The sequence below is a fragment of the Platichthys flesus genome, chromosome 15 (genome assembly GCF_949316205.1).
Source record: "Platichthys flesus chromosome 15, fPlaFle2.1, whole genome shotgun sequence".
Lineage (NCBI taxonomy): Eukaryota > Metazoa > Chordata > Actinopteri > Pleuronectiformes > Pleuronectidae > Platichthys > Platichthys flesus.
The window spans coordinates 6156178-6217125 of NC_084959.1; the positions used below are offsets into that span (position 1 = coordinate 6156178).

Sequence of the window (60948 nt, forward strand, 5' to 3'; positions counted from 1 at the left end):
TACAGAATCTGCACTTCCTGAAGATGCCTCAAAATAAAATGTTCACGATAAAGGAGAAGTCATGATGTCCTTGAACGGCAGCAGAGGTTTAATATGAACTTGTGTTTCAGGAGAAAGTGAAGTAAAGCAGAAATGAAAAACACATGAAGACAGAAAAGCTCTCGTTCTGTTTTACTTCATGAAGAATCAATGATCACAAAGAAGCCAAACGTTTGATCAGAAATTATCTTTGTTCTTTTATCATTTATCTAAAAAATTACAAATGTGAAAATCTCCTCTTTTTTCATCTTAAGTGTTGCATGAAATATATGAAAAATGAAAAACACTGTGAAATATATAATTACAGGAAACTGATGATAACCATACTAAACTTTATGTTTGAAAAATAAACTTGCAGTTATCACACAGTACACAAGTATAAATAAATGCAATTAGCAAAGAACTTCTGTCTTTAAATCAGTTAGTTTATTTCACACTTCTTCTTTTAAAAACGTTACATGATTTGAGGATTAAATGTAATAATTATTATAAATTCATTTCACAACATTTGTGGGATTCTAACATATGTATTCACTCACTCATTGATTCTACTGTAATAGACGTAATGTCCTTAACAGATCAGAAGTTTTTACATGATAACTTTCTTTACTTTAATCCCAGATTTCTTTCTGATCTTTAATAATTTTCTCACAGATTCTTTGATTTCTTGCGTCTGCAGAACATAGATAATCGGGTTCAACGTGGGAGGAAAGATAGAGCTCAGAGACAAGTTAATGATTCTGGCGTTGGGATGAATATTCTTCGCAAACATAAATGTAACTAATATCGGGATGAAGTAGATGGCCACGAGTGACAGATGAGCTGTGCAGGTTTTTAAGGCCTTCAGCCGCCCCTGAACCGTGGTCACTTTGCTCAAAGCATAGCTGATGTACAGGTACGTGCCCACGATGAATATCAGAGGGAACCAGAGGATTAGAGCTGGTAACAGAACGGCCATGATAGTAGTGGGTATGGTGTCGTTGCAGGCCAGACGATACAACTGACCGTGGTCACAGAAATAACTCCTGATCACTACAGACTGACAGAAGGAGAGTCTGGTGAGAAGGCCGGCTACGATCAGTACCACAGTGACGATAGAGAGCCAAAAAGAGGCGATAACACAAAACATGGACCTGTGAGTGATCTTCACTTGGTATTGCAGCGGGTAACCGATCGCTATGAGTCTGTCGTAGGAGAGAGCCACCAGGTTGAGAGACTGCATGGAGAGACAGGTGTAGCAGAAGAACAGGAAGGTCAGGCAGTCGTTGTAGGGGATGAGGTGATGGTTGAACAGGAAGATGTCCAGGACCTTCGGCACCAGAGCAGAGTTACTGAACAGGTCTGTAAAGGCCAGGTTAAAGACTATGATATACTTTGGAGTTCTCAAATTTTGATCCAAACATATTACGGCCATGACTGCAGTGTTTGCCAGCACGGAAAAGATATACATAAAACACAGAAAGATGTAATAATACTTAACATGAGGTATTCCGATAAATCCGCTTATTATGAAATACGCAGGACGCACAAAGGTGATGTTCTTCCCGAGAGCTGAGTTGAAAAACTCCATAGTGAAAGATGGAGTGAGGTGAAGCAGAGTGCAGCAGGTTCTGTTGTATGGAGGATGGAGGTGAGCTTGTCTCACTCTGTTCTGATGAAGAAGCTCTGACAAGCTTTATTCACTGATCCTCTCTTTATATCATAGATGGTCAGCGGCTGGTCCCTGGAGTCTGCTGTATGCAAGCAGAAAGAACCTTATCCAATACAATGCTTATACTGCATTTATTTTATATATTTAGTATATTATTTATGTTTTACACATTATATGGCATTAATGCAATAGGTGCTTCTATTTGTATGTATTTTACAGGCTTTTTGGAGGGAGCTGTGGCAGAGCTCTGTTGCTTTTCGTTTGGTGTGGCTTTAATATTTGCTGGTGCCTTGATTTAGTTTTGCCTTTATTATTTGAGTTGTTAGCCGCCTACTTTTGGTTTTGTCTTTGCCTTTGTGAATGTTTGTTTGTTGTGCGCACTGGGACAGCAAGGACAGCTAAGATACTCCGGGGTCTACATATAACACACACGTAGGTTTACTTCTTGTTATTACCCCAGGTTTGAGTGAGCACCACCCGCTGTACTTTTGGGTGCTAGGCACCTGTAAAGGGGTGGGGCAATTTATGCTATGCCCCACTCCGAGCCACCAGGGGGCGTAACATAAATTTATGTTACGGGCATAGCATAAATGCGACAGGTATGGAGAAGTGAGGGTGCAATCACACATAAACCATTACACGATAAAAGGCAAAGAAAGTATTTATTTAAACAAAGCAACACAGGGATCAACAAGGACTCTAAGTGGTACCAAAGAAAAGAACCCCAAAAAAAAACCCACCCCCCCTTTACAGGTGCTTATTTATTTATCTTCTACGGATGGACAGATGGATGGAAGGATATATGGACAAATGGACAAATGGACAAATGGATGGATGATGGACAGATAGATGGATAGATGGACAGATGGACAGATGGATAGATGGATAGATGGACAAATGGAAAAATTTGACAAATGAACGGATGGACAGATGGATGGACGGACAGATGGATGGATGGATGGATGGACAGACGGATGGACAGATGGACAGATGGACAGATGGACAGATGGACAGATGGACGGATGGATGGATGGACGGCCATATGGACAGATGGATAGATGGATGAATGGACTGATGGACGAATGGACTGATGGATGGATTGATGGATTGATGGATGGATGGATGGATAGATAGATAAATGGATGTAAGGATGTATAGATGTATGGATGGATGGATGGACAGATGGATACATGGATGAATGGACTGATGGATGGATTGATGGATTGATGGATGGATGGATGGATAGATAGATAAATGGATGTATGGATGTATGGATGTATGGATGTTTGGATGTTTGGATGTATGGATTGATGGATGGATGGATATATAGATTAATGGATGTATAGATGTATAGATGTATAGATGTATAGATGTATGGATGGATGGATGGATGGATTGATGGACAGATGGAGGGCCAAATGGATGGATGGATGGATGGAGTCCTGAAGTCTAACACTGGCCAGAATAATACAATCTAATGCATGTCAGGAGTGAGGCTAACACATAGTCTTCAGGCTTCAGACTTCTTCTCTCTGATTGTTTGTGTTGTGTCAAAACTTGACTTGATTCCCCAGTTGGAAGCCTAAGCGCTTCGGCCTAATGAGGCTGTTAATGAGTTGTTTTTCGACTGTGTTGCTGCAGGATGATGACACATCCGAGCAGTGAGGTAAACACTTTGTCCCAAACTGCAGGAGACAGGCAGGAGGGAGCCGGGGGGACTGTGTCAGCTACTTCAGAAAGATGCAAGTGTTACATACTGAAGAGAGAAACTTTCCACGACTTGACATCTGGATTTCTGCCACAGGAATACAAATAACACGACAACTCCTTGTGTTCGATGTTGTTTCTTAAACTAATCTGAATCATAAGAGGACGACTCTGCAGAAAATACTTAACAAACAAATATACGTGTTCTCGTTTCACACACAACTGAATTCTGTGCATGAAGTACACATATTTGGCAAAGAAGAGAATCATAAATCAAGGCTCGACTTTCGTCTGATGGAACCACATTTAATAATTCACTAGTTAATAACGTTGATGGAACTGAAACGATGGGATCCAACCACGTTTCACCCAAACAATGTACAGTCCACACATGCTGCATTTATTTTAAATAACATATTTTATTTCATTGTTCTCATTTGATTTGTGTTTATTTGATATTCTGCATTTTGTATATTTTACACCTTTAAAAGAAGGATATGCCTGTCCTACAGATTATGTGATATGATATGATCCTTTATGTTCTGTGGAAAATAAATGTGTGGGCTCTGTCAGCATTACACACATCTGAATACTCCTGTTAACTTGTGTTTACAATAAGATATAAGCCTGTTGTTAGAATGGCTGTGATGAAGACTATGACAAACATGCTTGGCTTCTGTTGGGCCTTGCTTGAACTTCAATTCAAGATGAACTGCAACATGTGATCTGATATGATTTGTTTTTTACATTATAGAAAGTATAATTTGTTCTATAACAAATGTAAAGCTTCAAAAACAAATCCACCAATCAAAAGAAATTATATTCTGTATGTGTACCATTGATCCTTTCATAGTTTAAAACTGAGGACTTTGTATTATCAAATCAAACTGTGACCTGTGTCAGATGAGGTCAAAGCAGGAGATACTTGATCTCATTACTAAATATGTTGGGGAATGTGTTCAGTACATTCCTGAGATTCTTATTAATTAGATTTTCTGAGACTAATACAATATGGGAACCTTCTCCAGAGACTATTGAAGCCTTTCACCTGGAGTGTCACCCGTGGGGAGTCACTATTAGGGATTTGTGGCCAAATGAATGAGATGAGTTCCCTGGGTGTATTACCGGTGTTTGAGATTCTCCCACTGAGACACATTAAAAAGAAATAAGAAAGAGGACAGAGAGGACAGGAAGCATCGACCGCCTCAGGCCTGTGGGACGCAGTTAATTACAAAACACATTAGCCTCATGAGGAATCAACCACCTGCTAGTTTGACAACATCATAATAATAATTTTTCTTACATAAATTCAGGAGACGTGGAAAAAACGTTGTTTCTAACCTGAGCTGCAGAATTATTATAATTTGAGAACCAAGAAGAGAAGGAATGTTTTCACCCCTGTCCGTTGCTTTGTCTGTTTGTCTGTTTGTCTGTTTGTCTGTTTGTCTGTTTGTCTGTTTGTCTGTTTGTCTGTTTGCATGTTGTCTGTGTGTCTGTTTGTTTATTTTTTTGTCTGTCTGTTTGTTTGTTTGTTTGTCTGTCTGGCTATTTGTCTGTTTGTTTGGCTGTTTGTCTGTTTGTCTGTTTGTCTGTTTGTCTGCCCGTTTGTTTGTTTGTCTGTCTGTCTATCTGTCTGTTTGTTTGTTTGTTTGTTTGTCTGTTGTCTGTTGTCTGTTGTCTGTTGTCTGTTGTCTGTTGTCTGTTGTCTGTTGTCTGTTGTCTGTTTGTCTGTCTGTCTTTCTGCCCGTTTGTTTGTTTGTCAATCAATTCAGTTTGATTTCTACGAAATATAAGAAAGCAAAGGATGAATTTCGTTATTAGATAAGTTAAAAGAAAGTTGAAAACCCACACTCCTTCGATTTTTAATTAAGAAATTGGTTATACTAATAAATCTGTTATTATGTTTCCGTCTGCGCTTGTGTCTTTGTTTCTCTGTTAGTTGCAGCATTAAACAAGAGTTACCAAATTGATGATCACAAAACTTGTGGGAAGGCTGTCGTTATGGGTCGGAGAAGAATCCAGTAAATTTTGGTTTGGATTCAGATCAGTGGACAAATCCTGGATTTTGATTAATTTTCTTTCACATTGATTTATCTAGATTTCTCACAGAATGATTCATGGATCTTGTTTTAAAAAAAAATAGCCATATTTAGGCGATTGATACTTATGTGTATGAGCAATTTGTTGTAGATTCTGGATTTGATGAGCTGATTTCTGCACTTAAACCAAATATGTTTGTTGTAGTCACATTGAAAGCATCGCTTCAGATGCTTTCAATGCTATGTTTCTATCTTTTGTGTCTTTCAATCCTTCAGAGAGCGTAACGAAAAAAACTTGTATTATTATTTTGGGAGAAGTGATTTATCTGTTACATACAGTAATAGTAGTCACAACTGCAGTATTAGTAGCAATACTAGTGGTTGAAGTTGTATGCACAGTATCAGATTTCAGTATTTACACTGTATATATTAGTTTAATTATTACATTCATTCCTCACGCAAATTTCCACATTGTGGGACTAATAATAATAGTAATAGCAGTTGTGGTTTAATTGTGACACACTTTTTCTTGTGTGGAGCATAAAAGGATTGTGTTGGATTTCAGAGCCGACGCTTCCCTCGATCACAAACAGGTTCGCCAACCCTCCTGGGGGTCGACCCTGCGGGAATCAACCTCACCACAGACTCACTGCACGTCTCAGCTGTCTCTCAACAACGGAGGCCTCAGGAGAGACGTCAGCAGAGAGTGAGACGTGTTTGTCTCCTCCCAACAGGCTGTTTCCCACAAGACTGCGGTCCTGAGAGCTTTTCCCTTTCAACTCCGAAAACACAAATATTTATCACAGAGATGTTGCAGCTTGTCGTCGGAGAAACATTTTAGTTTATGAAAGTCTTACAGAAAGTTTCCACCACAGGGACGTTTCTTAAACTTTACATAACAATGTTATCTGTGAGATTAAGGAGGGGGTAATGGTGTAGAAATGGGGCCTGAGAGGATTATTTTTTTCTTTTAATATGTTTTATGACAAATTTATATTTTAGATTTAGATCAGACAATTATCAGACAATTCATATTTTTTTCCTTTATGTCTATTTAAATACAAGACAGTCATGGGCTTGTTTGGTCCTTTTTTCTAGTTTTTTATCCTGAATCAGTCTGTTCAGCCAAGATCAAATATACTTTGATATGCCATCATATAACATGAAAGGGATTATTATAGTAGTATTATCTAAGTAAAGAATGATTACAGTCATCTTGGCAAAACAACACTGTCTTTAGCTTCTTCATTGTGCTGCTCTGACTCAATTAATAATAATAATAATAATACATTTGATTTATATAGAGCTTTTAAATGGTACTCACAGTAGTTAACATGGTAAAAGCAGCTACCATAAAAACAATAACAACAAGGTAACATTATAGCTGTTAAAAGATCATTTTACATTAAAAAACATTATAATATATAAATAAATCAAATTGTGAGTTTTGAAAGAGGTGAGTGAGGGAGAATGTCTGAGGTGTTGGGAGAGAGAGTTCCGGGGGGTTGGGGGGGGGGGGCAGAGGGGGTCCTTTACTTTATTATGAAGTGTATACGTCATCTCTAGACTTCTCTGAGGGTCTGAGATAAAATACATATTTATTCTAACTCCACATATTCTCAATGAAAAGTCAAAACCACTCTGAATGCAGTACTTATCTTCACCACTGCAAGATGCTATTTCTCTGATGAATGAAAGGTGTCAGCTGCAGTAAACATGCAAATGATTCAGTGAATTTTTTTTAATAACAATCCATACCAATAAAGTACATAAATACCATCTAAATAGGGAATACTATATATTTTTTAGAGAGAGCTACATTCTATTTTGGAGCACTGGTCAAAATACCACACTGTATCATTTCTACTGGGACCAGAACTAATTGACATCAAGCTTATGTTACCATTGGCTCATACAATAACTTCAAGACCTTGAATAACTAAATTCAACAATAACATTTTCTTTATCATTTATCGTTACCGCTATCCTGGTTCAGAAACTAATAAACACATATGCGTCATTTCCTTGTTCTTAAATACTTCTAAAGAAAAAGTAAATCAAATATTTGGTTTGAAGATATTGGACAGAAAATGTAATAATGCTGTAATGAGATCAGAAAAGGGAAGGAGCTCAAATGAGAAATGAAGTTATCTGCAGTTACAAATCAGGCCAAATCCCAAGACTTCAAAACAATAGATATATTTAACATTAAACAGGAGCTCATTACACAAGTTGATATATGACACTGAGACTTTTTAACAAATGGCATCATATATATCTACATAAAGTAGTTTTAAATATAGTATGGCTGTCGTATGTTAGTCATCTAAATCAGGGGTTTTCAACTGGTTTTGTCCCAGGGACCACCATTCTGACTAGAAAGTAATCCGTGGCCTACTGATGTGGCTACGCGTGCGCGTGCCTACGTGTGTGTGTGTCTGTGTGTGCATGCGTGCAAGTGGATAGAAGGAAGTTTTAACATTTGTTTTTCCATGTTGGCTTTATTTAAAAACCTCCAACAAATCTACAAAAATGTGGAAAAAACTTTCAGTGCTTAAGAAATGAAAACAAAATTTAAATGCAGTTTGTAGTTGTACTTCATCTCAGAACCATATGTACGTCAAAATATAACGTTCATGACTTAAATCAATTTGATTTGATTGATTGAAATGTACAGACATGTAGCTGACATGTTGAGAGAACGTTAAAGTAACGGTGATCAATAACAATCAACATAAACTGGGGCTACAACTGAATAGGGAAGATGACAAAGTAATGCAGAATATGTCACAAATGATAATCATACAATATCACACAAACAATTGAAGTTTAACCTCATGATCACCGGCAGCAAATCCCACCTACTGCATGAGTAGTACTTCTGTTTGTGTGTGTCTAGAGCTCTCCTAAGAAATTGTTTGTCAACCAGCGAACGTGGTAAAGTTGACTGTTATTCTAATTAATTGTTTTGGATATTATGCCAATTTATTTTTCTTATTACAAAGTATTTGTTTTTCACTCTATCGCTCTTTTGTTTTATTTAATATTTTCATTATTATTTCTTCTCTTTTGGGCCTTCTTTTTGGGAAAATAAAATTTCCCATTATACAAACTATATCTCCATGACCTCCTTAGAGTTTTTCTACCAAGCTCAACCGCTCTTTTACATCTACCTTTAACACACATGCACAGGGGAAAACAACTGGCAGTTTCTAGCCCCAAGCAAGTTTCAAGGTTCCTCTCATCACCTTTATATTATTTTAGACATATTTTTCTTTTTTTAATTTCGCAGACCCCCTGCAATGCCGTCGCGGACCACCAGAGGGCCGCGGACCCCAGGTTTTCATCTGCATGAACTGAGCTTTGAACTCGTTTTTTGTGAGTGTGAACATGCACGACACTGGCTGCTGGTCAAGCGTTTACTTTCAGAAAATGGGAACCAGTAAGTTTGCCTCAGCAACTGGCTAGAAGAAGAATAGTTAAGAGAGCAGCATTTAAAAGCATCGTTTTAAAGGTTTTTGTTTGTTTGACTTAGAAAATAGAAAGTTGTATTCAACCATCCTCTATTTGCTAAAAAAACAATAGATCAACGTTCAAGATGCACCAATTGTTTAGTAAAAAGGTAAAAATCTTTTAGTTTGATATTCTGAGACAATGGGGATTTTTTGGGTATTTTTACGAATGGGGATTAATCGTTATTAATCCACAGCTACCCGGAGATTAATCTGATTAAAATGTTTAATCGTTTGACAGCCCTAAAATAAAGCTGATGAGGCGAAGCTGCGCCAAAAAGATCCACATCACACACTATAAACCAGCTGATTCTATACAGGGGATTCACCAGAAGATGGCGATGTCCTCAAACCTTCTGTCAAGTTTCTCCATGTAGTTTTGCCTGTTGGATAACACGTCATTATATTGTTTACAGTCCATCCAAACACAAGTGATGAGTTTTATGAGTTTTTTAGTTTTATGACAGGGCTCCTCTACACATGGCCACCGTGCTGCTCCTCTTCATGTCCGAGTGCTGCTGTTGTTAAAGTCAGAATCAGAATCAGACACATGAAATCATATCAGTTTCACTCATGTTTATTGACGGGTCTGGATCTGAGACAGTTCTTTAAATGAAACCACCTGAGGAGTTCAGGGGGGAAGCATCTGAACAGAGATCATCTTTGATTGCTCCATGTTTTTCATGAGATTGTACAACAACTCACTTTGTGTGTTAACTGACTTATCTGTCAGATATGACTGTATGAAGAATAGTGAAACTGAATATTCCATCTCATGAGCAGCAGAAGATTACAGGAGAACGACACAGAAACAGGGAAAACAGGAAATACTACATATTACGAGGAAGTAGAGGACTCGAGTCTGTACTTTATTTACCATATTACAGCTACTTGGCATTTATTGGTCATATATGTCACAACATGATCTGTGGTCGTGAGTTGTAAAAATAAGTTCTATCTGAAGTGGAAGAAATGCTGCTGACATGTAAATGACACGTCTGTAAGAAACAGACAGAGAATTGACAGAACAAGGTCTTTATTAATAATAATAATAATATTAATAATAATAATAAATTGAGCTGATGGCGAGATCCGTGGAGGAGATGGCAGAGGGGCGGCTGCAGGTTAGTGATCTGCTGGTGGGCGGGATAAACAGGAATCAAGCCAACAGGTTCAGGAACAAGTGTCAGAATGACTCGGTCACAAAGATGAGTTTCACTGTTTCAACAGACCTTCGTACAGAGAGTCGATTCACAGAGAGGGAAATTACCATTTCTAATGTCAGGAGCTGATGAATCAGACCAGAGCTGCTGAGTCAGAGCAGATGGAGCGGGGACAGACCAAACTGAGCTGACTGACGGTGAAGGACATGTTACTTCACTGTAGATATCAGGACTTTTAATGGAGCAGTGAGTGGCACGGTGGAGCAGTGGGTGGCACCGCAGCCTCGTAGTTCGAGTCTTTCTGTGTGGGTTTTCTCTGGGTCCCTAATATGAGTGCGACTGGTTGTTGGTCCCTGTATGAGACCCCTTCCTCCGCCCCATGGCCCTTTAAGGACGAGTGGTGTAGATGTGATCGTGGTATTTCTACTTTAGGGTAATAATGAAATACTTTAAAATGAAATGTGTACAGTGTGTGATGGTGTAAAGTTAAACAGACTTAACCAGCTACAGAGTGTGTCGACATAAATACTTCACAGTTCACCTCCATGTTATCGTCAGGGAGTTGAAACCACAAGTTGAGACAAAAGATTCAAACATCCTTTGAAAACCAGTTACATATCATCTCTGAGTTTCACGAGTTTCATGATCCAGTATCAGCGAGTCACAGACAAGAGGCGGCGCACTTCAATAATCTTTATTTAGTTTACAGATGTTTATTCCATTTTGAAGTTCGGAGGAGGGACAGGGAGCATTAGTGCTATTTACAATTGGTTTTGAAAACATTTATCTCTGTACAGATTTGAACCCTGATCAATATAAACAATATATATTTTTTTTTAAGACCTAGTGCTGTTACAAAGCGATTCTTTCAAAGCAAAGCAAAAAAAACACACAAACACACACAGAAAGAAAAAAGGATTACATTAAATTATAAACAAAATGAAACATGAAAAAGAAACTAATGAGAAACAGAAGAAAGAAAAGTAAGAATACAGTCGGTCGATGATGAGGGAGGTTTTTCTCTGCCGGTTAGCACAAGACGTTTTCAGCGAGTGACTGTGAACTGGCTAGAAGCGAAACCGCATACACAATCATAGACTAAACACCAATGATACTGTATATCAACAAGATCTAGAGTCATCGTGTTCTATGTAAGATTCATATTAAATATATTCTACACGTTACCTTTGACCTGAACGTCACTTCCATTGGAAAAATATAAAACAAAACCGTTGAACTTTTTGTGCAATTTTTTTCATAATCTGATGAGGGAGCACGTGCTTCAGTTGTGCAAAAAGGATTTATTAATGCAGTGAGTGAGAGAGAGAGAGAGAGAGAGAGAGAGAGAGAGAGAGAGAGAGAGAGAGAGAAAGAGAGAGCGAGAGAGAGAGAGAGAGAGAGAGAGGGGGAACGAAGCAAATTAAGACGACTAAGGACAAATTTCATTCAGAGCTAATTTCCCTGCTCGGACAGCAGCTGTCAGAGAGATCCTTCACAACACTGTTAAAAAACAGGAGCGCGACGAGCCTTTCCTTTTAGAGTGGGGGGAACTGACGTGACGTTTAATTCATCACAACACTGGTCGGTCAGTTCTATGCACGGACTGTCAAAACACGGACGAACGATGAACCCAAAACAAGAGGCCCAACACTGGCTGTTTGGCTGTTTGTCTAGGCCGCGTTTGGCTAGAAATGCGACCGGCTGTGGAGAGAGCGACGTGTTCGCTCCCTCCACAGCGCTCTGCAGACAAAAAGGACGTTCTCGTTTGTGACCTTTAAGGGCACATGCAGAGGAGGGCAGTATAAAGGACACAAGGTGTGTGTGTGTGTGTGTGTGTGTGTGTGTGTGTAGGTGTGTGTGTGTGTGTGTCCTGGTTTGAGTTCTCTGATCAGGCACGTCTAAGCTTCATCTGCTGCACTGAGGGAGATCACACAAGCACATTGACATTGTCTGTGTGTGTGTGTGTGTGTGTGTGTGTGTGTGTTTGTGTGTGTTTGTTTTTAGTGGTTAAAAATCTCTGCAGTCTGAAAGAGAAAACAAGGCCAGGCACACAAACTGTGGCACTGCATCACTTTTACAACCAGCTAGAATGAGGAGCCGCATAGAGACTGACTTTGAGCAGAGCTGCTGAGGATGGCTTGACAATGTGTCCATGTCTGTGCGTGAGTGTGTGTGTGTGTGTCTGTATGTGTGTGGCAGAAGGCTTTAAAAGGTGTGCATTAAGAGAGAAAGAAAAAAACAAACATGCAAATCGAATTCCTTCCTCTAATTTTCCGTTATGACAACAAATCAAGTTGCAACGAAGGAATCAACTCTATCGTTTATCTGCTCCTGACTCTGGATCAGCCTGACTGCACCTGCGGCCTTTCCATGTTACGTGTGAGTGTATGAAAGAGGGAAGAAGAAGAGGTAGAGGAAAAGAAGAGGAAGATGGAGAGGAGGAGGGGAGCGTGTGTGTTTGTCCGTGTGCATGTCCGCAGGGTGGACAGACTCCAGGACAGGACAGGGACGAGCTCATTGGGTCCAGAACGTCGAGGGCGAGAGGCGATGAGACGGGTGAAGAGGGCTGGCAGCGGAGGTGTGTATTTAAAGGATGACACAGCAGTTACTCTCCCCAGTCTTCTCTCTGTTCCTCTGACCTGCGAAAACACACACAAACAGCGTCAACAACAGGAAACACTGTTCCTGCACAGGTACTCAGCTAAACACATGTGATGATGAGGCGTCATTCAGTGTGTCCATATTATGAAAATAAATATCCAAGCACGTCTTCTCCTCTCAGTCCGGATGAAAACTTATATCTTTTCCAAAATGGCCTCCACACTGTGCAAAGCAAACCTCCGGTGTTGTGTTTAAGTGTTGATGAGGTAAACGTTAAACACAACATCCTTCATTTGCCTCTGACTTTCACTGTGACTGCTCATTTTAATGACTAACACGGCTGAATACGCAGCAGAGAGTTCATCATTAACACCGAGATTTTATCGGAGCAGCTATGCAACAAATCTCAATTTCATATTTGTTCAAAATATAATGAGAACATTTAAATTGGGAATTCAGCAGATGTGAGCTGTGAGTTCTGTTGTTTTTATGACAATTTATTTTATTTTAAACTCAGAGATTAAACCATTTCATGAATTTTGAGTGTTTTGTTTTTGACAGAAGTCATGGACACAAATTGTTTTCAGAGTTGGAAGATTTAACATTAAAAACCCCAACATTTGAACTCTCTGACGTTTAATTATAATTCGTTTCAGTTTCACCACTTCCGAACTGTGATAAAGTTTGAAACTGAGGATTTCAAGCTCATAGTCAAATTTCCCTCGTATCCCTGTCAATCACTTTATATCCCTATAGCCAACATTTAACAGACAAGTCACAAACAGGCGCATTGATCTCACCTGTTACTCTTTCTACCCAGATCTACACTCTTGATCTGAACTCTGTTTGTTAGGTCTAGCGCTCGGCTGACCTCAGCCCAGCCTCTACATACAATCACTAGAGGGAGACCTGTCCCCTTTTATGAACTTTATTGGCTCTACATTGTCCACAGTGGATGGTCTCTGTGGGATACATTTAAGAAGAGGCCAATTTCTTGCACCAGTGGCTGTTCCCAAAACTGTAGCCATGTGGAGAGATAATAAATAATGGCTGGGAGCATAGAGAGCTTAAAGTTGTGGAGAGTGTGAAAGGCTTTGTGAAAGGAAGGAAGAGAGACGCAGGGATGGTTACCTTGGGAATTTGGCTCAGGCAAAGTCTCTCTGGCAACTAAATGCATCACTGTGGTCTTCCCCAAGGGCAGTTTGAGGGCTAACAGGGGAGAAGAGAGAGACACAGACAGAGTTAGAGGTTATTCACTGGGCGACAGTCTATCTGTCTGTACACCGGACTCTTCAACACGTACATACAGATTATACAACACTGGAAGGTGTTAAACCAGGAAATATAACATTGATAGAACAGTTATAAAGTGCTTCATGTAATAATGACTAGAGCCAGGCTGACAGAGATTTTTGGGGGACAATATCGATAAACAAAATCCAATATACATTAGAGATCATTTCGATGTCATTAGCAAACCTGTGTGACATAGAAAATATAATTAAGGCTCGATATGTAACACTTTAACCATTCACTTTATTAAAAATAACTAAAAAGAAAACGCAAACAAATATATAGAAACATAGAAAAACAAATTCTTAAATGAATTTAATGTAAGTTCACATCTTTTATGCATTGTTTATTCTGTAAAATGATAAATGATCAAACTGATAAATTGGTAGGGCTCTAATAATATGCTGAAGCTACTGAAATATATGACTACAAGATCATTGTGTTCCAGAATAATAATAACAGTTCTTGCAGGTAACAAAACCGTCTGAAATGATAAAGGATGTAAACCTTCCTGTAAAAGAATTCTGAACAATTCAAGTTATTTTACATGAGCTGCTGCTCCTGAATGTTAACTTAGCTTGAGACTCTCTCTCACTGTGTAAATGAAATCACGGAGCAAACTCATGAGAGGAAAATCGAATGAATTATATTTTCGCAGCAACGGAGGATAAACGACTGAAAATGAGAGTAGGAAACATATCATGATGACATAATCATATGTTATTTATGTTGTCCAAATCAATGATCATCAATATCGCCCATTAGCAAATTACTTTTACGCTGAGGAAGAGTTTGATTTTGTGTAATTCATAAAACCGGAACAAAGCCATAACTCTGAAGCCTGTGTTTTATCATTTATTTTCCATATTGCAACATCAGAATAAATAAAAATGAATTTACATTTTGGTTAACGCCGTATTTGGTGTATTTGGATCTCGTTCACTCCCCAAACCTGCTCATAGTGTGTTTGTGTGTGTGTGTGTGTGTGTGTGTGTGTGTGTGTGTGTGTGTGTGTGTGTCTGTGGGTGTGGTATTAACTTTTGCAATTCAAAATCCCTGTGACTTTTGGCTGGAGGATTCTGTGTCAGGTCACGTTAAACGAACGATAGGGGACTTATCAGATAGATGGCAGTGAGTGTAAAAGGGTTGGGGACTACCATAACCCCGTTAACCACACAAAACTCCAGTCAAATCTAAATTGGGTTAAGTGGACGCAAAAGCCTAAAAGCCAGGGGGGGAAGTGAAATGGGCCTGCCTCAAAAGACGACATCCTCCTTTTCTCTGTTCACTTATGGCTTTCATTTTCACGCCCCCACCCTCTGCGTCTCGTCTTTGTGCTGCCTGAGGTCTACTCGGATGCCAGTCGTGCCCCTTTCCTGACCACTCTCTCTCGCCTCTTTTTCTGTGTTTCCTCTCTCCTCCCTCTCTCCGTCAAAGCCGGCTTGTCCGGAGCACTGAGGTACCTCTGTTCTGCGGCTCAGGGAAAAGAGATGAGAACAGCAAAGAACTTTTCCAGCGACACACACGGCCGTGATTTTGCGTTTATGTCTGTGAGCACATGAGGCAGGGAGACGTGGGGGGGAGGGGGGGGGGGGGGTCGCTTTCTGTGTTTTCTCACCTCCTAGAGTTACGTTGCCGTGTAGAAAACGTCCCTGGTAGATGAGCCTCAGGATGTTAGGACTGCTGACCTGTTCTTCCTCCCAGTCTGAAAAAAGACACGACACATGTTTAAAAGAGAAAAGTCAACAAAAAAATCATATTTTCTAACCGTCTCCTCTTTGTTTTATTCCCTTATTTGCAAATTTAGAGAAGGAAACAAGGGCTTTTATTGTTAAGGGGCTTTGACTTGAGCAGATGTGAAAACTCATCCTGTTTTGAGTCTGAGACACAGTGAAGTGAACAGGAACCACCAACAACTGTGTTATAAGATATTTTAAGACGTTCTCAGACTGTATTTTATATTATTACAAGCACACTGTATAATGTGTGGGCTTTGTGGGACGGCACGACAGAATGTGACAGAGACTCGAGAGCGAAAACAAGAAGGAAAGCTGCGGCTGGAGACGAGCTATAGAAAAGAAGTTGAAGGCATTAAACAAGAGAGTGAGAGAAAGAGAGAGAGAACAGGAGGGGGGGGGGGGGTTGCACAGCAGCAGAGTCTGGCCACCAGATGTGTGTCTCCAGCTAAACAGAGGGTGTTGGTGCTGAGCGAGTGCCGGCTCTTGCTCTCACAGGGTTCAGATCTGTTGTCTAGGAGGAGATGTTCAAAACTGACTGACAGGGCACAAAAGGTTCTGTTCTCTCTACCTAGAACTCTACTCCAGGATAATCAGAGTCCTTTGGTGTAATTCATCCTCTTTGGCTTGACGCAGCCCAGCACCGTGGGAAAAGGCTGGAGTCTGTTTCAGATTTGAAGGTATCACAAGGCGTAGCAGCACTTAGGGAGTGGGTGTATTAAAAAAGGAGGTGGCTGTACTGCGATCCCACATTCCTGTACGCAATGATAACCAGGCAGTAGGGCGGAGTGTGATCTAATTGCCCTACACCAAAGAGTTGCACATTCCCACACTGTTAAACAGACCTATGTGTCAGTAATTAGCAGTGGGGCTGAATGTGGAAATAAAAGCTTCCCATCCTTTAACATTGTTGTGAAGAAACATACAAGTCAGATCATCTGGTTTTTCCAGTTGTTTACAGCCAAAGTGCTTGAAATGACAAACATGTTGGATGCAAACAGGCTGCAGCTGTTCTCCTGCTTCAATGTGATCAACAATGAAAGTTGTTTTGCGATGTAATTCAGAATGTGTGAGTGAATATCACAGCATAATTTAATAGAGACAATGCCTGGGTGATAATTATATAATCGCTGTTCTTTGACTGTTCATCTCCAAACACTGACTCAACAGTGACGGGACTCTTTTGAGTGGGATTCATGACACGACCACGTAACGCCTCCCTACACTGGCTCCCTATTAAATCTCCTATTGATTTAAAAAATGCATTGCTCCTTTTTAGAAACCTTTCTTATGGTGAAGATTTTCCAAATGATTGACACTGGCTGTTATTTACTCTCACTAATCGTGATTTTATGATTCTACATGTCTGGGATTGTTTCTTCCCTGTTCAGCACTTTTTAATGCTTTGCAGAAAAGTGCTATACAAACAAAATAAATGTGAGGTACTTTATTTGGATGTATACATTTTATGCTACTTGGTCTCTACTAATACTACAGAAGGAGCTATTGTACTTTTAGTCCGTTAAAACAATAAGTCAATTCACAGATTAAGAATGTCAACATATATTTACACTACAGATCAAACAATCAAACTGTTTTCCTATGATGACAACATACATACGTTAGTAATAATATTCCAAAAATATAGAAAATAAATTCTGTATCCTTAATAGTAAGAATGTGTACTTTTGCTGCACATACATACTTTTACTTGTGTAAGATTTTGAATGCAGGATAATAATTCCTTCTTCTACCCTGGCTACTTTAGGACACATAGAGCTCCAACACAATAAGATAAAGATCAAACAAAGATACGGCTCAGCGGAGCTTCAGCGCTCGGTAATATTTTATATTATAATTTTTTTTTTTATCCTCACATACAGTGATGTGGGTAATTATTTAAGTATTTGACAAACTTACCCATTGGCCAGTTATCGTAGACGTGTTTGGCGATGTCTGCAGCCGACTCATTTGGAGAGAAGAGGAATTCTTTTGTCTTGCCGCTGACTAAAATAAGCCGCAGGTTTATCTGCAACACAAATTAAACAAAAGACACATAACATTAGGGCTGGATGTGAGAGTCATTTTGGACACATACAAACAGCTGTTTAATATGTCACATTGAACACAGTCGAATCAGGACACACTGAGATTCCTGTAATTTAACAAGAAACAAGAAAAGGATGACGATGCTGAGAACGAGCTCAGCCTCCATCTGTCTGTCCAACTTCCACCTGACTTTTCTCTGATCCCGCTGACTGTTTCTTTGTTCATTGTTCCCCTTTCTGTCACTTACTGGTAGTTGTCGCCCTCTCAGATGTTTCTTTCAAAATCATTTGACAACTTCCCAACTTGACTCACTGTGAGAAACACAGGAATAGAAAGTGGAAATGTGTAAACTGCCCCAAACAGCAGCAGTCGCTGGTGACAGCCATGTATAATAATAAATGACTAATAGCGGGAGAGTAGTTTCCAGAAAGCCAGACCTCTGTCACCCTTTACACAGAGGTCAGAGGTCAGAGTCAGCTACTGAGCAGCTAGAGTCGCTAGGGAAACTGGCTCAAGGACCCTTCAGCATGTCTTAATGAGTTGAAAGGTGAGAATATAGATTATTAACATTTCTGAAACCTACAGAGAGACGAAGGTAGCAGTAAACTGTTCAGTGAGAGCTGGAGGTGCTGTGTATTATTCTCACTCACAACATACCTCTACTCCTCACTGTTTTCTGAGTGTTACATTCTTTTCTCCTTTGAGCACGTCAACAATGTTCAATCAAGCTGCAAAATGTTTACGTCTTACCGTGAACGAGCGATAGAGAATGACAGCAGCTTGATTAAAGGTCAGACACGTCATCACACGCCGCACATTGTTTTAGTGTCAACACAATCTGACTGTGTCCAAATTAATCCAGTCAATGAAAGCGTCCAAAGTTTAACTACGATCGACTTGACTGAAAAACAAACACAGGAGAGAAGAGAGGCACAGCTGCTGCTCGGTGCCACGTCTCTTTTGTGAGTCTCTCACCTTCCATCAGCCCAGTCCAGGTGTGAAGTGAACGCAGTGAGGTGTTTGGCAATAGGAACCATTCGTATGAATATCAATTAAACCGCGCGGCTGGTGTGATGTGTTTTTACGAGCGTGGTACAGCTTGTTTGCCTTTAAGAGCAAGAGCAAAGGTCTGTGGTGTTTGTGTGTGTTTGCCTTTGCTTACTGTTTTTGTGTGTCTGGCCTGCAGTGTGCGCATAGCACAAGCACGTGTGTGTCATTGTTGGCAGTGTGTCTCCATGTGCCGAGCGTCTGTTAGCCTTCGATACAACCCCCCCCCCGCCCCCCGACTCCACCACTACCAAACTCACTCTGCCGAGCAAGACACACACACACACACACATGTGAATACGTACACACACACAGAGCCGGCCGCAGTGATGTAACCTAGCTAACACCAACGGATTGAAACGGAGATCTCTGTAAGCACCTTATCAAATCAGCTTATGGGTTTAAGCATGGGGGAGCCATACAGAGACATACACACACACACACATTCATAGATATATAGATATATACAACACATACATCGTGATAATCAAAAATAAATCGTCACATTTGACCTCGACAATGAACCGAAAAACATTGAAGGGTTGAATAGTGTTGAGCTGAAGCTGCAGCAGAATACTGGGCCTTTAAACACACAACACATCCAGGCTCCTCTAACTAGCAACTGTTGTTTCCTGCTGTGACTCACCCAACTGACTGAGAACTGCACAGATGAGATAGGGATCAAAATTCAGAAGAAAAGATTCCTGCAGATTGTAGGTGAGTTATTTGCTGAATGGAAAATAAAACAGTTTTTCAGTGTATGAATACGACCTTAGAATAAATGATAGCTGCAGACGGACCCTCCGAATGAGACGGATGAAGACAATTACTGAGGAAGAGACACACAGAGGAAGACACTTTGCATAGGCAACGTCTCTCTGCTTCTGGGTTGAACACCTGGTTGTTACCATGGTGTCACCATGGTGACAGCCAGTTTTGGGTGGCTTAACCTGATAACACCTCCAAGATAGCTTTACCCCCCCCCCCCCCCCCCCATACCCTCCTCTCTCTCCCTCCTGCCCGTTTTCCACTGTGTCACATCATATTGTCTTCCTCTCCTCCCAGGAGTCTCTGCATCCCCTCCCTCACCCTGTCTCTTTCACTCCATAGCTCTCTCTCCCACTCCGTCCATCCCTCGCTCGGCCCAGCAGACAGTGGAGGAATGTACAGCAGACACCGAACTAGCCCCAATTAAACGCAGCCTCTCTTGTGTTATCGATCAGCACAACTTTCAATCCCTTCATTTGCTTCTCTCCCTCTTTTCTGTCGTCATTTTGCTGTCTCTGTTCTTTCAGGTCACTTTCTGTTTGACAGAAAACAAAACAGAAAGTTACATAATGGATGCAGATTCTTCAGTTTTATGTAAACTTTACGTGAATCATATGCGGTCGCCTTTGGAGGTCACCTGATCCGGCCCCAAATACCTGATGGAGACAACATGCTCTATCATCATTAAGAAACTAAATGTGTAACTGTCTTATCAGTCAGTATGATATGAATGCTCATCCCTTCTGCAGAGATTTGTAAAATATGGACCAGGGTTATGCAGCTCACTAAAACACTTGTAGGTTGGTTTTTCCATTGTTGAGCTTTGGCTGTCCGTTTCTCATTCTTTTCTCTCGCTTCACTCTTTATCCTGACTCTGATTTTAACCGAATCATGGTGTCTCTTGCTCTTTTCTCCTGTCCCTCCCCCCTCTCCCTCAGGGTCACTGTGCCTCCTCCCCGGACTCCCTTCCACAAAGAGACTGGTAATGGGGTTTTACAGCAAGCTGAGGGAAGTATATTCAATTACAATCTATTCTCTGCGACAAATACAACAGCTCCAGGTATGTGCAGAGCAGAGCTTTGTGCATTCATGCATAAGAACCACACACATGTCTGCAGGCAAACAGCTGCCTAGTCATGCGTACACCGAGCATGTCCTTACTTACAATCCGTCTCAAAAATTCAGCTGAGTGAAGCTTTCAACAGTTTGCAGAGCATGTGGGGAACTGCAAGAAGCAACAAAGTGTGCAGAACACTTTCCCAATGTGAGGATGTTAAAGTATGTGTAAGGCTACAACCACACTAGTACGTTTTCAAACTAAAATGATCTCTGTCCACACAAGTGTTTTGGTTCTGAATCGGTTTTTATTACCGTCCATACTAACACGATGGAAAATCCTGTACACTGGGCATTCGCGTGCCAGCAATTTGTTGACAGGGTACGCAACGCTATTTGATTATCTTCATTCAAGTCAACATCGGTAGCCGAGGCTAAAGCCGGTTGTTTTCTTCCGGTAGGGGTCATGTGATAAGAGCCTGCCGAATCAGAGAAAGGTTGGCAAGTGGTTGTGAATGTCCTTCACTCTAAACATCTCTGTTTCACACAGCCCCATCTTCAGCCAGCGACGTCTCTGAACTTCTCTGTTTTAAACGAGTAGTAGGGGCCAGATGCATCCAAAGCAGAGTTCATGAGTTTTCAAACTAAAACGTATAAGAAAGGATGCAGCTCAACTCCTTTTATCATACCGCTGACACATCCTGGTGCAGCAGTTTCTAGTCCTGCTTATTTAATAATAAAACAAGGCTACTTGTACGTGTGTCTGGCGGCTCCCTGCTCCCCAGGCCCCCACTGCAGACCAGATATTCAGTCACAATAATGTGACCCTGCTGCCAAGTGGTGCCACGGTGTAAACATGTGAAGTAAGCAAACGCTCTTGGCTGCACACTGTTAGCACATGGTGGAGAGAAGGAAATTCAATGCCATCTATAATTATTCCCTCCCCGAGTACCGCTCTCAAGTCTTTCTGAAGGCATAGTGTGTCTGTGTGTGTGTTTGCATGTGTATGTTTATGTGTGCTTGTGTTTATAGAGGCATTAAAGAGGACTGCTGCTCTTCAGACCCTGTGCAGCAGTCAACAAATTACAGAGCGGGAAGCCGTCCTGTGGGAATATATTAGAGCAACTTTATATGTAGTCTACACAGTAGGGTTAGCCACTGCTGTCAGAGTGGATTCCTAACTGTATAAATGAATTTAAGAGAGGAGGTGGGTGATTAGTGCGACTGTGGCCCGTCTAAAACAAACTAGCTGGACCCAGCAGCTTTGACTTCGCCCATTAAATCCAGAGAAAATTGGACTGTTAACACAAGAATTTAACAACACACCAGTTTGACAAAAACAAATCCCACATGAATTATCAGTCGCTGATTTTATTGTTAATTACTTGTAGGCGCTTTTCTTTCTGGCGCCACATTCCGACTGTCGGGTTTAAATGAATATGAACGGCTACAAAATAGGAGACACGCCGTAATGGGCTATTTGTGGCTTGTTTGACAAACTGCAAACAACCTCAAGAAAAAGCCTGAGAGACACCCGTCCTATTTTTCTAATTAGTTAAATCTGAATGACAAAAACTGCTTTGCAAGCTCTTAGTGATTTTGCAAATTATACTGCAATTATTAGCTCCCATTAGCGTAAAGATTCTGTCAAGGGGCCACTGCCTTCTCTAATTAAAAACACACTGAAAAGGTTGAGTTTAGAGAATCCCTGCAGATGGTGGAAGAACAAGCTGAACGCACGATTCAGAGGCAGCAGCGGAAAATAAAAATCTTTTGATCTGTCAAACAGCCTCGATCTGAGTTTGACAAATTGAATACAATATTATAAATAGTTTTTTGTTTGTGACTTCCTTCCTGTTTGTGTGCCCTCAAACACACACACACACAGACGGAGTGGTTACATAACAATAGCTGACTGATAATAGTGCGATACGAGAAACGAAGCCTAAGGCAAGGATTTGTAATCTCAGAGTCACAGTAAGTACGTCGAACAGGGTTCGGAGCTGTGCACTGCTGCAATCAGTTTTTCTAAAACTTATTTTTTATTATCTATTTTCCTCCCTCAAAATGAGGTCTGTTCAACAATCATTTTAAACCATGACACATTATGAACAGAAGATAAACAGCAGAGAACACAGGCGGCCTATTTTCATCCAGGGAAAGGAGGACGATCTTCAAAATAAAAGCAGATAGGGTTCAACTGAAGTTAAATAGCAACTTCGACAGAACTCGAGAAAGATATATTTCTCATATTTCTTTATGAGAAAATTCATGACTTTTTTACAAACCCTTAATGCCAATTTGACTTCTCAAGATGAAATCAGGTAGAAGATGCAAAGTACAAAAACTTTATTTTAGAACCGAGTGGGTGACACTGTAGCTACGCCCAGGCACGTTCATCACGGGGATGACAAGACAAAGGACACTTCAGGAGTCAAAACAAAGTCAAGTTGTGTTTGTAGGCTTCCAAATTATGGCTTCGATGTGGGAACGTATAACAATAAGCACATAGCATAGACATCATGGTCAACAGACCTTTCCACTGCAGTAAAGTTCTAGAAATTCATCATTTGGCCTTGACAAAGGTGAAGTTTGTTTTTGATTGACTTCTTTATAGGGCACTTATCTGTAATGGTTTATGTGTCAGGGTTTGTTTTGACCTACTTTACCCACAGCTTGCACTAAATTCCACGAAATAGAGAGAATAGGTGAACGAACCAAAGGTTGTAGACGTAGCATTTTCGTGCCTGCCAAACTTTTTATCCTGACACAAATTGTTGTCTTTTAGCTGTTGTGCAAAGCTCCAGACACACAATCTGACTGATCAAGATTTATTCCAACTCTGCTCATGGTGCCTACAGTCATGCTCTGCTCATTGCCTTGCCAACACTTGTGATAGCCGGGGAGCTAGTTAGTCATCTGTGCTGTTTCTTCCTGTTTTTTATGCATGTGCACCACATGAAGTCGTCTCAGACAATGTTCATGTAATTGTTTCACAAAACAAGCACCAAGCAGACAAATGTTTATTATTCAGCTCCATCTAAAAGCTTCGAGCAGTGATAAACATACAGAGAGTTAGTGTCTGAATCTGAAATCCATCTCAGCTTTTCAGAGTTGTATTGTGACTTTCTGTTCAAGTATACCTCTCTGGCACTGCACTATTCAGAATTCACTGTCACTGCTTTCATGGCCTTGTTTATGTCCACGGCTGTTTTCAGAGAACAAGCTCTAAAACCCCACAGTGCACCTCCTGCTCAGCAATGATCAACAGATAGATGATGTCAGCTACTACCTGGTGAACACAACGTAACGGTTAGCAGAACTATTGAGAGATATCACTGTCACAGGAGATGGTTGAGAACAAACACCTGAAAGATGAGATGATCCTTTATTAGTTACACTGCAAGGGAAAATTCCCCCCCAAAATAGGCACTGCTGGGATTTGAACCCAGGATCTCCTGTTTACTAGACAGGCGCTTTACCAACTAAGCCACAGCACCCTCTCTACTGAAATGCTCGATCTTGATATCTACACTTTCAAAACATAATTTCAATTGTTGATTTGTAGGAGACCAAACACACAGCTAAAATGTAAGATCAAATAATCCTTCATTAGTCGCACCACAAAGATTTGCCACCGCCCCAAATAAGGCACTACTTGGATTTGAACTGAGGATATCCTGTTTACTAGACAAGCCACAGAACCATGGCACCATTAACCAGGTCTGGTGCTGCTACAGTCTCTTCAGTGGCTGCTGAACAAGCATATAATATGTCACGATGGTGCTTTACAGTGGAAACATGATGATGAGGCTTTAACATTTTAGCGATAGACTCTTGTTCTGAAGCGACATGTGACCATGTTGCCTGTAATCAAATCCCAGAATCACTTCCTCTCCGGTGCTTCCTTGTTACTGCATAAAGAAGAGCAGCCTGGTCAGTGGAGATAAAACACAGAGCTTCTCGCTGCTGAACCCTGTTACGGACATTAATCATTAAAGAGAGCGTCCACTGTAAGAGAGATTGTAAGAGCCAACACCGCAGACATTTCTGCACTCTCTGGTGCCGCTCGTTAACTTCCTGTGGCACGGGCGTCTAATGGCCACATTATGGGTCTAATAGCATTTTCAAATTAAGGTTTTGTTTCTTCACGATAGAGCCTGATTATCTGCACAGAGTAAAGACAATGTCCACTTAAAGTAGAGAGACCGACCAGTGCTCTTATGCAAAGAGCGATTAAACTATTAGAAAAACCCAATTATTTGACATTTAATGTTTTTGCATATTCTCTTTTTAAAATCTCACAGCCTTTTAATTTATTTTCTTCAAAGTTCGATAATAGCCCTTCAGGATCTTGTGTCATTATTTCACTGCTGTAGCTGTAACTTGGATTTTGTAGATCCAGAAAAAATTGTACTACACCAATTCTCCTTGTAGCTGCTCTTGGTACCATCAGTCAGAGTCTGATCACTAAACATCACACGTCATAACTCTCACCAAGCCCCGGTCCTTTTAAACTGTCATTCAAAAGGACCCATGCTTTGATATGCTGAGGTCCTAATCAAAGCCAGAATCCACTCAGCTCCTCTTCCTGCTCCTCTTCCTGCTCCTCTTCCTGTTCCCTCTCCTTCCTGTCACGAGCCCGATCAGCTGTTACGACAGTGTGCCAACGGGCGCTGTACCTGACAGCTCGCTGCTTTCCGTCCTCTCTCTTCATCACTGCCTTCTCCCCCGTTCACATGCAGATAACCCTTTAATCCATCAGCTGCTTCTCCTCTCTCCCGAAAAACTGGTAGAGCTCGCTTTCATGCTGTCATCTCCCCTCCTGGTGTCTTCTCTGAAGACTCGCCTTGCTATACTCGCGCACACATATGCCCATGGCTCCATTTCTCTCCCCTGACAGACGGCAGGTAGGGCGCGTTTGATCACGTTTCTCGAATCACTACCTCTCTGTGATCAGAGCTGTCAGGAGAGGCGAACATGGCTTTACCTTGAATGCCAGCCCCCTGCCCCTCCCTATACTCCACGTCTCGCTTCCTTGCGTGTCAAAATGTCTGTCGAACACCCCCATGGCCAAATGAAGGAACCTGCCAAAACTGAAGTCAACTATTGTACATTAACAACGTGCAAACGACACGCTGATGGGATGCAGTGAGTGGAAGCTGAGAGCTCACACAGAGTTTAATCCAGCATTACTGGGCTACATAATAAAGGAGAAAGGTGTGAAGATGCTACCACACAATGCAGAGTTCGGTAGAAGAGTGAAGAGGCTCAAATCCGCCAATAGCATTTACCCAAAAAGCACTTGTGTCAGCTTTGACCTGTTTGGCTGCCCTCATTTTGAGGCTTGCTTCGGTTTTCTACAGCGAAAAAAACAGAACAACCGGAAAACCACATTGACTAGTTGCAGTATGCAGCCAAAATAAAGTGTGGCAGCAGTAGAAAGAGGTTAAGATGGGGAATCAGGCAACAAACCGTATAACTCTATGAGAGAAGAACAGTTCATTGAGATACCCTTACTCACTTTCTTGCCAAGAGTTAGATGAGAAGGGCGAACTGAGAGCCAAATGTTTACGGTGCCGACCATGGTTACAGCGTCAGATGATAATATTGATACCACTCTCATATCTGTGAAGCAGATGGTTAGCTTAGCCTAGCATAAATATGGGATATAACATGTTCAGGAGCTTTATTGGTACTCGAAATAATGAACAGAGCCAGGCTTGGTGTTTCCTGGTTTTTATGTTAATCAGAGCTGCAAGTTCAGTGCATGTATGAAAGATTACCTGTTCGCAACTGAAAATAAAGATGAACGGTGCATAATACAAACTCTGACCAACGACAGTGCACATTAAGCATATGTGTTACTGCTTCACATGAGGCTTAACTGTATAGTTTCTAGTCTTAACATTTGTTCTTTTATTTTGCAGATATATTCCTTATTTACTCTGTTTTACACATGCATGGAAATCAGAGAGAAACAGTTTTCTGTGCAAATGGAAAAAAAAACGCTGACTAAAACCCAACCTATGCACATTAAGGGATAAATATGACACAGTCTGCACTCCATGTATTATAAGCAGGATCAGCTACAGGCTGGCACAATGAAAAACTTTTGTTAATCTAAACTTCCTGTGGTGCATTAGAAGTGAGATCTAAAAACACACCACACTTACTGCCTAACAGTGGTTGAGGGAACAGTGTGTGTGTGTGTGTGTTTGGATTTAAAAACTAGCCACAGGTATTATGCCACACACCACTAACCACCATTTTTTCCAAGACCTCAAAAAACATATACACACACACACACTGCCAGTTACTGTTAATTAAAGAATGCATTGGCCATGCTCTGCCAACAGTAAAAATTAATTTCCCAAGATTAATTAGTGTCTCTGATTAAAGACACAACTTCCCCCCAACATGTTACTGCAATAACGGGACGTATCTCTCCAAATTTATTTTCTGGTCATTTGTCTATAGGATGAACTCCTGCAGACAGTCTATCTTTTAGAGAAAGATTTAAATGTGGGGGAGGGAGTTGCCCTTTAAGATTAACATGATTTTTTAATCCTGACACAGTTTCAGTGTGTCAGTCACGGTTTTGGGTTAAAGCGCCACTGTCCTTATCTCATTAGTGAGAAGAAACCCCATTAAATCCATTCAGAGGAAACAGCACACAGCAAAGACAGTGCGACACCAGCAAACCACAGAACACACCTAAATAAAGTCTAAGTGACCAACGGACAGGGATTAATCAGTTAGAGGAGAGAAAAAGACAACAAAGCTTTAAAGTGTCCTGTATCAAACATCCCCACCAAAGCGCTGATGCTGTATAGACACCATGATAGTGATGACGGGTCTGATGCTATAGGGAGGACAGAGGAAATGCTGACACTTCTGGAGACGAGCCCAGGGGACCAGGGGAGGAAATGAGAGCGAGCGGCGAGAGAATCAAAGAGGATTCAAAGTGGGAACAGCGAAGGTCAGAGAGACAGGCGGCGACAAGAGGGACAGTGAAGGTGAATGAGGCGATGAAATCCACTTAGTTCCTCGGATTATCCACCGACTATTTGGTGTTTGACGTTAACACAATTTTGCACATAAATTAACGCACAAAGATTTGCGTGCACATACAAAATCCCTGCTCCTGCCGCTGCAGTGGTGGGGCAGCGGTAACGCAGCTGAGGCTTTGCTTTTGAAGCTGTGGGCCGAGACGTGAAATTGCTCTTGTATGCTTCAATCGATTCTCCTCTCATCCCTCTGTCAGCGTCTAGACTGTCTGTCCCTTTTCTCCCAGTGAAACATGAGGCGGGAGATAAGACAGAGACTGACAAGGTGCTACACGTTGAAATAAAGATGCAACATCATTGGTTGGGCGAAAAAGCAGAAGAGAAACAATGCGATACAGGTATTAAAGATAATTCAATCATGCTGCTTCTCCAGATACAAACTGTGTGAAAGAAAGGAAATCAATTATTTGAACTCTTCTCTGGCTGTGTGAAGGAGCAGTATAGATGATGCTGCTCCCTTTACTTTTGTTGGTATTACTTTCCAAATCCAACTGACAATCAGTTATCAGTCAGTTTCGCTTTAAGCAGTGATTAAAGCGGGGAGAGCGTGGCCTAGGGGATAGAGCGGGTGCTCTGCAACAAGAAGATGGGATAGAGAGGGTTCGAATCCCACTCTATCCCATCTGCATGCCTAAGTGTGCTTGGCAAGATAACGAACCCCTAAATGGCCCAAACCCCCAAATGAGTGTTCTAAAAAAAAAAAAAAAAAAAATGTAAGTCGCGTTGGATAAAAGCGTCAGCTAAAAGACATGTAATGTGTAATGTAATAATTGGTCCGGTCATTGGAGAACACAAAGTAAGCTTGTAAGGTTGTCTTCTCTCAAACCTACCTTTCCGTGTGTCCAACTGAGTGAAACACAAAGAATAAAAAAATGTGCATATATCAGATATAAATGATATTGTAGCTGTGTCGCAATAATGATGATCATCATTCAGAAGCTGCATTTGAGGACAGATGGCGTCAAAGCGATGAAGACTTGAATTTCCAAGGCTCCGACAAAAGCGTCCTTCCAACCCCGAGAAACGAAGGATCCTTCTCAGGCCGACCTTTTCCCAGGATTCATTGCGATTCGGTGACAAATCGTTTCTCAAAGAGTTAAATAGGCGACGGCAGGCAACACTACATCCAGTACTTAAGTATCAGGCTTCAACTCGACCGCATAATTAACGGTTCACATGTTAAAAAACCAAGGGGCATTAATACTTTCTCATTGTGTCCAACTGTAGCTCTGTTGCTAGGTGACGGCAGTAAGGGCAGGAGGAAGTGGTGAAGCCGATTCACAGAGATCCTGACCAAATCATCTTGTTTTGGTTCAGCCGCAGTCTACACGGCCCAGACGTCCATCTTTATGGGCCTGATAGGCCGTGTGCTGTGAAGGAGGAACTCCTGCTCAATGAACAGCACACCGCAGCTGCATGATGTCCTGAGTCACATATCTACCCCTAACCTAATTTACTACCAAAATGGATAGTTACAGTACGAGTGTCTGGTGAATGGAGAGAAAATTTACTTAAAACAGAACTGCTTCAGGAAATAAGAAGAGGGACCACACATCTGTTCACCTGTTCAGCAGAACAGTTTGTAAATTCAATATTATTTCAAGACAAATATTCACAAGAAAATAAAGAAAGTCAAAGTGTTATATTTGGGGGGTTTTTCTTTCCCTTGATGTGTGTTTTTCTTTGTCCTTGTTAAATTTCTGCTCTGTTACAAAGGCCAAAGTCCGAAAGCGAAGGGAGAAAACTCCTCCTGAACTTCCTGAAACGCCTCATTTGCATCCGTGGCTTTTTATTTCCTTTAAAGAATCAACGTCACCCAGTAACGGGGAATCCACCTACTGACAGCTGATATTGGTCCAGCAGAGCAAATAGCAAATAGCATTGTTCCCATAGCCACACTGGAGTTAACGGTTGATCAGGAAGCCTCAGGGTATGAGGGCTGACATTTCCGGGCCACCCTCTAAGCTATTGATAAATCACAAGAGTGGGACCGGCAGCAATTTAAGGTGTAAAAGAGATATCACATAAACATGTAAAACTATCCTAATAATCTTAAAATTATATAATTATGATGATAATCTTTAATTGTGCAAGATTTTACTTTGTTTTCCTCTGGAAGTATTTCAGTTTTCTGGTCTGCCTCATCCTGCCAGTTCAGGATCTCTGCAAAAACCAGTAGAAACTCAAAGGCCAACATGCCACATGTCGGCATGCTGCTGGTGTGAGGGGACCACACAGAGGGTTGATGATCCCCGGTGAAGGCTTTGATGAAAGGACCTCCTGTCCGTCTCCTCCTTCGTCCTCCCATTTGCTCTGCAGCAGCTCTGTCCTCCTCACCCCCGCTCCCCCTCTCACTGCACCCCCGCTTCCATCCCAGGGTGTCTCACCAATGTGACTTCCTCCCCATGCTTTCCTGACCCCCCGCTGTGTCAAAGCCCTGCAGTCAAATAAAGCGTCTCCATGTTGTTCCTCCCCCCCCCTCGCACCCGAGAGAACTACCTACTCTGTGGTGACCTCTGTCTCCCCTGACTCCCTCCTCTGTCTCTAAACACCGACCACCCCCATCCTCTTTCCTTGGTGGTCTCCCTGGTCGTGTATAGTTGATGCCCTGCAGTCAGGATTAGCTTGATTTACAACCTTTCAGATTGTCCTTTTCCAGCACAAGCTTTTCCCTGTTTTCATCTACAAGAGGAAACTGAAATTTATGACTTCTTTACAGATGAATTGATTTCAGGCGTTATTACATTTACAGCTGGCCCCTGTGACTTTCAAAACAAAGTAGAGCGGAAATGATTATTTGATTAACTTTAATCGACAGAAGCTAAATTTGAATCATTTAAGATACTAGCGAAGCAGCGGCTGCATTACTGGTACCAGTGTGACTTATTCAATTTATTCAGCATTATTGGATTTGTGTTTTTGTCACAACATTTTTCTCACAAACCTTTTGATTACGTTTTATACATAATAAAATCATAAAATAATCACCTGCAGCTCTAAAACCAATAGTAATTAGCTGACTATTCTCTGTTTGTGCAGGTATTTGTTGTTAAAGGTTTGATGGAGGATGATGCAGGGAGATAAAAGTAAGTCAACAAACTTGTAATATAATATTTATTATCAATGTTTAATACTGCTGGTAAAAAAATGTGGCCTCATTTTTGTTGAGGGTCAATAGAAAGATAAATTACAAAGTGTCTGAGCATGTGTTGCTGTTTGAGTCCAGAAAACGATTATGTCACAGTGCATGGTTGTCGGGTAAATCCGATTCTGCTCCTCAGTTTCTGACACGTTGTTATTGTGGATGTTTTCAGATCATAAACGATAACTGCACAATAAAGCTCATACTGAGGATCCAAAAACAATAGCTACTCCAGTTTTTACTTTCCTCAGATGATATAACGTCTTAATTCACAGAATAAACTGATGATGGAATATAAGAGTAAGCTAGAGAGAGAGAGAGAGAGAGAGAGAGAGAGGAGGAATGGCAGCTAGAGCATTTCTCTTTCTCCTTCAGAAAAGAGCATTGCCCTGCAGTCACAGCTGACGTGATACCATGTGTGTGAAGGAGAATAACTGTGCGTCTACATGTGTGTGTGAGAGAGAGAGGGGGCAAGCGAGCGAGAGAGAGAGGGAGGCACACAGATAGAGACTGCTGGCAAACTAAAACGTCCTCTGTGCTGGAATTTACCAGATGGCACTGGACAGAAACAACCAGGGGTATTATTACCACACACATACTCGCACACATGAACGTGCGCACACATTGCATTTTCTTGGGCCTATTCGGCAATGAAGCTGCATGCAGACACAGGAATAGATGCAGGTTTACATGCAAGTGAAATACTGAACATAACAAACACGTTCTTAAACCAAATTTCCATCTGGAGTCGCCTGGCAGTTTGCGCCTAGAATATTCACACACATCAGACACAGCTACAAAACAACAACTAGCACTAAGTCTTGTAAAGCAACATTGTGCATCCTTCATGATAATGCATCATCCTTTATTGTCACTGTACGTTAAGACACAGCTTTTACGTTACTTTAAAGGCAATTTGTGCTCTTGTATGAGAGTTTGTTGTAGCCATAACTACTAATTGGTCCACACGTTACATGACTGAAACACTATGGATTCAGTAATTAGAGCGTGACACTGGCAAGCCCTCAGAATTCCCTTGTTCTATGGAAATGGAATGGAATGGAAACTAGGCAACGTCATAGATTCACATCAAAGTGAAGGTTCTACATTATCAACCGACACAAACTGCCGGCTCCATCCACTCTACTATGTTTTAGTTTTGAAAATGCATCACTGTTTTTGTTACATTAACGCCTGGTGTCCACACTACTCCAGAGTTTGTAAACTCTGCTGGACCCGCTTTTATTTTGAAAACTGAGAAGCTTTGTTGCAATCTGGATTGATAGAAGACATTTGGAATTGATGATGGAGTCATTCACTTAATGATCGGTTTCTCAATCACAACTCAACTTTCCCAGATGAACGCCAATCGTTACAAAGAACTCCACTGCATCATCAGCTCAATATTTAAAAAAAGCTTTCCCCATTGTGCTTTCTGGTTGGTAGTATTTTCTGTAACTAAGCCGCTGACTGTTAACATCAGCACAGTGTACGTGTAGGGTTGTGATATGTGTTCTCAGGTGAGTTAGCATAGAGATTAAGAAGTCTGGACGGTGATCACTTTATTTTTAAAACAGTAAAAAAACCTTTTAGTGTTTGTGTTTGCAGCATGTAAGGCCTGTATTTCAAGCCGTTTTTCTCATTGTTTTGTTTTCTGTTTCTTTCCATTGTCGTCTGCTGGAGATCTGATGTAGCCACTGGCAGTTTGTGTTGTGTGCGACAGGAAAAAGGCAGCCTCGCTGGGGAGACAGCGCAGGAAGCCAGTTACACTGTGGGGGGAGGGGGAGGATCTCCGTTATCTGGCTGCCTTACTGGTTCTTGAGAGCCTTAAATCACACTGTACTATGAACTGTAATTATACTCCGATCAGCTGACTGAGCGGATACATGCCAAGCTAAATGGAAGTCAGCTAAACTTAGCCAAAATATGCCAGCCTTACTCACGCACAAAGAAGCCAGCTTTCAAACCCACTAGTCTAGATTACTGCTACTGATACAGAGCCAGGGAAAGACTGCTGCTTTTGTTAACGTGGGTCAAATGATAAAAAAAAAAATTAAATCAATCAAAGGTCAATATCTGCTGTCCTCTGCGTAAGTAAGTTCTCCTGCTTCCCCTCAGATAAACCAAAGCTTCCTCATTACATGAAACAGAGGAAAAACAGATGAAAACCCCTAAATCATTCCAGTCCAAGGTCCATGCTTCATTACTGCTCGCTCATTCTGATAAGAACACACACACTTGCACATGAAACACACACACATGCACAAACCCTGCTGGAATCATTAGGGACATTCATAGACAGTGTGCTCCGTAGCGTCCAACATGCACTGACAAATTTGTGCAGGACAGCATGAAGGCCAAATATACCCTCGCCATGCTCGCCATGCTTGCCACACACACACACACACACACACATTCACACACACACACACACACAGATACACTTCCCTTATCATCGCAATATATCTTTAACTCCTCGGTGATCTCAGCCTCATAAGAGAAGAGATGCTGCCAAGAAAAGGCTAATTGGCTTCTTAACCATCCATCTCCCTGTTCCGCTTTCCTCTGATGTCCCGACAACCTCTCAGCGAAATGCATTTCCCACAAATTTCTTTTCCAGCTTGCCGTTACAGTCGAAAAACTCAAATACTAACAAGTACACAATGCATGTTTGATCATCCCGCTCAACATGAGCTTTTACGCTGCCGCTGCATTAGGATCACTATCACGGTTCAACACACAGGAGTTTGTCTTGGTGTGTTCACAGAGTCGAACGAAATGAGAAAGATTACCTCAGTCTATAGTGTGCTCATAGTGGAAAACCACTAAAAGCCATGATATTGAAGCTGACTTGAGCTGCCAGCTGAGGATGAAAACTTTAGATATGACACACATGTTTTGAGACGGTTGATAGAGTTGCTAAGAAGAGCCACTTTCATCCGCTATTCTTGGGGATTCTTTGTTAAAAAACTCATAACATAACTGTTGTGGATAGTGTAACAATCTCATAGTTTTGTTTTATATTATATTGTATTTTATAATATTATATTGACTCGTGAAGTTGACTCAGCTCCACAACCACTAGAAGAGAGTCACAGCGAGAAAACTAACCAGGAAAATCTGATATTTTCTCTTTGCCAGCCACAGCAGTGTGAAAGTCTGTGTTAAAGGCCTGAGGGTGAGGCCGGCTGATCCTGCTGGAACATCCGGCTGATGAAGCTTGACCTCTGGAGGACTGCCCTGCGGATCATGTGTGTTGCGTCTGGGACCGTAAGAGTCTCAACACTGACCTTCTAATTCCCTCAGTAAGTATTGTCTGTCTGATGAACTGACTGTCGGCGCTGGCACAGGTCGTTCAGATATCTGCACAGACTTAAGCACTGATTTAGAAATGGCAGCCTGTTCCCAAAATGCATCAGGAAAAGGGACTGTCGACTCTTGATGGCTGGCTGCTCTGATGCGCGCACACACCCACACACACACACACACACACACACACACACACTGAGTCTATGCTGGCAAGGCAAGGCTTTAATACAAATGTCCCCTCGGCTGGAAATTGTTTCCAGTGCAGCTGAAAGACTCCTTTTATTGAGCTAGTCAAACAACCCCCCCACCCCCCACCCCCGCTACTCACACACACTCTGTTTCTACTCAATACTTAGACGTACAGAGAAGAGAGTGTGTGTTTTCTTTCACTTGAGTGCTTTTGTTTTATATCTATTTAAATTATATGGAAAGGAAAATTGCAGCCATATTCTGCAGCTTTATGCAAAGTTCCCCTTCCCGTAACATCCTTTGAATGCCAATTATAAGACAAGAGACGATATCAAGATGCCAGAGTTCATCAGTGCAATTAAAGCCCGGTGAAAAACTGAGACGGATACAGTACATGCACTTAGAGAAATGATTGAGAAGATTATTAGTGCAGAATTTCCATTAGAAACCTGTTATCTAAAAGGAGCACGTAAACTGGAAACTGAGCGACTCACTGGTTGCATTCATGATTAACATGAGTTCACGCTGCTGAATGACAAAGTCTGAGAAGAATATTTTATAACACAAATGGTGATGTCACACTACACAGCTGCCTCAGTTGACAAGGAAATCAAACGAATGAGAAACGGCTACTGGCAGATTCCAGAAAGAAAACTTTTCTTAGAATTTTATTTGGCTTTTTATCTTATCCCTGACAACTTAGGTTTCTCTTCCGCTTTTCGGTTCTTTAAATCAGTCAGACCAGGGCATCCTTTGATTTCTAGGAGGATAGGCTACAGCTTTATTAATAAAACAGTATTTTCCGCACCAGCGTCTTAGCTCTGTGTTTAGAAATAATCTCTGTCCAATCGGGAAATTTTTGTATTTGGGCTATATTTATTGATTTTAACGTTATTTTAGCCAAGAAATACGTGCAAACCTAACAATACATATCACATGACAATGCAGGTAGACTGGGCACAGGAAGCAGATTGTCTACTGTTCATTTAATTAGAGCAGAGGTTTCTTTCCTTAGTCCGATGACGAAATAAAACTGTTACTGACCGTAAGATTTGGCAATGTTTTAAGTCAAGACTGATAAGAGCCAATTAGAAAATGAAGGCGGATGCCTGTGTAGTTTCGTTTCTACAACATTTCCAAAGTCGTCGGTCGTTGGCGCTCAAAACCTCCAGGGAAGTACAGAGGGCAGGAACCGTAGCAACAATGTTGTGTTTTCATATTCAATTGTAGTGATATGGGTGTAACTGTGGAGGACACCAGAGTCATGTTTTTCATATCCTTTTTGGGTGTGTTGACTTTTGTGTGACCTGCGAAGAAGTGAACATTCAACGCTTACACACAAGCATAGTGTGTTTTAGGAGGAAAATAAAATTGTATTCATATAAAGTATTTTAGATTCATGTCTGGAGATAAATCCTTTAGGAAATACATCGTTTAACAGTTAAATGTTTATCGCTGACTTTTAGCTGGCAGGTTGGTTTTAACAGAAGGACACAAGGGACTTAATGTATCTGTGCCAAACGCCAGAATAGAATGGCCTTTGTGTGCAGCTCAGTTTGTGCTGGTATCTGAAGCAAAGGTGAGCCGGAGTGGGTGTTACTCCATTTGCAAAGCAGACAGCAAACACGTCACTCTCAACTGGAAGAACAGGTTGTTCTCGAAGCAAGTTTCTCTGTGGAATACCATGCACGCGTAGACAAAATACAAACACACTCACACAAACCTTTGAGAATGGCTGCAGGCGCACAGAGGGAAGTTAGGATTACTTTGTTCAGCTAGCTCCATCTGACAGCCTGCACATTACTCACACTCACACCTACTCATTTATGTCGAGCTCTGACTCTGTAACACATGGCATCAGAGCTGAACAGTACCCTCCCTGTACGTCTGTCCTGAATTGTTTTGTATCTGCCATGGGCCTTGCTGCTGTGGACATGGGGAACATTATGCTGCCATCGCTGCTCCTATGACTCCAGACACAACGAGTGCCCATTCACTTTCAAGAGAGATCAGCCAGACCAGGAGTTTCCCCTTGAACTGGGACCATGGAAGCCCCCGCCAACCCCCCCAACACCCCAACCCCTAAAACAGTGAAGTAGTTCAACACATTCCTTAGTCTGAGCACAGCCATACCTGCCAACAATGACTGCTGAACTGACGGCTGAAAAAAGGGGGAATTTCCAGCAGAATAAGCTTTTATCCCAACATGGTCACACAGGCACTTTTTTTTCTAAGGAACCCTCTGGAAATGTTCGGGGCTTCTAGCTGTGCTGATCAGAAACGTAAACATACTGCTGAGGTGACAGGGTCTCACTTTCAAACCCTTGGATGAGTGAGAAGAGAAAATTCAGGGTTTGTGCGTATTTGAGTTTGCTTGCTCCAAGGTGAGTCAACAGTTAAACTGAGACATCTTCATGAGTCCAACAGATAGATATTAAATGAGGTCTTCAGAGGATTTGGAGCATGGAAGCCTCCAGAAAACAGGAAAACTAGAATTTGGTGACTTTTTTAATCTTTATTTTAGCTCAAGCTAACTTTAAACCAACCCGCATGCTCGGCCTCTGAGCGTCAGCATAACATGCCTGCTGACTCTGCTGACTTCTTTTTCACCCAACCACATTCTTCATCAACAACACTTTTCTTTGGTTCGCACAACAGCAGAAGAAACCAGGGTTGACTGTATATAAAAACTTTATTGTAGCCTTGGTCTACTATGATTGCAATCCTGGCACAAGCAGAACATATAATGCATGTAAATACTGCGTAGCTTTTACTGGAAGGGCTCTTGGAGAGAGGCTAACACCCTATCTCACTAAGTTAAAGACAGTTATAAAAAAGATCCCTGGATTCGCGCCCTGACCTGGATCTGCAAAAAACTTTAATGAGATCTTTCTTAGGTCCTGCTCCGCCCCTCTGCAAGATTTTAATGGAAATCCGTGGAGTAGTTTTTGCATAATCTGACAAACGCTGATGAAAACATAACGTCCTTCGCTGAGATGATTTATTGGACGCTGGAAAGTGATACAAGCTCAATAAACCCCATTATATTGTATGACTCCAATATGAAACACGCAGATACAGGTCACACCATGAATATGTTACTCAGCTGGAGCAGACTTGAAAGATGGAGAAGAGAAAGCATGGCAGTGCTGACAGGTATGTACAGTTTGATCTGTGCAGCACACAGGATACACAAGCACAGACACAGACGCCATTGACAAACACACAGTCAAACAAAACCAAAAAAAAAGTTACATAAGCATGGATGAGAGGCTTTCAATAGGACTTCCGGTTGCTATTGCAGACATACATCAATACAACTAAATTAACGCTTCACAGTCACGGAGGACTGACGACAGCTTTGCTAATATCAGTTACTGTCAGTGTAAATATATACCACACGAACAACCCCACTCACAAACCAGCAGAAATGTCACCACACAGACTGGAAACACAAATTTCACTAGGCAAATTTTAAATCTGTTTTCCATTTATACAAATATAAATAGAACTATTCAGCCTCAGTTGTCGATAGAACCACAATGAAGCCGTTTATAAAGTCTGCGTACAGTAACATGATCCGGGCAGACTACAAATAAAGGTTACTGTTTTCCTTGCCTGGTGGATGTAGCAAACAGTTTGTCTAAAGGCAATGAGCAACCTTTTATAGTTGTTAGTATTCGTATTATTAACCCTATGAACAACTGAGTAGTCATCATCAGTCAAGCAGCTGTTGTATTACACAACCTGTGTTTGAACTTAGAGTCGTTGCTTTCCTGAAAGGCTTGAGATGAATATCGAACAAGGCCGCTGCGCCTTCAGAGCTCCGGTCGAAACTTTCCGTGGTGCTTCCGAAGGCCTGCCTGTGACGATGTCAGAGTCAATACATCAACTCCTGCACCCGGGCGGGATGATGTAATCCTGATCCGTGACTCAGGCCCGCAACACATGGCATCGGTAACACACACACTTATTCACCAGCGTGCTTCATCCAACTGGCCCTGTGGGGATTCAATAGTGTTCCCTCTCCCTCCGAAATGTGTCAATCAAAGCCCTGTTGGCAGCTCCTGCCCGAGGCTGGAGGACGCACCCGCGGACCCGCTCGCTGTCTCCGGCCACTCAGTGTCACACATGCTGAGCTCAGCTCGAGTGGGAAGAGGGACAGGGACTGCTGTTTTCAGCAGTAAGGATTCCCCCGCCATTGTTTATTTCATCTGTGACCCACACACCAGCGACCCCTGACACCGACCTTTGACTCCTTTGTGTGTGTCTCTGTCAGTGAATGTGTGTGTGTTTGCCTGTGCCCGAAAGGAGATTCTTAACAATGTGGGAATGAACTATAAACTGCTTTTAAAACCACTGAAATTAGACTAAGCCACACACAGAGTATCAGAGATAACTCGCTTTTACGGGAAAACAAAAATCTAGTATTCTTAAGAGTTGATAAATAGATATTGAACTCACTACTCAACTAATCGATTCGTTGGATGAAAGAAAACTAATTGTAATAATTTTGATAAATTGTTTGTCATTTTTTAAGCATAAATACCAAACATTCACTTGTTCGAGCTATTTGCTGGTTTCAGGACCTCCAACGCAAATTAATACATACAGAATTGAGCTGAGGGGCCTCACAGTCATGTTGTTACCACTTTCTGATACCGAAAGATGCTATTGATGTACAGACATGTAAAGATCAGGTGAGTAAGTCGTGATGAAGGGATTTAACACAACAGCGAGTTGGAAACGGTTTACATTTCTAAAGCTGGATAAACGGCAGAGTGAGATCTGCTGCGCAGGGGACAAGAAACACATCAAACCTTCCTTCAACCTTTGAAAAGATACCTGAGGCCACATCCATACTACTAGTATGGATACTACTAGTATGGATGTGGCTTAAGTGTACATGAGCGATAAAGTCTGTGCCCCCAAACTGACAGCTGACAGTGACAGTCGCTTGTGTATATTATTATGCATTATTATGCGGCACTATTAAACTAATCCCACTTGTAAAGCCCTGGAAGGAAGTGTGAGTCATGTCCTTCTCTCTGTGTCGACCTGGATGTCCTTGTCCCGTCTGCTGTGCTGTGCTGGGACATATCGCTGATGTTTGACATTCACTCCCTGCTCCGTGGGACTCTCACTCCCGTCTGGAGTATATTCATACAGCAGGTTTGTATCTGAAATGAAGGGGCTTTATTCTTATCGGCTCATTGTTTCAAACACACACACATACCTGCAGTGCACCTTGACCCAGTCCCACCACACACACACACACACAGACACACACACAGGCATCCAGACTTCAGATCCGAGCATTTCTCTGTTGCCAGGGGGACCATTTCAACCCTGTCAGCAGTTCTGAGATCTGCCTGGGGCGAGGTAATTTGCCCCCTCCCCATCCTTCACTCTGGAGGAGAAAAAAATCCCATCCTCCATTCTCGAGGGGCACGACTATTCCTTCTCCCATTCTTTCTCTCAGATTCATTCAGCCACGATGTTTTGCAACCAGCAATCTCCTCTCCTCCTACTCCCCACTCCCACTCCATACAGCCTTTTTAAGTGTGTGTGCATACACTTACTCCTCTTTCCGCAGACGAAGAGGGGATGGGGATGGCGGTGTGGTTGAATTCATCTGCTGCTGATTTTCAACCACACAGGATGAGTTAAAACGCAGATAGCTGATATTTCCTCTGATTTCCTTGGGGAACTTAAGGAGCTAGTTTGATGTATAGACTGAGCAAAACCACAAAGGGAAGCAATTGCTCTGAAGATTTACACAGGCTGAAAACGTCTTACTCGTGTGCAGGATTTGACCTTTTATGTTTCCGCAGCACACATGATAACAACGTAAGCCTGAAGACAGCAGCTCCGGCAAAGAATAAAATACCATTCATAACAAGAATGCCTCAGAGTTGGCAGTTGAAATAATATTATTACTTTGTCGTCGGAGAAAAGAACTTCCTGCCTGACACTGGCATTAAATGATGTGATAACGCTTCCCCCACAGGGAAATACTCTGAGCGCTGATCAGGCTGAGCTGTACAAACTAGCTGGCAGGAATTCAGCACGTTGCTTCAAGGCAATTCAGCAGGGTGGCTGGACGCCTGAACCAAACTTGGATAATCTTATGCTACAAGACTAATACACCAGGAAAATACTACTGGGAGGAGTGTTAAAGCTGAGGATTGAGGGACAATATTTAATTATTGAATGTGAATCCAGTTACAAATCTGCCCTTTTGAAATTAGTTTGTTTGGTGGAGAGTGAAAACAAACATCACTTAGCACAGCAACGAAAATTAAATTCACATGTTTTGTGTAAAAAGGGATGAAAAAAAAAGTCTGGATTTTGGGCCTGATTACACAAAAAACATGAGTCTAGCTGTGTCTAGATTTAGGGGCCACATCCATCAGGGGGAGTTAGGGTTAGAATACATTTAAAGGCAATCCCATTTCGAAGGCTCCTTCAAACAATGGTGTCAAACGAGTCCTGCTCTCTTGCCGATCTATCCCAGGATTCAGTGCGCGCCTGTGACGAAGCTATGGAGCTAGCTGTGCACACGGCTCAAAGTTCAGTCATGACAAGCTGGTGACTCTATAAAGAAATCCTCCATAGACCAATCTGTATCATTTCAATTCGGTCTTGACGCGAAGAGTGAATTGGAACATAGATTTACACCAATTTAATGTAGGAAATTGACTATCAAAGCGAAACTATGGTCCTTCTGCTGTGTGAAAGCGTTTCAGGGATTTTTCACCACACATTTTGTCACCGATCTGAGCCTTTCATTACAGCCCTCCTGACTCATTTTGCCGCTCACCAGGGGGCTGTGCTGCAGCTGCAGAGGTCAAAGAAGCTTAAGTAAAAAGGACGCGAGGAAAATAATTAATAACTTGATTCTACTTCATCCTTCAGAGAATTTAAATTAAATCAATGGCTGACATTGGGCACGTTGCGCTTATTAGAATATAAATAGAACAAAAAGCCTTTGTTCTCATTGAATTGTACAAAATTCAATGAAAATAGGAGTGCTAAATGATAATAAAAGAAAACATTGCACACAGCATACTGCACAATTATAACCACCAAATACATATCTTTAAAAAACAATAAATATAAATTACCATGATCAGCAACTTCTTGCATCCCCCCAGGAGAAATTCATTGGTGCACTGCTAGAGGTCACAGAATCTTATGGGTCACAGAATATGGTGCAACCCTGTCAGGCTGAGCATTCAGCCTTTTAACATATTAAATATGCCTGAAATTCTTATTTTGGACGTCAAATGTTGGATGGAAGACATTTGGATACAAGCTCCTGCAAATATTACATTTTGTAGCTGTCCTGTTGACTTCTAGATCCAAAATACTGGAACCCATCCCTTGTCCATGCAACCAGACGGCTGTAGGGGAAGTTCACATGACGTCTCTCACACTCACACAGATGGTGACATAACACAAGACCTTTTATGAATGTTCTTTAGGAGGAGGATTTATAGACCAGTCATAACAGATCAGAAAATGAAAGATTCAGCTCATGATTATGTTCATAATCCATGGAGGTTTCTTGCTATGTGCTATACTTAGATGCTTTAGCTTTGACCGCACCACATCTACACACTTATGGAGGCCGGCACACCTCCAACTTCCTCGCTGCATTACATCGCAGCTTCCCGACATCATAATGGCCCTACTGTTCAGGGGATCAGCTAAACTCGGACATGCAGGAGTACAGGCACAGCTGGGACAGCTGATCTGTGCTTGGAGGGGCCCATTATGTGGATTATCCTTTCTATACATACACCTGCAGGTATTCTTAGAGCCAACACACACTGGCAGCCAAGAGGACAGAATAAAACTGACAGAGGGGAAATATTAGCTCTACGACTGGGTAAACCGGGCTAAATTAATTTTATATGCCTTTTAATTTGGGGAATAGCTTACCCACGAGAGGCTGACATAAACATTTATGATGAGAGTTCATAAAGGGAAGCACACGAGGAACAAGAAAATAAGTCATATGAGGATAACATCTCGTCTGGGTAGGCTGGTAAAATAATTCCCGTTGATGTGCAGAGTAAAGGTTGCAGTTCAGCCTCCTGTTTTAAAGCACCACTAGGTGTGACATAATGAGGTGGTAGCAGCACTGCAATTATCAGTCACTGCACACTCGGAGCCAGCAAAGCAGCACCTCGCCTCCTCCTAAACTCCAGTCTCTTTCCCAGCTCTGCATCCTGTGATGCTGGAGGTTTTCACTAAATGTCAAACATAAAATACACAGCAGACAAAGCCCCGGTTTGATAAGAGCTCAGCGGACGGATGTGAGAGGAATGCTGGATTTGAAAGAAGGGAACTCAGGCTGTTTACTTTTGAGTAATCAATATCATTTCAACATTGGTGAAAAAAATAAGCTTTTCCTTTTTTGACATATTTGCATCATTGTCATGAGGTCATTTGAACGTTTCAAATAGTTCAGGTGGGGCTGAGCAGTAAAACAATATTAATAATTTATTCAATAGCAATATAACAAAGTTCCTCAATATATATCGATATATTGCTTATGAATTGAGTAAACACAGTGAGGAAGTTTAATATATTAATGATCTACTGCATTGGGACAAACTGCGCAACTACACAACTTTAATCTTTATATTGCCCATTAGAAAAACTGCCTTGTGAATAATATTTAAATTGTATAGCATGGAGATAGAGTATTCTATTTGTATCATACTTATTCTAAATTCTGTTTGTATTGTTATTTATGTATTTCTTACTCAAGAAGTTACTTGATTGTCAATTTTGTATTTTCTCTGTGGAGGATCAATGTGTCCCAGTATGTGTCCCAGTATGTGTCCCTGCCCATAAAGATGAGTACAAAGCCACAACCTTCACCCAGGATAATTACTCTCATCTTATCTGTGTACTATGTTTGAGTACTTATAAAGTTTTATACTTAAATATGTTCTGTCTACTTACATGTTTACACCAGGGATTTCAATCCTGTTTATTTCCTGTACATGTGGAAGAATTTACAATAAAGTTGACTGACTTTTGACTTTGATATTAATATATACTTTATCTTTGTTCCCACTTCGTGAATGTAAATCAATTCCACACAGCAACCACGTGACTCAGACACATGAATGGAGGCTTGACGATCAATAAGATGGATTATTGAGCCTGTTAATAGAGTTTCAGACCCTATGGAGCTCAATGGGAGCCTATGACAGTATATTACGGATGTATAACATTCATATGCACCAGTTATTTCAGGGTTTGGATCCACAAACTCCACTTTGGGGATATACAAGTTCATATTCACTTCCATAACAACCCTGCGGAGAGATCACAGCGCCGACTGAGGAGATAACTCATCCGCTGTTTTTACTCAAAACCCCGTGGGAACAAATTGGATGTCAGCAGTTTAAAGTGTTAGAAAAGTGACGGGAGATGATCTCACCATGTCCGCTGGGGTGCTGCCCGTCATCTCGAAGGTTGACCCGGTCCTCGGAGGGGGTTCACAGACACTCACACGCGCACACACTCATACACAAGGGCACGATTATTCCCTGTGTCCTCCTCCTGGGAAACAGCCTCTGGAACCGCACGACGTTGATTCGAAAGGAAGGAAAGAGAAAACACAGAGACGACTTCTTCTTCTTCTCTCTCTCTCTGGATCTGTCAGGACGTGCGTCTTCTTCTTCCTCTTCTTCTTATTGCTCAATCATGTCGTTCAATCGGGGTTTTTTCTTTAAATCGGTAAATGCGGACGTCTACGAGAGGCGATAGTGGGATAAGCTGCCGACCCGAGGGCCTCCTCCGACCCCTGCGAACACGAAGGATACCCCGCTTCAGGAAAAAGGTGGCTGCGCCATGCGAAACACCCGACACGGCTGGCACATCCGGACACGGTCCCTGTTCGCTCGGTTGAAAAAAAGGAAGCCTATATGCGTTTATATCCGCTGGTGGAGTCACACCCGGGCCCCACTGGTTGGAGGAAGGCGTCTCACGGTCGAATGGGTCGGTGCGGCTCTTTAAAACCGGGAGTTTGGTAGCGAGTGTTGTCGAGGCTCCGGACCGCGATGCTGCTCCTCCACCTCCCGTTCAGCTGTCACCCCGCTGCCGCTACGCCACCAGCAAGCTAGCTGCCTCACACCGGAAGTCCAGCCAGCAGCTTCCGGTGGCGTTTTACTTTTCAAGATAAAACCCCTCGTTTTCTTTCCAACTTTACTGCAGACACAATAGGTCCATGTCTGATGTGGAATACGATATAAGTAGAGAACTAGATGGTGAATGAAGATGTCCCTCTATATCTACTCACCACCACGCTGATGAATGTGTGGGTGAAGTGTGTTGAGTCCATAAAACCCTTCTGGAGACTCAGGGGTTCACAGTATTGCAGCCAAATCCAATGCAATTGAAGTTAATGGTGACCGACTCTTCAAATGTAAAGAAAATAGCAACGTAAAAAACACATGAAATTGACGTTTAAAGAATCAGTTACAATTTACTTAAATTGGATTTGATTTGGCTGCAACACAGTTTACACCTGAGACTCCAACAGTGTTTTGTGGACTCAAAGACTTCACCCACCCCTCCATCGGCACAGTAGTGAGAAGGTAATGAGTGCGTTTTCATCTTTTGGTGAACCATCCCTGTTAGCTGTACAACTGCTGAGCTGGATGTTGTTTATTCAGAGTTTTCTCAAATTCACAGCAGTACTTAAAATGGAACTGTGTACTGTTACATTTTACAGTCATTCATGGAGATAGTTAGTCCATTAGGAGCGGTCTGTGATCAGAGAAGAGAACGCAACCAGGCTGCTCATCCTTGATCCTCCAATGACTCAATCATTAAATTAGTCAATCATTTTTCAGAATTGCATGTGGTGTCATGAAGAGTGAGTAGTCTGAAATAATGTTTTTTTTTTTAAGCTATACACTGCATTGTGGGGAAAAAGTAGTGGTTTTATAACTATACCACATGTAAAGTGAGTCTACATACTACATATACAACATACATGTCAGTTTTGTGATATTGGTTCAATATGGTTGTGGGGTTATTTATAGCATGCATCCAATACATATGTAATTTAATATCCTGACCTTGAAGAAGTGCACTCCCTACAGTGTGTGTGTTTGAGTGTGTGTTTGTATGAGTGTGTGGGTGGGCCCTGCCTGCCTGTCAGAGGTCGAGATGCCTATCAGCAGTAGGTCTGTCCTCTCCCTGGTTGACTGAGTGAATCCATTGTGGTATCAGGAGTTGCTTTTTCTCTGAGATCTACAGGATTAACGACCTAATCTCCCCACCATAAAGGGAGAGTCTGACACACACACTCACTCACACACACACACACACAAACACACAAAAGCATGTCTGCACAAACACAGTGAGGTGTGAACGTGTTTTTGTTTAGCTGCGTTTTCAAAATTAAGGTCAGTGCATGATTTGCAGCCAGTGAGCCAAGTAGGGCAAGAATTAAGGACTATTGTGATTATCTATTCAGCCCTTGATTATTTTTCTAGATCATTGATAATTGTAAAATTATAAAATAATAAAAAGAAAGAAAGTGTCAAGAGCTTTGTTTTTTGGCTGATAAAACAGTCGTAACATTAATGACAGATTATTTTTTTAATTCAGTTGAAAATGACGGCCACAACATGAAGGGATCACATTAGACTGGATGTGAAACAGGTTGTTTATAATGATCCTTTATTGTATAAATGTCCATCATGACATCGCATAAAACCAGAGGCTTGTGTATCATTATCGGACCAAACTTTCTGTGTGAGTGTGTAAAGCTGGTTCGACGGTGCAGGTCTGTGTAACTTGAACCAGCAGGTCACCTCTAAAGTCCCTCAGCTTCACTTTAAAGTGTGCTGATCAAATACAAGTGCTATATTTTGTGAAAAGTCAAAAACAACTCTAATCCTCTGAAGCCTCTTGACCGGTTGCGTCACTCAGACCACACACAGAAACAGATGAAACACCGTCCATGACAAGCAAATAACATGAACTACTTCCTTTGAGCTTCAAATGTCAAAGGGCACGATTAGAGTTTGAACAGTGCACTGTATCAACTTGGTCTTCCTCAACACTTGATCTATTTTAGTTTCCAGTGTCACTACAAGACGGTTCCCACATGCACAGCACACTCGGTGGTTACAACAGCTCCATTTATAAACACTGACGCTCAGCACAGCAGCGATGAACGTCCTGCTGCGTCGCCTCCACTGTCTCCCCATGTTTTCCACAGATTATTAACATGCACCGTTTGTCTTCAGCTATTCTGGGATCCAGCAGCAGACTTTGAGCTCAGACAGTGGCGCAAAGGTTGGTGCTGGGAGCCGCTGTTGCATCATAACCCCAGACTGAGAGGACGATTCAGTTTGGTTCTCTCACAGGAGGTGTGAGCAATTATGTCCCCCCCGGAACCACAGTGTCTGTCCTCTGGTCCCTTATGTCCATCTGTCCCTGACTGAGAGCGATCAGGCACTGGGCCATGGGATGTCTTGCTTTGAAGGAGGAGATAACCTGGGAAATAAAAGTGTTGTTGTATCCTGCCATTAAAAACACAGCACATTTTATTGATAGCAGAGCTCTAAGAATGTGTTTTAAACAGAGCTGTATATTTCCTGAGTTTGGTCAAAGTACAACAACAGGGCACACTGTGTGTTTGTGTGTGTGTGTTTGTGTGTGTGTGTGTGTGTGTGTGTGTGTGTGTACTGCTTTTTGCCTCAACTACCCGCAGGAACATTCTTATCAATATATTTTTGCTTTCATCAAGACAAGCTTTCATCTGATCTGATAAGAATTATCGAAAATGACAGACACATTCCTTGGTGGAAAGGATTATTTAGTATTTTGACTTTTTAGTTTAGGCTGTGGCCCGTCCGGTAACATGAAGGAGGCAGTGTTTATGAACTATGCTATAGCCAGCAACCAGGGGGTGATCTAGACGATTCAGCTTCACCTTTTGGGAGCTATGAAGTTGTCCATCATGCTAACGCAGTCTTCACACTAGTAAGGACCTACGACACGCTAACAAATTAGGTCTGAGATTGCTAGAAATTCCACGCTGCATTTTCTCAGCTGATCTGAGTTTTTTCTCTGTAAGATGAAGGTAGTATTTTTCACATTTCTAATATATCATCATCTCTTAACAACCCACTGACGAATATCATTAGTCCATCTGATGAGGGCCCTGGACAGCAACAGGTAAATCAACTGTACTCTGGATTTCAAGTGTTCTGTCTTGTCACTGACATGAACCATTATTTTCTATGACTTAACCTCTGGGCACAATGTTACCAAACCTCAAAGAGCTGCCTTTTATTCTTCGGATCAAGTCCATCTCATTGGTGATGATGGTGATGATGGCCTAAACCCGAGTTGGATTTGGCTCAGGCTTACCAGGGGACACCCTGAGCCTGAGCTTATCTTCATCCAACTGGGCGCTCCTCTAATCTTCCCACCTGTCTAACTAATTCCATGGTAAATATATTCAGGGATTTGTCCTGAGAGCCCTCTGAGGGACCTTTTGCTGGAGACCAGATCTTCGATACCAGTTACCACATTAGCATTTTGAACCGGTGGTTTGTTGAGCTGAGGCAGCACTCACACACTTGTCACAGCTGAAACCCTCCTCCCCTTGGCTGCGAAAAACAATTTGTCATCATCTCACGTTCTTGCCATCTGTCTGCCACAGACGGTGAATAAAGTGCATGTTCGGTGCTTGTGTTTTGTATCTACATGCGCCTGCCGCTGGGAGCTAAGATGCTTATCTGTTCTCTCTGTTTACCTGTGAGTTATTCAGCATTTTATGTCTGCCGCTGTTTGTATGAGCACGATATGTCCCCGAGAGGTACTGAGCACGTCTACACCAAACTGGCTTCTTACATCCTATTCCCTGTTCAACCTGTTCCACTGACAAGCTCACACACCGACATCAACAATACCTGTACATAACCTCGCCTCGCTCTATACCAAATCTTTACAGGAATATCAGGTCCTGTCTGTTTGAATTATGTGCACTCTCTTTCTCTCTCTCTCTCTCTCTTTCTCTCTCTCTCTCTCTCTCTCTCTCTCTCTCTCTCTCTCTCTCTCTCTCTCTCTCTCTCTCTCTCTCTCTCTCTCTCTCTACAAATGTATTGTAATGATGTCTGTAGACAAGATGAATTATATTAACTTGGTTAAAATCAGAACTTCTTGCACGCATGCTGCCAATATAACTGCTGCCATACAAATCATATTACATCTTACAACATTGATTTAATCAATTTTTAACATCAAATAACAAGTTAAAACATTGTTTGGTCAATGTTCCATCTGCTAACATGGAGGTGGCAGGATATATGAGCCACCAGGTGGCAATCAAGATCTTTTGGCTTCCCTTTATTGTAGCCGGCATGTCGTCCATCTTTATTTTATAGTCTATGCTTGATTCAAGGACGCTGTAATTAGGGGGTTTCAGCACCCCCTTGCTGGTGAGGGTCTGTAACTGCAAGGTATAAAAGTCTACTGAACAAACCAACAACTATTTCATAATATTTCATTTCATTTTTTTTACATTCACTGTATTTTCTGACGCCCAAATGCAGAATGTGGCATATATAATGTTAACCATAATTTCTAATGAAGAGTAAACCTGTACAAAGTTGTTAGCTTTTCATATAAATATAAAATCTACAAATGTTGCGCTTCTAAGCTGCATTTAATATGATCCAATTTTCTCTGATCAAACTCAATTTGGCTTTCAGTGTCCTCAGCTTCCAATACTGGCAAACTCCAACTACTCTAGAAACTTTTACCTACATTTAGACTGTCAGGCTTTGTAAGAATATCAAGGGAGGATAACCATAAACGAGTGCAGCACCATATACTTCTGCCTTTCTGCAGAGACTTACAGAAGGAATTTATAAGAAGACGCTCGTGACATCAGGAGGGCCTTAAACCTGTAAAATGATAAAAGACAAAAAAACACAGTAAAGAGAAAACTCGAGCAGTCACTGTGACACATCACATGTTAGGAATAACCATGGTCCTCCTACCTTCCTGAGCTACGCCTGGCATAATCATGTCACATGTCTATTCTTATGATTCTCTCTGAACCTTGTTGGCTCCAGCAGTAACAGTTAGACATTGCTGGCACACCCCCGTCTTCCAACAAACAGACACACACACAGAAGTACACAGTCAGGGCCATACTCCACCAGGGTGTGAACGCACAGCTGTGTTTTTGGAGCAAGCCACAGGGAGTGCCAACCTCCAAGTACCTGAGTCAGCCTCCGCTTCCCTGTACGCCTTCCCTTCATTGCCTCTTCCTCTTTCCATTCCTCCCTCTCTCATGGTGACTAGGCAGGTATAAAGTGGAGGCCCGAGGCGGGGTTATCAGCAGTGAACAACTGGCATTATGGCTGCCGTGTGGATGTCAGGCAGTTATTAAGGCACAAAATAGCTGTGATTAGATGAGCCCTCTCTGTGTGGAGCTCAAAACAAAAACACTGTGAGGCAGCAACAGTTGTTGCCGGTTCCACTCCCACGATTATCTTTCATTCTCAGAATATTGTGATACAACAGAAAGGTAGATTCTGTCCGTGTCGTTTACTTCCCTATGTCTTCGTTCAATGAGCATGTGTCACTCTACCGAGCACATAATAGGATTACCTGGTATTTTTGAAACACTCAAGCAGACATTGTTTTTCAGCCGGTCACTGGATCGCTGTTTGTTCCAGCATGTGCTTTGAGTCATAATGGGCAAGCACCACCATGTTGTTGTTGTTCTTAGGTTTCGTGTATTTTTGTGGACAGGACATGGCAGCTTCGTCAACATCGACTGCAGGACATGAAAAGAAACAAAGGCAAGAACATAATCTGCCACGGACTAGAGGGTAAATCTAGTATGTCAACACAAAAACACACACACACACACACACACACACACACACAAAGAGGACATTAAAGTGACTTACATTAAGACTTAACTGAAGCCTAACCCTCAACCTAACTTAACCTGAACCTGAACCCTAAGCAAACTAAACCTAACTTAACCTAAACTCAGCCATAACCTTAACCTTAATCTTAACCTTAACCTTAACTTTAATCTTAACTTTGACCTAATATTACCTAGCCCTAACCTAAACCTAAGCCTAAACCTAAACCTGAACCTGAACCTGAACCTAAACCTAAACCTAAATCTAAACCTGACCTAGCCTTAACTTTGACCTTGATCTTGACCTTGAAGTAAACCTACCCTTATAAATTAGATAAAGAAGACAAGTCTTCATAATGCAATAGTGTAAAACAGATTTAGGTCCCCACAACATTAGTAATACCTGGAGCCCACACACACTGCCCCAGAATCAGTCGTGCATAACAACATGAACATGTTATTTAAGAGAGAAGCTGTCGACAAACAGTGCTTGTAATCTTTTATTTGTTTTCCTCTGCCTCAAACATCCCTGTATACTACTCGTTGAAACAGCAGTGACACAAAAAGAAAGTTCAACACATACACGCAATAGTTTTGTAACAAATTATGTTAAATCTCTTTGAGTAAGCCAGTCTGTTGTCTTTCGGGTGTGGTCGCACATGTGTTCCCTCTGCTTTCGGCGCCTCACTTCCTGCTTTGGTTTCCATCAGCTGCAAAGCACTGCCTTAAGGTCAAGAGAGGATGTGTCTGTTTGTATACCAACACTCACGCACACAAACACGCAAACTTGATTAGGCACCAATGACCAAAAAGTATGTGAGTGATTTTTTTTGTTTTTTACTTAATGAAATTACTCAGAGCAAAGGAGAACTCAAATGAAATGATTGCTTCCCCGTGATATGAGAGAGAAACAAGAGCAGGAAATGATCGGAGCAGTCAAGCTTGATCACTGAAAGAGAAACTTGGAAATTACTCAACAAGGTGGTTTTAATGCACTCACATAAAATCTTAAATACAACACAGACTTTATTAAATATCAGTTTATTTCAAATTGACAAAATAAACAAAATCATTACATTTTACGAACTACATTTATTTGATTTGACTTAAATTAACTATAAGATTCACAGAATATTATTTTATGGAAAGTCTTAATGAGGTGTTATTTTCACCGCTCCAATGTAACTACATCGCTACCGTGCATTTATTTTGGGGGCTCTCTAATATTGACAACTTTTTTAATAATATCCAATCAAGATTTAAGTTTTAATCAGTTGATGATTTTAGCTGGCAAACCATTTAACTAATGAATGTGTCAAATCTGTGTCCTAATTCTACGGAGAAGATAATATGATATAAGCTGCCATATTTTTACTCATAATAACCTAAATTTATGAGCTGCTCCAAATCCTCCGTCCTCCTCCCAGTGGGAGACAATGGACAGTGAGACAATGGCTTTGACCTGAGTGAGGACATAGATGGTCAAACTCAGGTCACTAAACCCTAAAATCCTGAGAGATTATGTTTATTTATCTTGTGGATCCTGCTCCCATAGGATGTTTGGACCTTGAACGCAATATGTTTTTTAAAGGATTATACAATGCTTACAATACAGCTAGTGTGCATCAAATTACCCCCATAAAAACTCCCATTTTGTGCCTTGCTGTGCTAAAGGGAGATATTTTCAGTTGGTTGCTATCTGTACCCTCACCAATAGAGGCCACTAATTCCTCATACTGGTCCTTAGAAGAGAAGGGCCACATCCTGATGGGACAGAACTCTGCCAGGACGCCTCCTTGCGATCGCCAGCTGGTTTGAACCAAATAAAAATGGTTTGAAACATTTACTGTGGCCTTCGGATCTCAACAAGTTCTCTCAAACATTATCAAAACAACAAATGAAGGAATGCTTATGTGTATTTTTTGCTTTATTTTCACTTGTCTGTTGTCAAATCTGTTTTTGGGGTGAATTTTTGCTATTTGTTATGTGGCCTTACTTCAACAATAGAGCTCCCCTTCTTTGTTATTTTTTACAGACTAACCATAAACTTAAAAATAAAAAAGGTTTCAATACAAAGAAAAAAAACTTCATATCTGCAAACGCTGATACAAGACGTTTACAGCAACCGATAATTCACCAGGCTACTACACAGTTCTTTGTCCTGTGTACTGGCAACACATTCTCACACAGTTTGCACATATATGTCATATTAACACATAGAGAACAGAAAAAAACGATATTCATTCCCCAAACACCAACACTGTGTCAGATAACTGACACAACAGCACAAACACAAAGGCTGGAGGAAGACCATGATTCATTAGAGACAACGATGACACACCTGATTTCACAAGAACTCAACATTTGTTGTGTAGCTTACTCAAGCATTTGCGACACTTTGTCTGCTCAGAACACTGAGCCATGCAAAAAGCTGCCCTGACGCTGTCTTTCACAAACACAGAGCAGATTAATGCAGACACGCACACACACACAATAATTCAGTAGTGACAGACCTGACTCTTTCACAGACAAGTGCTAATTTACTAAGCATCCAAACACACATGTGCACAATTTAAACTAATATCTTTTCTGACACAAACAATTGTAAATAAGATTTTTTTACAAAACAAAACAGAGGAATTGTCAAAGTCAAGCTCTTACACACTTGACCGTTGGATCTCTTCTCTAATTTTCATGACCCTGCTGTAATATGCTATCTTTACACTGTCAGTGTGTTTGAGACAATTTCATATTGTTGCTTTCCTTTATTTGAAATTTATCAGAAATTTGAATTAGCTGAATTGATTCTCCTGTTGTTAGACATGAATTACGCTACTGCAGAACTGTGACCTGAACATTTTCCATGTGTACTTTTCTGCAACGTTAAAGTGATGCTTCACATAATATGAGTCAGACTTTTAAATTGGTTGTGACTGTGACAGCTAATTGCACTGGCTAACATTGTCCTATGCAACAGCATCCCCCTGTGGTGGAGCAGGTTTTTCTAACAGGATGCAGAAATGTAGAAACATCTATAAATCACAGAGTCGTTGGGGCAGCTTCGGTTTTATATTCCACAAAATTAGGTTCCTTTTGCATGTCTCTTGCTGTCAAATAAAAAACAGCAAGAAAATGATCTTTTCTCTGCAAAGCCAGACAGAGTGATGCTGCAGGCCTGAGGGGACCAGTCCTCACACGATTGGTGCAGAGGTGGGTTGGTACAGAGGAACAGCAGCCGATTGGTCCCTCAGACACACACACACACACACACACACACACACACACACACACACTCACATTAATGCACACACAGGCACAATACCTGAAGTGCCTGTGAGTGCATCTGTGAGTGTGCAATATGCAGCAGTCAGAGTAGACTAGTGCTGGGGGCATCTACTGATTCACACACTGAGCTGTGCAGTGTTTCAAGCTCTAAAGTCGTATTTACTTATTTCTGCTCAAATAGAGAAGATTTATGATTGATGAACGTGAAGTCCAGATTTAATTTATACATCGTCTTAATAGCTATCATACCAAATATGTTTGAGACAGTATATAGAAACAAACTATTAGGAGTATTATGTCACAAAAGTGCAGTTTCTTAAAGGTTTTCAGCTGGGGAATCAAACCAAGTGATGTTCAGCGTATGAACAAAAAGGTCGGACACTGAGACCATGGTAAAGAAATCCATGTATGATGTCAAATCAGAAGCATAATCACAAGAAAGGATATAAATAAGACAGATTAATTGTTGTTGGACACTTTTTTTCTAAAGAGCACCATATCTTAAGGTTTAAGGTAAATGAATTTGCTTTGACAACCTGTCAGAACGTGAATGAAGCAAATCCGTACTGGTCACTTAAATACACAAACACAAGTGTCAGAGATCTTGATGGTATGAATGTGCCTCAGTGATTAACACACACACACACGCCACCCATCAAAAATATTCTTGACTTGAACCTGACGGCCAGCTCGGCTCTGTCTGTGTTGAAGTTGCACTTTGTTGCACTTTGTCTGTGTAGGTTTTTTACTCCGGTTTCCTCCCACAGCAAACACAAGCAGCTTAGGATGAGTGGATACCCTGAATCGAGAGGCGGTGTGAGTGTAAGTTTGAATGGTTGTTTGTCTCTGAATGTTGGGCCTGTGGTGGACTGATGATCTGTCCAGGGTGTAACTCACCTGTCACCCTCATGGCCCTCAGACGATAAATGCTATATAGACAGATTCAATCTATATGTCCGCCTAAAAACGTGATTTCAATAAGTTCAGTGCTGATAATTATAATTATTCTTAAACAAACTTTATGAAATGCAAAGTTGTTTTCTACTTCCCTGGATTCTTAGTGAAACTGAATTTGTGTGAGAAACATGGCAGAGCTCTAGCACTGATAACATGGAATGTCGAGAGACAAAAAACACACACACAAGGATGCATTTCTTGGCACAAAGCCCACCAAAGTAAACCACCAGCATTTACACATGGCATAGTCACAGTATTGTGTACTTTTAGGTATAATATGATACAAATAGGGATGAAATAATAGGAAATCAGCTGAAACGGAAACAGACTTCTAGTGTGAGATATTCTGCAAAGTATATCAGATCAATCCTATGTCATAGACAGTTGGAGACAAAAGATGATGACAGTGGCAGTTACAGTGTAAGGTAGTTACTATAGGCTCTCACCTCATCAAATGTAACATGATTATTTGTATTGTTCTCATTTAACAAACTGAAAGAGCAGCAGCGTTCTTGGTTCATGGAGGTTATGTTTTCAACCCTGTTTGCTTGTTTGTCAGCAAGGTTGTGCAGAAACTACTCGACGGAGCGAATCCATAATGTTTTTTATCTCTTTCTTTAACATTGAGAAATAGGGCTTTTATTTTTATACATTTTGACCAATTTGATGATATATTACATTTAGGAGACTAATATCTATGATTGTTTGTAATTTGGACTAGCTTGATTGAATTTGAAGTGCCTGTTTGGGCCTTGTTGGTGGGATGTGCTCTACAAGGTGCTTTAGTTTTGTTCTGGACCTTCTCTCAAAAGGCTTCACAGACCTCCCGAGCATTTCAAATTAAAATAAATTTGATTAGAAGTCTAAATTCTGACCTATCTGTCTATCTAAACTTGAGGCTGGCTCTCAACTCTCCACACTGTGGCTGCAGGTGCCAGGATACGGCCTCTAGGTGTCAGCCTGAGACCGCACATTGAATGCAGTATGTACAGTGGACACCAGGTGGCTGGGATTAACAGTGGCTGTGTAGCTAAAGCTGCTAAACTCTATGCGCACTTGTGGCCTGTGCAGGCCCACACAGACACTGATCAACAGCTGAGAGCAGCCACGAGGCGCTGCAACTGTTTCTGCATAGTTTCCCCCATCCTGCCTCTCCGCAGCCCGATCCACTGACACAGTGTGGACAGGCCGAGCTGTTGGCCAACACACTGTGGATTTGTGCAAACAGTCACCGTTTCAACCGCTCTCCTTCAGTGTGCTGTGAGTGGACGGAGGCCGTGTTGCAAACAGGGAACAGTGGGGACGGGGATAATTAGAAGTGACAGCAGCTTGCAGCTGTCACATGTTTTGGCAACTGTGTGTTTGCCTCACGTTGGTAATCCTCACAGCCTTCCTGCGTTTCAGGATCGATGATATGAACCAACGGTTGAGGGGATTTCTCTGTGTTTTCACCATGGATGTAATTGTGCTCTGGAACGTCAGTGAGTGTGAGCTCTGATCGTGGGTAGCAGGGGGGCTACGTCACCGTCATGGACTCGCTGGGCTGTATCCGAGCAGTGCAGAGGTCAGCTGCCTGTCCCCTGTCCGCCTGTCCCCTGGCCCTCTCCACACCGGGACCGGGTCTGGAGGCCTCGGCTCAATGGGAAACCGAGCTGAGGAGACACAACCTGTAATTTACACCGTGGATCAGAGACATGCCTGCGCTGCTCTGCTCGTTTCTATGAATATTTGGATACAGGCCCAGAGTTGGTGACCCCCAGAAACTGAATGAGCTCAGTCCCATATGCATGTACAGTTTGTCGGTGTGTGCCTTTTAGCTGCACCTTAGTGGTTTGTACACACCAGCCATTTTCTTATGTCACAGGGTTTTTTTCAAAGAACATAATCCTTCTTATATAAATGGTCTTTTTATTTATTTATTTCCCCCTACCCTGAATGGGACCTAGAGTGTACGTGAGGGATGAAGCAGCTGTATCTAAATAGAACAGGGAGAGTCAGTGATGCATGCTGGCATCCAGCGCTGACAACAGTGACACAACTTGTAGTGTACCTCCAGCGGAGCGTCTACTTACAGCCCCCTTTGCATATGACCACAGCAGAGATGGAAACACAGGATACATAAACAGTTGTGGTGATGAGTCATACCTCACACGAGCATTAGAATACACACAACCATTTCAAAATAAAACAAGCAAACCTGCAGGATAAACTGTGCAGGGCATTGGTTATTTTTCCATCACACTGTACAAAACGAATTATTTAAAAAAAAGTTTATTGACATCAGAAGCAATTTAATTTTCAACAATAAACAAGGCGTTTTTTTTCTTATTTATGCTATTACAGTGGTACATAAAGATCAGTAAAACAACCGTGATACGTCAATCTTGATAACGTCATTTCAAAATAAAAACACACAGGAAAGAGGAAAAAAACAATAAACACTCAGCTCTAACTCAGAATGATTTTTTTATGTGCTGTGCACCGCTAGCTAGGGTAAATACTGTAAGCTCACTCCTTTACACTGTACCAGGCAGGATAGTGGCCCAGGAACTACCACTGGAAAAATAAGACTGGCAGAAGGATACAGACACAATACTTGTGTAGTGTTAACTATACAAAAAGGAGAAAAAAACTGTACAGCATAAAAACAACCGATATACACAGCCTTTTTTGTTGTTTTTTTACCCCTTGGATACTAACGTATTTTCTTTCAGTACGTGAAGTGTGTACAAGGGGGTTAAATGCTTTATAAACAAGAACATGACCACGATATATATGTCACTCGCAATCTACTCGTCATCGTCATCATCATCATCATCGTCTTCCTCGTCCTCTTCATCATCATCATCATCATCATTTACAACCTTCTTCTCAGCCTTGGCTGGGGCTTTTCCTGGCGCTGCGCTGCCTGGTTTGCCCTTAGCGCGGTATGCAGCGATATCCTGCGATTTAGAAAAGACAAGATATTGAACATACGTTGGCTCTTAACAGTCGTTGTAATTGAGTCTTGATGAGGAAGAGCAGCCCAACTTGAACTCATTGTTAAAATGTGCTACAATAAGTGAGTTGTTTTCTTTACCTTCTCATACTTCTCCTTCAGTTTAGCAGCCTTCTTTTCGTAGGGCTGCTTGTCCTCTGCAGCGGTGCCGTTCCACATCTCACCCAGCCTCTTGGCAACATCACCAATGGTAAGACCAGGGGTCTCTCCTTTCACCTTAGGGCGGAAGTCCGCGCAAAAGATAAAGAAGGCAGATCTGGGGGGAAAACGGAAACAGTTTTCATATTATCCCTTTACAACACGAGTATGATCTTTATATTTGTTTTATTCTGCAGAGACATGCAGTACTTACGGGGGTCTCTTGGGGGCATTGGGGTCCTTGAACTTCTTCTGCTTTCCTCCCCTGACTGGGACATAGCTCATCATCTCTCTCTCATAACGGGCCTTGTCGCCGCGGGCCAGGTCCTCAAACTTGCCCTTCTCCTTGGCAGACATTGTCTGAAACAGAAAGATTATTAGCAGATTGTTGAATTTGTGGCTGCACATTTTTTTTGCCCTCAAGATTCCCCCGGGGTGGTGCTTCATAATCTTTCTTATTGCACAATTTAACTGTTATTAAGAGCTTTAAAATGATTCCACGGCCATAATCGGAAATTCCTTTTCTTACCTTCCATCGCTCAGAGCACTTCTTGGAGAACTCGGAAAAGTTAACGGAAGCTTCAGGGTGCTTCTTCTTGTGCTCCTCCCGACAGGTCTGCACAAAGTATGCATAGGAGGACATCTTCCCCTTGGGCTTGGTTGGATCCTTCCCCATCTTTATGGTAGTTTATCTGCAAGCAAGTAAAAACGGTCTGTGCACAATTGCACAGATAATGAAGAATTATTATCATTTTACTTTTTTTTATTAATTACATCCTTAAATCTTTAATTAAAAAGATTGATTAGATAATATTAAGATATGTGTGTATTACTTTTATTTCACCCATACTTCATTCCAACAAAACGATCACGCCTATAGTTCTCCCCATTCACCACTAGTACTGACAGAGCTGTCAGAGTGACCCGCCCTCCTTGCTGTCAAACTGGAACCAGTTGGCAAATCCCGTTATAAAAAAAACAGATACTGGTGGGAATTGAATATCACTTTATTCATTTCATGATGCGACCCTTAAGGTGTCATTTCACATAAAACTCACTGATCCGAGATTGGTTCTCGTTGTGTTAGTCCGTTAATATTTTTGTCACTTCCACATGTGACTGTAAAAGTTGTCTTTAAGTTAAAAATAAATAAAACATGAACTAAAGCTCAGTCCTGTGTGGGACTCTTCACCGTGAACTCACTGGCCTCAGAAACCATGACTCGTGTTTTTGCAAAAAAAAGGAAAAATAAAATTAATCACCATATATAAATATCATGTGTATTAAGAATAGGGCTTCAGGAATCAACTCGTACCATTCGTGTTCGTGTTTTTGTGAAAAAACAACTTTTACACAAAAAAGAGACAAAACACACAAAAGACGTATTTATTGTTAAGTAAAACACCAAAAACTGCGTCTGAATGCGATCTAACACTCGTTTCCTCCATGTCTTCCATCTCTGTCATTCTGGAAAAAATCCGAACTGTTTTAAAAATGCGTTTTAAAACGCGTTATATTTCCTCTATATTCGCCCATGAAACGCTACAGCAAGTCCCCAAGTAAAGCTGCGTCGAGCGAAGTAGTAATGGCGCATAGGCTCTCGTTGAGGAAAAGGAGGTCAACAACGACAGCAATATTTCTTCTTCCATTTTGTGAGAATGCCTTCCTCATGAAAGAAAGTCCCCCTCAAATGTCTCCGCCCGCCCCGCAGTTCGCTTTGCAACACGGAAGATATGCTCGAAAAGCCGGCGATCCTGGCAAAATATTTCCCCCGATGCATTTCTATTGCACTGGCCGCCTTGTATAGTAATACATTGGGTCTGCGCTGTGTCTATGAGCGGGCTGAGCCACTGACTTGGTTTCTATGAGCTCCTAATGGCCGCTCGTCTTCATCCACTAACATGGAGAATATGGCTCCTTCTCTTTGTGTCAGCGCACAGCCATTGCACTGCATGCAATAGAGGGCAGAGCGACCGCGGCGACCACTTCACTTCTGAGACCGATTTAAAGCCCTTGTCGGCGGCGGAAAAATCCCGCGATGGTGCCGTTGGAACAAGGGAAGCCTGGGCTTTCTTTTGCCGTCGTTAGATGCCACAGTTGCGCGTTCGCTTCTCTAGAAAAGCCGGTTGGAAAAAGTTGAAGTGAACTGCGCCTCTGTCGCTGGCTTCCCATTTGCCTCGCTGCCTTGTTTCCTATGCGAATACAGTCAGCCATTACAGTTAAAGCGCAGCTCGTGAGGCTATTTTTCCACCGTCTTCTCGGCTGAGCTCAAGCCGACAAACCCACGGACGTGTGCGCCTTGACACGTCCTCTCTTTTTCCCGTGTTTCCCCGAATTTTCTGCCTCTTTCCCCGGGAGCCGCACGCTCGCTGCTCCTCGCATGACAGTCATTCAGCCTCGCAATGCACTGCAATGGCTAGCTAACGGGGATCTTCTACCATTGTCGCTAACAGCGTTCGTCCGCTCGACATTACGGATTTTTTACGCGATAACCACCGTTCGACTCGTCTCGATTTTCAACACACAACACGACGGCAACCTACAGAATTAATTCTATTTGGCAGAATCGAGTGTTTTCGTCGAATTCGCTCAAGGTTAATATTATTTTCTTGCCCATTTTTTTCCCCCTTACAAAGCGTCTGCCCCTCACTCCCAGGCACAGAAACGTCAGCTGCCAGGCGCCGGCTATTTCATTTTCTTTTTTGTTGTTGTTGTCTTTTTTACACGGTTTTGCACATAGAAAAAATACACAAGCGACAAAATGTCTTAAATTCGATCGTGGTTAACACGCACAGATGTTAACAATGGCTTTTTAAATGATTTTTACCCGATTCCGGACAGTTTGAGTGTGGCTGAGTGATACTCACCGAGGGACAGTCTGTGGATCTCAGTGCTCTGCAATGGCTGTGTATGAGGGAGCAGCGATACGCAATGTCTTCAGTCTTCAGCTCGCTAACATTACTCTCGACGGGGCCCGCGCGCGATTGGCCGGCGCCCGGTCTGCCGCGGCCGCGATTGGCCGCCGGCTTTTCATTGTCCTAATAGAAGACGCGCTCCGATTGGCCGCCTTTTGTGAAACGTCACCCAAGTTTTGCGAGGCGCGTGGATACGAAAACAGCGGTGCGCGGCGTGCGGGGAGCTGCTGGTAGTAGTGCAGGGTGTTCGCCATAGTATTCACTTCACTACGTCGAGCGCAGTGTACAGCGGAGGAGTTCAGTGAATGAGACGGGGGATCGGAAACGGGCTGCGAGGCGCCGTCCGATCC

The 60948-nt window shown here is 41.9% G+C and overlaps 3 protein-coding genes and 1 non-coding gene across 5 annotated transcripts; all 4 read right to left on the reverse strand.

Moving 5' to 3' along the window:
* Positions 1–628: 628 nt before the first annotated feature.
* LOC133970088 (olfactory receptor 1496-like) lies at positions 629–1609 on the reverse strand. Its single transcript, XM_062406911.1, has one exon. The coding sequence runs from the start codon at positions 1607–1609 to the stop codon at positions 629–631; it is 981 nt and encodes a 326-aa protein (XP_062262895.1).
* Positions 1610–10790: 9181 nt separating this feature from the next.
* Positions 10791–44504, reverse strand: ubl3a (ubiquitin-like 3a). Of its 2 annotated transcripts, none has more exons than XM_062405734.1 (5): positions 43835–44504; positions 17662–17770; positions 15624–15710; positions 13844–13921; positions 10791–12750 (listed from the first exon to the last, which is right to left on the reverse strand). In XM_062405734.1, exons 1-5 carry the CDS (start codon positions 43859–43861, stop codon positions 12698–12700), a joined length of 354 nt encoding a protein of 117 aa, XP_062261718.1. In that variant the 5' UTR covers positions 43862–44504; the 3' UTR covers positions 10791–12697. The 2 variants fall into 2 exon arrangements, with proteins under 2 accessions (XP_062261718.1, XP_062261717.1); XM_062405733.1 differs by lacking the exon at positions 43835–44504 and adding an exon at positions 18541–18667.
* trnat-agu (transfer RNA threonine (anticodon AGU)) lies at positions 24089–24161 on the reverse strand. Its single transcript has one exon. It is a non-coding gene; the product is annotated as a tRNA-Thr (tRNA).
* A 12301-nt stretch (positions 44505–56805) lies between the features above and the next one.
* On the reverse strand, positions 56806–60675 carry LOC133969640 (high mobility group-T protein-like). Its single transcript, XM_062406246.1, has 5 exons — positions 60551–60675; positions 58213–58396; positions 57898–58043; positions 57627–57801; positions 56806–57489 (listed from the first exon to the last, which is right to left on the reverse strand). Exons 2-5 carry the CDS (start codon positions 58357–58359, stop codon positions 57337–57339), a joined length of 621 nt encoding a protein of 206 aa, XP_062262230.1. The 5' UTR covers positions 58360–58396; positions 60551–60675; the 3' UTR covers positions 56806–57336.
* Positions 60676–60948: the final 273 nt, after the last annotated feature.

Coding starts and splice junctions, on each gene's coding strand:
- LOC133969640 (XM_062406246.1), bottom strand. CDS start 58,359: ATGGGGAAGGATCCAACCAAGCCCAAGGGGAAGATGTCCTCCTATGCA. Junction 57,802..57,897: donor AATGCCCCCAAGAGACCCCC/GTAAGTACTGCA, acceptor TTTTCCCCCCAG/ATCTGCCTTCTTTATCTTTT. Junction 57,490..57,626: donor TGAAGGAGAAGTATGAGAAG/GTAAAGAAAACA, acceptor TCTAAATCGCAG/GATATCGCTGCATACCGCGC.
- LOC133970088 (XM_062406911.1), bottom strand. CDS start 1,609: ATGGAGTTTTTCAACTCAGCTCTCGGGAAGAACATCACCTTTGTGCGT.
- ubl3a (XM_062405733.1), bottom strand. CDS start 18,594: ATGACGTGTCTGACCTTTAATCAAGCTGCTGTCATTCTCTATCGCTCG. Junction 13,922..15,623: donor CGGCAACGTAACTCTAGGAG/GTGAGAAAACAC, acceptor CTCCCCTGTTAG/CCCTCAAACTGCCCTTGGGG. Junction 12,751..13,843: donor GCCTGAGCCAAATTCCCAAG/GTAACCATCCCT, acceptor GTGTTTTCGCAG/GTCAGAGGAACAGAGAGAAG.